Source organism: Oncorhynchus masou, chromosome 12 (assembly GCF_036934945.1).
Source record: "Oncorhynchus masou masou isolate Uvic2021 chromosome 12, UVic_Omas_1.1, whole genome shotgun sequence".
NCBI classification, from domain to species: Eukaryota; Metazoa; Chordata; class Actinopteri; order Salmoniformes; family Salmonidae; genus Oncorhynchus; species Oncorhynchus masou.
The window spans coordinates 33,059,466-33,131,554 of record NC_088223.1 but is presented as its reverse complement, the minus strand read 5'-3'; the positions used below and the strand labels follow the sequence as shown (position 1 = coordinate 33,131,554).

General features: G+C 42.0%; 2 protein-coding genes across 5 annotated transcripts; both read right to left on the bottom strand.

Moving 5' to 3' along the window:
* Positions 1–33,900: 33,900 nt before the first annotated feature.
* On the bottom strand, positions 33,901–59,878 carry LOC135549876 (cytosolic non-specific dipeptidase-like). Of its 4 annotated transcripts, none has more exons than XM_064980248.1 (12): positions 59,806–59,878; positions 58,950–59,041; positions 57,018–57,161; positions 53,402–53,564; positions 52,123–52,211; positions 51,162–51,362; positions 45,630–45,714; positions 45,157–45,317; positions 44,678–44,842; positions 41,456–41,597; positions 41,195–41,342; positions 34,185–35,148 (listed from the first exon to the last, which is right to left on the bottom strand). In XM_064980248.1, the coding sequence occupies exons 2-12, from the start codon at positions 59,007–59,009 to the stop codon at positions 35,082–35,084; spliced, it is 1,425 nt and encodes a 474-aa protein (XP_064836320.1). In that variant the 5' UTR covers positions 59,010–59,041; positions 59,806–59,878; the 3' UTR covers positions 34,185–35,081. The 4 variants fall into 4 exon arrangements, with proteins under 4 accessions (XP_064836321.1, XP_064836320.1, XP_064836319.1 ...); XM_064980247.1 differs by lacking the exon at positions 59,806–59,878 and adding an exon at positions 59,274–59,340; XM_064980249.1 differs by lacking the exons at positions 34,185–35,148; positions 59,806–59,878 and adding an exon at positions 33,901–34,139 and having other exon boundaries at positions 58,950–59,151.
* Positions 59,879–64,817: 4,939 nt separating this feature from the next.
* Positions 64,818–70,231, bottom strand: LOC135549071 (zona pellucida sperm-binding protein 4-like). Its single transcript, XM_064979136.1, has 12 exons — positions 69,870–70,231; positions 69,675–69,793; positions 69,362–69,578; positions 67,374–67,496; positions 67,123–67,295; positions 66,931–67,028; positions 66,472–66,620; positions 66,172–66,349; positions 65,471–65,606; positions 65,230–65,309; positions 65,014–65,070; positions 64,818–64,923 (listed from the first exon to the last, which is right to left on the bottom strand). The coding sequence occupies exons 1-12, from the start codon at positions 70,213–70,215 to the stop codon at positions 64,887–64,889; spliced, it is 1,713 nt and encodes a 570-aa protein (XP_064835208.1). The 5' UTR covers positions 70,216–70,231; the 3' UTR covers positions 64,818–64,886.
* Positions 70,232–72,089: the final 1,858 nt, after the last annotated feature.

Genomic DNA, 72,089 nt, shown 5'->3' with positions numbered 1-72,089 from the left:
AGGAGACTCTCAGTTACATACCAAATGCACAGTTTTTCCTGAAAGCGTCTGTGTGTAGGAGAAATCGCTCCGTTTTGTACATCACATTTGGCTACCGAAACGAACCGAAAATTCAGTCACCTACAACGTCAAACTTTTTCCGAATTAACTCCATAATATCGACCGAAACATGGCAAACGTTGTTTGGAATCAATCCTCAAGGTGTTTTTTCACATATCTCTTCATTGATATATCGTTCGTGGAAGCCTGTATTCTTCTCTAAATTCCATGGAAAAATACTTGCAGCTGACTTTTGCGCACCAATTTCGGCGCACGACACCGGGCGGACACCTGGTAAATGTGGTCTCTTATGGTCAATCTTCCAATGATATGCCTACAAATACGTCACAATGCTGCAGACACCTTGGGGAAACGACAGAAAGGGCAGACTTACTCCTCTCGCATTCACAGCCATATAAGGAGACAATGGAAAACAGAGCCTCAAAAATCCTGCTCATTTCCTGGATGCCGTCTCATCTTGGTTTTGCCTGAAGCTCACGTTCTAGGGCACGCACAGAAAATATCTTTGCAGTTCTGGACACGTCAGAGTGTTTTCTTTCGAAAGCTATCAATTATATGCATAGTCGAGCATCTTTTTGTGACAAAATATCTTGTTTAAAACGGGAACGTTTTTCATCCAAAAATGAAATTGCGCCCCTAGAGTTTCAACAGGTTAAGGAGAAGTATATCTCTAATTCTGTGAATTGTATCTTATATTAAAGTTTATGATGACTATTTCTGTACATCAATGTGGCTCTCTGCAAAATCACCAGATGTTTTGAAAGCAAAACATTACTGAACGTAACACGCCAATGTAAATTGAGATTTTTGGATATAAATATGCACTTTATTGAACAAAACATACATGTATTGTGTAACATGTAGTCCTATGAGTGTCATCTGATGAAGATCATCAAAGGTTAGTGATTCATTTGATCTCTATTTCTGTTTTTTTGTCTCTTTGGCTGGAAAAATGGCTGTGTGTCTTTTTGTGACTTGGCTCTGACCTAACATAATCATATGTGCTTTCACTGTAAAGCCTTTTTGAAATCGGACATGATGGGTAGATTAACAAGAAGTGCATCTTTAATTTGGTGTATTGCACTTGTTAATGTATGAAAGTTACATATTTCTAAAAAATATTTTTGCATTTCGCACGCTGCCTTTTCAGAGGAATGTTGTCGAACATGAATTAACTTTTAACAAGGCACACCTGTTAATTGAAACGCATTTCAGGTGACTAACTCATGATGTCAGGGATCACCCGTTACTGCTGCTCATTCCGTTCACCAGCTCCGGAGGTCTACGTCACCGGCCTTCTAGGCGTCACTGAATTGTTGGATTCATTACCACCAACCCCGGACTGTCTAGTCTCATTACGCACACCTGGCTCCTATTCCCCTTGATTAGTATGTGTATATATGTGCCCTCTGTTCCCCATTGTCCTTGCTGATTATTGTCCCATGTCCGTTGATCTAGTGAGTACCTGTGCTCTGTTGTATCGGCTTTCATGCTGTGTGTTACTTTGCGCTTACAGGTCTCATCACGTGTATTATTTAGAGGTTTACACCTCGCTGTTTTGTTTGGGTATATATATATACATACATACATACATACATACATACATACACACGTTTACGTCGGGCTTCGTCCCCGTCGTTTTCATGGCATATTTTATTTTTGGGTGGAGAAAGAAAAACCCCTATTGGGTATTCCTGCGCCTGTCTCTTATTATTATACAGTGTGACAGAATAATCAACCCATCTAAGTGGAGACAGCGGGAAAGGCTGAGCTGGCGACCATCGTAGAGACAGTCCTCGTGATGCTGGACTGTCTCTCCAAACCCGGCGGTGCCTTGGACAGCGTGCTGACAACCATCCTGCGTTTGGAGGGTAATGTGCAGTCCCTCCAGTCTCCATCACCGGTTCCGGCACCAACCCCCACACTACCACTTCCTGCCTCCGTCCCATCTGACCCGGTCCATGAAATACCCCTGTCCCTCCCCGAGGGCTTTGGCGGAGCGCAAGTGAGATGCAAGGGATTCTTTCTGAAATGTGACCTGTACCTTGCGTGGAGCCCCAGATCGAGGGAGATTATCAGTGGTATTGTATGTCTTCCATTTCCTAATAATTGCTCCCACAGTTGATTTCTTCAAACCAAGCTGCTTACCTATTGCAGATTCAGTCTTCCCAGCCTGGTGCAGGTCTACAATTTTGTTTCTGGTGTCCTTTGACAGGTCTTTGGTCTTGGCTATAGTGGAGTTTGGAGTGTGACTGTTTGAGGTTGTGGACAGGTGTCTTTTATACTGATAACAAGTTCAAACAGGTGCCATTAATACAGGTAACGAGTGGAGGACAGAGGAGCCTCTTAAAGAAGAAGTTACAGGTCTGTGAGAGACAGAAATATTGCTTGTTTGTAGGTGACCAAATACTTATTTTCCACCATAATTTGCAAATAAATTCATTAACAATCCTACGTGATTTTCTGGATTTTTTCTCTCATTTTGTCTATCATAGTTGAAGTGTACCTATGATAAATTACAGGCCTCTCATCTTTTTAAGTGGGAGAACTTGCACAATTGGTGGCTGACTAGATACTTGTATATCTATATATTGTTTTGGGCTTCGTCCCCATCGTTTTCATGACGTACTTTATTTAAGGATGGAGAAATAAAAAACCCTATTACGTATTTGTGCACCAGTCTCCTATCATTGTACAGCGTGACACTGTTTAATAGAATGCCAAGAGTGTGCAAAACTGTCAAGGCAACAGGTGGCTACTTTGAAAAATCTCAAATATGAAATATATTTTCATTTGTTTAACACTTTTTTTGGGTTACTACATGATTGTGTGTGTGTTATTTCATAGCTTTGATATCTTCACTTTCACTCTGCAATATAGATTAGTAAAAAATAAACTGGAATCAGTAGGTGTCCAAAATTTGACGCTTGTTGCATTTATTTTTTAGTTCAGTATAATATGAGCACTCTATGGAACGATGTGATTCTGGGGAGCATGATGTTCTCTGTTTTGCTCTACAGACCCACACAATTGTCATGGGACTCGTCTGAAGGCTACACGGTACCGGTAAAAAAAAACTAAGTATGGAAGTAGTTTTGTGCCAACAAATAAAGGGGTTAAATATTTGTCCAAAAAAACAAATATTTCCTGAGCTTTTTTATCTCCTAGACACTTCACACTTTTGAACAGTAAACATCCAGGATTGCTTTATTACACTACATGCTCCGCAGAAACCTGACCACCCACTTTCCTCCATGATACCCCATGATCATCCCTGCAAAGCGGCAGGAAGTCTACTAAAAACTGCCAGAAGATACTAGGCCATTCTTGACAGCTCCTTTGCCTTTATGTCTGCAACTCTGCGTGCTGGCTGCTTTCTTGGCCTCAGTGTAGTGAGCCTTTTTAAATGGCCCCTGTGAATTCTAAAGAGGTCCTCCGCACTTGCAGTGCGCCGGTATAAGATTGCCCCCCATGGCAGCTTGCTGAATGGATGCCTCTCTGTGTTAAGACAGACAGTATGGTTTCCGATTGGCTATTTGTCACCTGGATAGACACATCATAACCTCTCTCCCCATTGTCTTTTGTCCTTATGTAAGTCTGTCTGACTTTGTCTTGAGATCTTTTGTCCCTTTCTGGCACTCTGTGGAAGTCTCTCTCAATCTACATTGGAGAATTGAATGCACACATTACGTACCTTGCAGTTCTCTCCCACTAAATCATTCCCTTTTTCCACTTTGGTGAGCTTTTATTCCGCCATCAAATATGCATCCCATTAACTAAGTTAAATTACTCCCTGACTGCAGAACATTCTGTGCCGATAACTGTCAACACAAAATGCATGGCTGTGAACTTCTAACGAAGCGGGGCATCTCTTAAAACGTTGAGTTACAGCCTTCAAGAGCTCCGTGACTATGGGCGAGCGTTCACCCACACTCCCATCCCATCCTCTCAACCAAGGCCTGGAATTAAGTGGAGGTTTCTTTTTCCTGTGCTTTTTTAACAAGACTGAACAATGGGCTGACATGCGCACCTGACAGGCAAGCAGTGCAATTTTAATTACATACCTTCCCCTCATCTTATAATTGCTGTTGTTAATCAGTCATTAACTTCTTCCTCCCCCTTCGGGGTTCACTTCCTCAATCTCCCCCCCACACATTTCAGAGCAATACATTTCATTGCTCTTCCCCAGCCCCACTGCATCATTTCATATATTTTTAAAGCTGTCATCTTTTCTTTTTTCACCTCCCAAACAGGGGGACTTTTGTTATTTGTTCTCTGAGGGGTTGACAGTAACAGGCTTTTAATCATAACTTGCATTTAAACGATCCATCTCGGTTCTATCAAGACGGAAAGTAATTCAAGAAGGCGCGATAAGGGCGCAGGATGGGAGTCATTGTGCCCGGGTGATTGGCTAACATAAGTGCTGAATGATTCCGCACAATGGTGATAGAGCTATAGGGGTCGTCTTTTCCCCACCCCTCCCACTCCTCTCTCCATAATTCCAACCTGTCCCGCACGCAAGGAAACTCGATATGAGCGAGGATGCACCCGCGCCAGACAGTTTATTTGTTTCTCAAAAAATCCCCCCCACCACTACCACCCCCCGTTGAAAAGAAACAGATGTTCTTTGGGAGCTGTCTCCAAGCAAGGCAAAACAATATTTACATTATTCAGGGAATTCTTCACACTATATGATCAATGTGGCTGTAACGATCTAGCGTAACAGCGTATGTGGTTGTTCAACTGCCTCTTCTACTGGCTGAGGCCCGTGCGTTTTGTGGCAAAGGTACTACTGCCTCCAGGTAGTGCTCAAGAAAAAGGTACTGCTAGGTAACACTTTTAACACTTGTAACAAGCGTTTAATACTTTTTACACAGATAACACTAAATTAACATGAGTTAATGCTGACATGAGTAACTCAACTCAAAAGTACACAGTGTACAAAACATTGGAAACACCTGCTCTTTCCATGACATAGACTGACCAGGTGAAAGTCATGATCCCTTATTGATGTCGCTTGTTAAATCCACTTTAATCCATGAAGGGGAGGAGACAGGTTAAAGAAGGATTTTTAAGCCTTGAGACAATTGAGACATGGATTGTGTATGTGTGCCATTCAGATGGTGTATGGTCAAGACAAAAGATGTCTTTGAACAGGGTATGGTAGTAGGTGCCAAGTGCACCAGTTTGAGTGTGTCAAGAACTGCAACACTGCTGGGTTTTTCACACTCAACAGTTTCCCGTGTGTATCAAGAATGGTCCACAACCCAAAGGACATCCAGACAATTTGACACAACTGTGGGAAGCATTGGAGTCAATATGCATCTCTATGGAAAGTTTTCAACACCTTGTAGAGTCCATGCCCCGATGAATTGATAGCTGTTCTGAGGGCTTAAGGGGGAGTGAAACTCAATATTTGGAAGGTGTTCCTAATGTTTTGTACAGTCAGTGTATATATATATATATATATATATATATATATATATATATATATATATATATATATATATATATATAATGTATATAAATAACCAATACAACTACTTGAACATCCTGACATCCTGTTATGCAAATCACAAGTATTACTAAACAACACAGACTTAGAGAGAGAGGACATTAGTCATGGAGTGGTGGTGCTACAGATGAAGAGAGGAAACTTGAACTTCAAAGTCTCCAAGAGTGAGTTGGCAAACTACAGCCAATAAACCAAAATGTTATTTTTGCTACGTTTAAAGTAAGGGTAATTTGAAGCATGTATTCGTCTCGCCACTGTGTTCCAAGAGTTACTTGAAGATAAATCAATGGAAATATCAACTTCCTTCTTGCTTTGCTTTAGTTTCACATCCTTTGAAATGCATTAACTCAGTTAAAGGATACAGATTAAAAATGTTATGAAACACACAAAGATATTTAGACTTTAATTTAACCCTGCGGCCCAATCCCAAACGTCAAAGATTAGCTAGGAACACTAGAATATAACTTTGTTGTCCATGTTCTATTTGGACAATGTAATAACTCTTGATGGAAAAAACTTTGAGAGGAACCAGGCTCAGAGGGAAGACCCATCCTCTTCTGGCTGTACCAGGTTAAAGTTCGGAGTAACTTAGGATGTGAAATCCAGGTAACAGGAGGCAGGCAGTTGAACTATTAGTTCTGACTCTGAGAGTGAGTTCAATCACACTGAGAAGAGTCACTGGTGTGTTAAGAGCGAAGTCATCCAGACATCTCGAAGAGTGGCACACTCCATTACTTTAAATGCATTATGCATATTGTAATGGAAGAGCAAGAAACACAGCATTGTCACAGTGCCCCATCTTTCAGAACACATACTGTAGTGTTACAGAGAGAGTTTTGAAGCAATGTGCCATAACGTGTGGGGCCAATGTGCTTAATGTAGAAAGCTTCATAACCTATTACAATGGTTCCCAAAGTGGGGTCCATGGAGGTACTGCAGGGGGTCTGCAGCCAGATCACACCATTTATTTTATTTTTTATTTATAAAATAACGTTTATTTTTATTTATTTTATTAATATTGCTAGCAACAGTTTCAACATATTTTTGACTAGGTATCTGTGGGAAAAGTTTAGAGGGTGCAATACAAAACAATGTAATATGCATCCATAGTTTATGTTCCCTTAGATGCACATGGATTTGGGAGGCTCATGGGGATATTGGTATCCACAGTACTACATCAATTATATGTTTTATCCAACTCAATTGTCCTTATATTCACTAAACAGTTGTTTTGAAAAGAAATGCAATGTAATTTCAGCTTTAAAACTGAAAGATTCTCTCTCTGATGCCAGGAGGGAAGACTTAATGTTCTTTCCCAGGGGCCGAGACTTTATTAGAAGTAAAACTGTTTCTATGCTATTTTTAATCACACTCTAAATTAGATGTGTTCTAATATTATGAGAGGGGCCCTGATGAATTTTGTATCACGAAAGGGGCCCCGACATAAAAGAGTTTGGGAATCCCTGACTTATTCCTTAGAGCTTGTCACGGGTGTCGTTGGAAGTAGACCAAAGTGCAGCATGGTGAGCATACATTTTATTTTATTTTATTTTACTTGAAAACAACAAACGAAAGACACACCCGTGAAGCTTACAGGGCTAAGTGCCACAAACAAAGTTAACTACCCACACTGAAAGGAGGGAAAAGGGGCTACCTAAGTATGATTCCCAATCAGAGACAACGATAGACAGCTGTCCCTGATTGAGAACCATACCCGGCCAAAACATAGAAATAAAGAAACCTAGAAAACAAAAAATAGAATGCCCACCCCACATCACACCCTGACCTAACCAAATAGAGAAATAAAAAGGCTCTTAAAGTCAGGGCGTGACAGAGCTGGCATAGCTATGACATTACCATTGGGACTAAATAACCCTATGAGCTAAAGTCAAACAAGTACAGAAACCCATATTATTGACTTGATCTTTACTGATTAGAATTTGATTTAGACCATCATTACAGATGGTGTACCACACATTCAGGGGTTAAAGTTTGGCAAGAGTTTTCTTTCTGTCATTCCATGACTTTAACAAAAAATCTTTAAAATAAATCAACCTTAACTTCCCTTTTCACATCACACACTCGTCACGCCCTACCACAAACGTTCAATTACAATCAGTGAGCTTAGCTGATTCGCTGAGACAACAGTAGTTAGCATGTGCCAAGTACAGTATGTGTCCCATGTGAGAGACGCTTTTGTGGCTAATGAAGTGATGGTGATTGGCGGCTACCTGTACTGTAAGTGCAGCAGAGGGGAAACGAAAGGTGTTCCAATTCTGAAGGAAAGTCTTCTAGGGTGCCCATGCAGGATTTCAGGAAAGGGAAAATACAGTAGGTTTGGAAAAATGTCCCCTGCTCAGTTTAGAGTTAGATGAAAGTTTGGTAACAGAGTTAGATGATATGAGAGTGAAAATTATCTCTCTCCAAACTAAATCTGCATTCTATTCCAAGCTTGCAACATTTGGCTCTTGAGGAATGGTACAGCGAGATACAATTAAACATTGTCTGTTAAAGACTGTAACAGAAATGGTTTTATCATTGTGTAAGTTAACCTACTTTACATGTCGTCCTAGGGGGACACACAGACAAGAGCACCAGGGGCTGTGACTTATTGGGATGTCAAACAGTTGAATATAATGGATGCAAGCAGGAAAACCCATATGGTGAGTTATCATTGGAGCAGTTACGAGGGCATAAATTATTACGAGATACACTTTTCTCCCAAGAACTGCGATGAATATCAAAGCTACATCAAATTGTTCACACGGTATAAGAGAAATGTTCAATGTACTGCTCCAGGGCATAATGCTGAATTAGGCCAAGGGAAAAGTTCAGTGATTGTGAGATAATTTGAATTCTAACAAATCTTATAGCTCAATCGTATTTCCTCCAATTGGATAATAAGAAGCTGAATAAGACAAATTGAAGGACCTATTTGTATTGCAGCCGGGAGGGGTCTTTTGTAGAGGACCTATCTTAGATAATGCATGCCACAAAGCTTATCATAATAATGACTTATTTATGCGATCTCCAATCAAATGAGTGTATGGTAAGGCCAAAGGTCAAACTAGTATGTTGTTTTTATCATATAATGTTTCTCAAACATTAACAGACTTACCCAAGTGTCTAACAACTCTTCACAAAATGTAACATATGATACAATATCACAAGCTGACAAAATATTTGCCCTGTCCTGAAATAACACCATGTTTGGTGCATGCAGGGGCACTTTTTCATTATCAATAGCATGTGTCTCATCTCTCTTTTTAAAAGACGAGCAAGTGTCGTCTGTTTCGGTCCTAATGAGCAAGAATGAAACGATGCCTTCCAAAGCCAAAAGTTAAAGCGTTATTAAAAACAGATGAGTTGGTTTACTAGTCAGAATGTAACCTCGTTTGTATGGATAAATTAATTATGTAAAAAAGGGTCTCATCTCCTTGCTGGATAAAAGTAAATATTTAATATCTCCTTTAAAATATTCTGCAAAATGTAGCATTTTTAAGTATTTCCCAAGCCAAGGAAATTTGCTATTTTTAACAATTTGGTTTATGTGCTTGATTGACTTTGGATGCTGTTGGCTTTCAAGAATTCTGTGTTAGACAAAAACGGCAATAAGAGGTATTAATAATGCAGTCTGTTTCATGTTCATCCTTAAGCAGGATTCCAATGATACCGCTAATGCACATAATGATTAAGTGTAATTCCAATACCGAATGTGTTGTTCAAACTCTAACAGCCAATAATTTCATCTATTATATTTTGCCATTTAATTGCATGCTACCGACATCCTTTGACACACCATGAGGCCATAATTTACAATTAAATGGGCGCCGAGGATCATGGGAATGACATTATAATCGTCTAACGGGGAGATTATAATGTAAAAATAGCCCGAAAGTAAAAATAGTTTCTGCTGTACTTTTAACTAGATTTCATTTGAGGATTATAAAATGGTACAGTGGAAGGCCCAAACAATATAGGCTGAGTTAAGTGGCGACTGCTCTGGGAGAAGAAGCTAGTGAGATGTGGCCCTTTGCTGTCAGGACTACGCTTCTCACACAGACACACACACATTACAGACAATGCAGAATTGACGGTTTAATCTGAACAGGGCAAAGAAGAAGGGAGATATCAAATGCAGGCTTGAGTTGAGATGTACATCCTTTAGGCTTTAAAGATGCAGGGATATCACAATACATTTGAGATTAAGAGAGAAAAAAAGACTATAAATTCATACGTTTAGAGAAAGTTTAAGAGTTGCATGAGGTCGTTAAGGCGCCCACTACATCCAACAACTCCCATGTTGGAGAGAGAGAGAGAGAGAGAGTAGAAGAAGAAGCCAAATGCAAATGAGAACTTCAATGACTCTACGAGGCTGTTTACGTGTGGTGTGTCCATATTAAACCAATGTTTCACAGAATTTTAAGACCTGATACATAATTTAACGAGTGCAGAGAAACACAGCGAGTGGGGAGGATCATTTGGGCTGCTGAGTACTCATGATAGAAGAGAAAAGAAATGTTCTCATTAAGTGGCTTTGGTCCAGTGTGAGTGGCCGTGCACCGTTGGAAGAGCCGTGTAAAAATCCCCATGCAGCCTTGTGTTTTCCCCCATTAAAGATGAAGGATAGGTTTAATATTTGCCTGCTGGCAGTTTGCTGTAGGTCGTCCCGGCAACTGTTTCTGCTACTTCTGCAGGTCATGTTGTTTTGAGCAACTTTATGGGCCTTTGTTCAGACTCATATTTTGGATAGATTTAATGAAAGGGAGAGTCATTAAATTCAGTTTTGGGCTTAGTGAGACTATCATTTGCTTTTCAACAGGACAATAACCCAAAACACACCTCCAGGCCGTATAAGGGCTATTTGACCAAGAAGGAGAGTGATGGAGTGCTGCATCAGATGACCTGGCATCCACAATCCCCTGAACTCAACCCAATTGAGATGGTTTGGGATGAGTCGGACCGCAGAGTGAAGGAAAAGCAGCCACCAGGTGCTCAGACTGTTGGAAAAGCATTCCAGGTGAAGCTGGTTGAGAGAATGCCAAGAGTGTGCAAAGCTGTCATCAATGCAAAGGGGGAAGAATCTCAAATGTAAATATATTTTATTTGTTTAACACTTTTTTGGTTACTACATGATTCCATGTGTGTTATTTCATAGTTTTGACCTCTTTACTATTATCCTACAATGTAGAAAATAGTACAAATAAAATTCTTGAATGAGTAGGTGTCCTCAAACTTTTGACCGGTTGTATATTTAGCCTATTTCCTGCATTATTGTTAGAATTGGAATACCAGAGATGTTTCTCGAGTATGTTCATGTCATACGTGGGACATTAAAAACTTTGCAATATTGGTGATAGAAATGGTATACTAACGTGGGATCAGAAGCATGCCTAAGGGGTTACTTGTGATAGGCTACATCAGATGATGAAATGAAAATGTAAAAGAGTGAAGGGATATGAACAGGTATATTTGATTGAAAGACTTGTCACCTTTTTTGAATCGCCACACCACATGGGGAATGATTGCACCACTCTTGATATTCTGCCACAGAAATCAAGAAGCTCAGATGCTGAGGAAAAAAAATCAAACATGAATTGGGTATATTTGAGGGAATATTAAATGTTATAACCAGGGGGAAAATCTCATGTTTGTATGAAATACATCAGTTTCATTTGAGCCAAATCTTGTTATGACAAGTATTTGTCTACATTGACCTAATTTTACACTAGCACAACATCACTGTTTTCATATTTCAGTTTCTAAACTGTGAGAAATCTGTCATATTCTCTTGATAACCCACACCAGTTACATTTTAGGCTGTTGTCAAATCCAACCACCATAGATTGTGTTGTGATTAAGGAACAGCTTTATCCCACAGATGGAGTACACTGATAAAGTCAGTACTAGTATAATCTGAAGCACATCAGCACCATACAATGGCCACCCATAGTCCTCCTCACTTTGATCTCCATTTTCTGTAGTTCATTAGTTGCCAGCTTCTCCAACTCAAGCCTGACCCAAATAAAGACTCCGACCTTTTGTCTTCTTCGCAGTTAGTCAGTCACTGGATGCTGCCTTTTATGAGAAGGGGGAGCATATGCCCAGTTATTGCACAAGTGACATGGTTCTACCAAGCTTCTGTTTTATTGAAACTGGTGGCATTGCTTTGTCTTTTCTAACTTGTGAACATTGTGATTGACTTGTAGAATTTAATTGTGTCTCTTCACCTACTGACATTGTATCTCAACTTAAGTTGTTGTTCAGCTCGTCCTCAATTCGATTCCTAATTATTTGAGTTGGGAGATCTGTCAGCTGCTTTTCAAATCATGACTTAAATCTGCACTGCAATAAGAAAGTGAGCACCCTGACACTGATTTTGTAAATAGCTGAAGAATGGGGCTGGAGAAATGTAATGACTCTCAAATGCATAGACAGAGCTGTTGATGCAAGGATAGACCATCCCATGAGATCAAAATGATAGTTTTTAACCATGTTTTGAGACTATATAGTGTATGTTACAAGTATATTGTTTACAATCAAAGGAGTAAAACAAGCCTATATTTTCACTTCTGATGGGGTAAGATGATTGAACTCGGCTCACTATTGCATTCATTTATAAGTTCTATTCTCCAAGAATCAATGGCTATATCAACCTGTCAAACTACATTATACAGTACTAATGAAGCAAAAGTAAATATCACACAAAGTCTGCAGAGTTGAGTGATGTAGGAGGAAGGGACTTACAATAACCTCTCAGTTTAAAACTGAAGATAGTGACAATGAACACCCCTTACTCGTAGCGGACGTCTTCAGTGTTCTCCTCCTCTTCCTCGCATCCTCCACCTCTTCTCCGCCTCGCTCTCTAACTCTGCAAAGGCAGAATGCAAAAGGTCAGGATGGTGAGCATTAATCAGGTTTCCCACACCACTCCCCTCCGTAATTAAGACACTAATCACTCTGGTTTGGTTGTAGAGGTTTACGCCTAATTATTGTCATTAATAAATCAGATAGCTGGCGGCCTGTCAGGATGTGAGGGAGTGCGTCCGAGCATGCCATCCATCACCAGGGGCAAAGAGACTCATTATCAGGCCACTGTCAGCTACCTGCTACTGGGTTAGCATGGCTAAGGATAAACCACAGGCCTAAGAGTGTCATGGCTGCCAACTAGTCTAGCCTAGCTCCTTGCTATTTGGGTAGTATGGCTAAAGATGAACCACAAGCCTGAGGGTGTCATTGCTGCTAACTAGCCTGTAGCCCAGATACTTGTTATTGGTGGTAGCATGGCTAAGGATGAACCACAGGGCTGAGAGGGTCATTGCTGCTAACTAGCCTGTAGCCCAGCTACTCGCTATTGGGGGTAGCATGGCTAAAGATGAATCACAGGCCTGAGGGTGTCATCGCTGCTAACTAGCCTGTAGCCCAGCTACTTGTTATTGGGGGTGGCATGGCTAAGGATGAACCACAGGGATGAGAGGGTCATTGCTGCTTACAAGCAGCAAATCCTCAGACTGTACTAGCTTTGCATGACTCGACTCAGCTCTTGTCATTAGACTACAGAACCTAATAGGGCTAGGCGGAACTGACAATGTTAGCAAAGCCAGACTAGTCAAGCATTAGTGGGCTATATGGCAAAGCATGATTGGGGCCTGCATAATACCAGTTTAGTTAAGGTGCTACACCTACGCAGACTATGCTAGGAGACATGCTGGAAGACATAAACTCTTTCTGAGGAGAGCTGCAGGCATAGTGGACTGCTAATACATTTATGTACTGCGAGTACTTACTGCAAGTATGGAATGTGACAAATCAGATCCTGAAGCTCTAACCGAGAATGAATGGCAACTGTTGCCAGGACAACCACCTCTCCCTCAGTGTAAGCAAGACAAAGGAGCTGATCGTGGACTACAGGAAAAGGAAGGCCGAACAGGCCCCCATTAACATTGGCAGGGCTGTCGAGAGTTTCAAGTTCCTTGGTGTCCACATCACCAACAAACTATCATGGTGCAAACACACCAAGACAGTCGTGAAAAGGGCACGACAACAACTTTTCCCCCTCAGGAGACTGAAAAGATTTAGCATGGATCCTCAAAAAGTCCTATAGCTGCACCATCAAGAGTATCCTGAATGGCTGCATCACCTCCCTGGTATGGCAATTGCTCGACTTCCGACCGTAAGGCTCTACAGAGAGTAGTCCGTACAGCCCATGGCAGACAGTAGCGGAGCACGAAGTCTAGGACCAAAAGGCTCCTTAACAGCTTCTACCCCTAAGCCATAAGACTGCTGAACAATGAATCAAATGGCCACCCAGAATATTTTATCTACATTAAACCCCTCCCACCCCCCCTTTTTTAATACTGCTGCTACTCACTGTTTATTATCTATACATAGTCACTTTACCCCTACCTACATGTACAAATGACCTCGACTAACCTGTACCCCTGCACATCGACTCGGTATCGGCACCCCCTGGATATAGCCTCGTTATTGTTATTTTATGTTACTTTTAATTGTATTTTTTTACTTTAGTTTATTTAGTAAATATTTTCTTAACTCTATTTCTTCCACTGCATTGTTGGTTAAGGGCTTGCAAGTAAGCATTTCCCGGTAAGATCTACACCTGTCGTATTCGGCAGGTGACAAATAAAATTTGATTTGAAGGGTCTAGAAACCGGGTGTGTGTTTCACAGTTGAGTGGTGGGATCTGGAATACTTGATCTATCTTCATTGTCAGATACTCCGACACACACATGCACACAGGCGCGCACACACACACAGCGGGTCTAGCCCCCAGCGTACGTCCCATGCTGGGACGCCTGCTTTCATTACACACGCCAAAGGGAGAGAGAGGAAAAGAAAGAGAGTAGAGAGAGACATTACAGCTCAGCCATCACATCTCATCAAATTAAGGGACTCCAATCCACTTAAATGAGTTCCGTGAAACTGAGATTGACCATTAATGCAGTGTCATGTTAAATTAATACTGTCATCTAAATTGGTGGTATGAATCTTTTAGGTTTGAAATTAGACCAAGAATGACTTATTCATTGCCTCGATTCCCCTCGGATGTAATCTCCATTAAATATAAGTCCCTGCGTGCCATCTCGCCTACACAGATTGATACTAAGAGTGTTTAGAAGCAGCCAGTTCAAGATATCTGGTGGTTACACACTGAAAGCCAAAACAGTAGATTATGTGAAATAAAAGTTCTTTGTGACCCCTGAAAGGAAAAAAAAATAAAGAAATGGGGCATCCAAAAAAACAACCACAAATAGGTACCCCCCCCCCCCCCCCCCGCGAACCTTAAAGCGCATGCATCTCAGATTTTTTTTCTTTTTTTTCTGTTGTTATGTGCACATGCTCCAGTTCAGGGTGTAGCTACTAGCTAGCTAGCTAGTAACTAGCTCTGATCCAGTGCGGACCAGAGCTACTAACTACACCCTGAACCAGAGCTAGCTAGTGCGGACCAGAGCTAGACCAGAGTTTGTTTTTTTAATTTTACCTTTATTTAACCAGGTAGGCTAGTTGAGAACAAGTTCTCATTTACAACTGCGACCTGGCCAAGATAAAGCATAGCAGTGTGAACAGACAACAACACAGAGTTACACATGGAGTAAACAATAAACAAGTCAATAACACAGTCGAAAAAAAGAGCCTATATACATTGTGTGCAAAAGGCATGAGGAGGTAGGCGAATAATTACAATTGAGCAGACTAACACTGGAGTGATAAATGATCAGATGGTCATGTGCAGGTAGAGATACTGGTGTGCAAAAGAGCAGAACAGTAAATAAATAAAAACAGTATGGGGATGAGGTAGGTAAAATGGGTGGGCTATTTACCGATGGTCTATGTACAGCTGCAGCGATCGGTTAGCTGCTCAGATAGCAGATGTTTAAAGTTGGTGAGGGAGATAAAAGTCTCCAACTTCAGCGATTTTTGAAATTCGTTCCAGTCACAGGCAGCAGAGAACTGGAACCAGAGCAAGTCAGCTTCTAGCTATGCCCTGGACCAGAGTTAGTTCAGGCCAGAGCTACCTATGCCCTGGACCAGAGCTAGTAACAAATTATAGCTCTGGTCCAGGGCATTAGAGCACTGCATGTGCACATACCAACTGTGACATAAAAATACAGTCTGAGACACAAGAGCATGTGCTTTGAGTTTGGCAATCCAGGTGGCCTTAGCACACAATCTGCAGCTGGATGCTTCTCATTGTTCGTGGTTGTTTAGGGGTGCCCGTTTGTGGTTGTTTAGGGGTGCCCGTTTGTGATACCAGTTTGTGGCTGTTTTTGGTTGGTTGTGTTTGTTTGGGTTACCTGATTGGGGTTGTTTGTGGGTGTTCGGGGTACCTGTTTGGGGTTGTTTGTGGGTGTTTGGGGTACCTGTTTGTGGGCTTTTGGGGTACCTGTTTGGGGGTGTTTGGGGTACCTGTTTGGGGGTGTTTGGAGTACCTGTTTGTGGGTGTTTGAGGTACCTGTTTGTGGGTGTTTGAGGTACCTGTTTGTGGGTGTTTCGGGTACATGTTTGGGGAACCTGTTTGTGGGTGTTTGGGGTACCTGTTTGTGGGTGTTTGGGGTACCTGTTTGTGGGTGCTCGGGGTACCTGTTTGTGGGTGCTCGGGGTACCTGTTTGTGGGTGTTTCGGGTACATGTTTGGGGTACCTGTTTGGGGGTGTTTGGGGTACCTGTTTGTGGGTGCTCGGGGTACCTGTTTGTGGGTGCTTGGGGTACCTGTTTCTGGGTGCTTGGGGTACCTGTTTGGGGTTGTTTGTGGGTGCTTGGGGTACCTGTTTGGGGTTGTTTGTGGGTGTTTGGGGTTGTTTGTGGTCGATTGTTTGGGGATACTAGTAGGACCCATACATTGCAAACGTTTGTTTGCCTAAAACTAAGCATTGTGGTTTAATGTGGAAAGTAATCAAATCACGTTATGACATACAGTATGTGTACATAAAATATACAGTCAACCCTCAAGCCAAAAATGCATGTAAATAATTCACCACATAAATTCCAGTTTGCATTTTTTTTTTATTAAAATTTAAAAGCATTTTGGCAACAGTCTGCTAGCCAATGCTCCCTCTCAAATGAGGCTTAAGAGGTAACCTTTCCTATATCAGAGGAAGAATAATGGTGTATGAACACTTAACCTGTCCAAGTGTCTTGAATAGCATCTCTAATTGGCGCAGAGCTATTTTGTTTTAGATCCAACTGAATATATATTTAATGGAAAGCACACACACACACAAATTAACTGTACTCAGCCTTCTGCATTGATTATTTAGAATTATTAGACTCTCTTTTGGGGATTTGGTATGCTTTTAGTGAGCTTTAACCCATTTACATGACTTATTGACTATAATTACAGCGAATTCTTAACGTAATGGACACATCAATTACACGTTGAACGTCTTGAGTAGACATTACTTAGGGAATCCTAAATCCCTGACCATTAGTTTGGAAGCATTAATCTAGTTAATTTATTTTCTTTAACCCTTCATAACAAAACACTTTTACTTAGAAAATATATACAAATAACTAAATTCTTATCAACAAAGGATATTTTAAACATATCAAGTAAGAATTACATTTTGTAACGAACTTGGTGTTGACAAAACAGACTAAACAGATTACCACTACCCCGCACATCCATTTTTCACATCTATGGGTCAGGCTGCCTTTGTTAAAGGATGGCCATTGTCATTAAAGGAGGGTGATGATGGTACTGTGGGGTTTCTAAACATATTTTAGGAGTTCTCACATGGGTATGGGGGGGCAACTAACTGTAAATATTGGCTACAGAGTAGTTCAGTGTTAAAATAAAATGTAGGCAACTTACATCACAGGACTATGAACAAAATAGAAACCTTCACAAACAGCTGGCTGATTTATGGGAAGCAATCTGACAACTTTGGGCAATCCTGCATGACTGATTTGAAATTATGTTAGAAATTCCACAAATTAAATAGCATTGATCTAGATCAGTGGTTCCCAACCTTTTTCGGTTCCTCTACCACCAAGTACATTTTGCTTTACCCAGAGTACCCTTGAAGTACCCCCTCAAGTGCATTTGACCAGTATGCCTATAGTCTCGTGAGTTGCTAAGTACTCCCTGTGGATAGGCCAAGAACCCCCAGGGTTCCTAGTACCCCTGGTTGGGAAACACTGACCTAGACAAGATTGCCTAGACTGGTAGGCCAATTGTTTTGAACACCAATTGGTGTAGCAATACCAATTCAATACTCGTACCAGCGGCCTACTCAAAATATTCCTGGAGTTTATAGTTCAGCTACTAATGGGGCACAACACAACCCCTGGTAAACTCAAGGAAAATACACGGTTGTGTGTCACCCTCTGGTGCCCATAATGCAACAAGGTTATCATTCCACAGGGTGAGTAGCTGGGCTGTTTTTGCTACATCTTCCAAATGCATATCCACGATAGTACCATAATTAGCCTACATGGGTCATTTGCAACCAGCGTTGGCCAGTGTACTAACAAAGTCATCTCTCATTAAACCCTCAATTGCAACCAATACAATCTCGCCCTCTGGTGGTTATCGGTTTAAAGTAAACCTTTTTTAACAGTAGATTTAAAGAGTTACTGCCTTTAAAAAGCAACTAATCCCTTTTATTTAATGGCCTGTGGCAACAATGTAAGTCAGAAACAGTTATTCTAGAGTCAAAATTGACTACAAGGTGTAAATAGGATCATTTTGGTCATAAAGTGAGTCTTGTCTAAAAGGGAGTTTGGAACATCTGTGCGCCACATCGGGTAAATTAAGGCTGGGTTATGATTTGATGATGTCCATTTGCCCAGTAACATAGAGTGAAGAACTGCGGTGATTGCGCTCTATCCAATAGCATAGACAGTGAGACTGACTGTTTAGTGCAGTAGACAAATACTGCAACAAACATATTAGTTAGATGTAAAATTGTGCAAGTAAAACATACTAGGCCAAAACGTTCAAATGAATTACAAATTCTTAGATTCATTCTGGGGATTTTGAGGAAGTGAAATATGCTACAGTGTCCCATGGGGGACAAACATAATTAACCAAATGTGCCTCTTGACTTGTTCCACATTGTGTTGTATTACAGCCTGACTATTGTCACTGGTCTACACACAATACACCATAATATCAAAGTGGAATTGTGTTTTTAGACATTTTTCAGTGTTTAACATGGTTTTTGAATTACTACGTCACCTCTGTACCCCACACATACAATTATCTGTAAACTCCCTCAGTTGAGCAGTGAATTTCAAACACAGATTCATCCACAAAGACCAGGAAGGTTTTCCAATGCCTCACAAAGAACAACACCTATTGATAGATGAGTAAATATAGAAAAAAGCAGACATTGAATATCCCTTTGAGAATGGTGAAGTTATTAACTACACTTTGGATGGTGTACAGTATCAATACACCCAATCAATAAAGAGATACAGGTGTCCTTCCTCTCACCATGAGGCCAATGGTGAGTTTAAAACAGTCACAGAGTGTAATGGCTGTGATAGGAGAAAACTAAGGTTGAATCAACAACATTGCAGTTACTGCACAATACAAACCTAACTGACAGGGTGACAAAAAGGAATCCTGTACAGAATATAAAATATTCCAAAACATACATCCTGTTTGCCATAATGCACTAAAGTAAAACTGCAAGAAATGTGGCAAATAAATTAACTTTATGTCCTGAAAACAAAGCACTATGTTTGGGGAAAATCCAACGACACATCACTGAGTACCACTCTTCATATTTTCAAGCATGGTGGTGGCTGCATCATTTTATGGGTATACTCGCCATCAGCAAGGACTAGTGAGTTTAGGACAAAAATAATCTGAATAGAGCTAAGCACAGGCTAAATCCTGGTTCAGTCTGCTTTCCAACACACTGGGGGACAAATTCACTTTTCAGCATGACAAATGCTTACGAAGACAATATTGAATTGTCCTGAGTGGCCTAGTTAGTTTTGACTTTATTAGCTTCAAAATATTTGTCAGGACTTGAAAATGGCTGTCCTAACAATGATCAACAACTAACTTGACAGTGCTTGGAGAATTTAAAAATAATAATGTGCCAATATTGTCCAATACAGGTTCGCAAAGCACTTAGAGACTTACCCAGAAAGACTCAGCTGTAATTGCTGCCAAATGTGATTCTAATGTATTGACTCTTTTGTAAATTTCATATTTCTGTATTACATTTTCAACAAATATGCAAAAATGTCTAAAACATGTTTTCATTTTGTGGTTAAGGGGTATTGTATGCCATCATTGTGAATAAGAATTTGTTCTTAACTGACTTGCCTAGTTAAATTTAAAAAAATGTAAAATGAAAGAAATTGTGTGTAGATGGGCAAGAAAATAATATAATTTATTACATTTAAGTCATTTAGCAGACGCTCTTATCCAGAGCGACTTACAAATTGGTGAATTCACCGAAATCATGCTGTAACAACAAAATGTGAGATACGTCAAGGGGGCATGAATGCTTTCTGAAGGCGCTGCATTTTATTAATGGAAAACTCATGTTTGTGCGGCCAAATCTAATTACAGCTGGCCTAGAAAGCATGGGGGGGATATCCCTGCACTGATCATATTTGAAATGTGTAACTAAATCAACCCAATTGTGAATGAGTTATGTACTTTTTTCAAATGTAGTCTAATAAAAGTTATTTCAAATGGCACATTATTTTACCATTTAAGATTAAACATTTGACTGAAGTATAGGCCTATTACTCATATTCTTATGTTGCATACATCTACTAGTATTTTACATTGATCAGTTTTGGATGTTCCTGGTAGGTTTTTACTTCATTGGGGGCGGGAATAAACCCAGATAAAGAAAATTCCAGCGGTGTAGTATCAATATGAGATCAGCTAAATCACCAGTTAAGTCTTCTGGGTTTTACATTGCAATCGACTAATTTAGCACAACATTCATGTTCTCTCCCATTAGTAGCGGTTTAAGAAAACCAGTGCTAACCGCATGCTACTGGGCACGTTCAGCTTCTCCGTTGCAAGCGAACACATCTGAATAGTAATGTCTATGGCAATGCCACAAACGCAGGAGGCCTTGGGGAAGTGAGAACCTTGGTTCTCTTAGTTATACAAATATCATGACAGGTACTTAATTTTTCCTCCTTCTAAAACACGAGTTGGTAGAAATTGCCCCAAACCACTGGACCAGGATCAGATTTTTCTCTACCTCCTAGTGGTCAAGGATGGGATTTGGGGCTGGTCAATCTGATCCTAGATTTTCAGTGGCAACTTTATTTTAAGCAAAAAAACTCACTGGCAGAGATATGAGTCATGCTCATTAGGGCACACGCTAGCAAAATGTTTGGTAAATAACTGTTGTTATTGGACAAATGCAGACTGTACCTCGGCATTGTTAGGGTTGCGTAAATTCAAATCTGGTATCAGGATAAATATAACAATGAGTCACTGAATTTATACTATGTATTTTTTGTTAGCTAAGTAACAAATGGCAAATGCAACTTTCGTATATACGGGCTCACTGTAATACCACGCAGGGCAGAACAGAGAACTGACAAGATGTATGTAAAACAGTATTCTTTATACTGTGATAGACAGTTCCAACCCATCTGTTGGCCTATCACAGTAAAGACTGGGCGTGGTTTAAACTTGCTCAGCCTATTGCAGGCGCTCAGGCGGGACCCCGCCTCTTGGCGCTTCTGTTGATAGATGTAACTGTTGCTTGTGAAGAACATCCAGGCTCTCATGCTCCATACCGTTATCTCGCACCTGGTTCCTGTTATCTAACAAAAGACTGCATGTTCTCGCAACACCCCGCTCTGAATGTGCCCCCCTCCCAACTAATTTGAACAGTTCCTGTCTTCATGCTTCTCTGTATTGTTCCATCATGAGAAAGTCCCATGGCCCTGATACTTTTACTTTTAACAATGTTTCAAGTCAACTATGTTGCATAACACATACATACATCCACACAAGCCAACAGCAGATAATATTCAATCATATATATGGTAATGGCTATAATGTAAAACACAGGATCCAACAATCCCCCTTTTTCACACCCCCAAGGGTGTGAACAAAAATTCAAGCAATGAATCATATAACAGTGACAAAGTTTAAAATACCTTCATGTCCTCCATTCGATCCCACTATGTAATAGATTGGCTACCAGCCACCTAGGAACTTACAACCCTCATGTCAAAAGAGAACAACAGCTCATTTAAAAACAGAATAAAAGAAAATGGTGTCAAATTTAAGTCCCCTTTTTGACACCCACTAGGGTGTCACTCATTATCCTTTATTTCAGCGGTCCCAACATATGAACATATTACTAGCATTTCATGAAAATAACAAAAAGTGTATTATTAATAAAACAATTATTTTTATTTTTTAAATGAAAAACAGAAAATAAAAATCAACCCCCCCCCCCCAAAAAAAAAAATGTGGTATATGCTTGTCTCCCCCTTTTGACAAAACCAGGATAAGACTTCATTGTTTATTGACATGTAAGATGTAGGATAAAACTTTGGTCATGGAAAACAGAGGAAAGCAGAGCAAAGCATTATTATAAACCATCTGGTCCTCTCAGCTACTCCTATCCTGCACCAAGTGGGCACCATGCCACCCAGGGACTCGAAACCTTCACAACAGGGAGAACAAGCATACTGGAAAGAACTTAACATAAAACAAAAATGTAAAACAAGGAACTGTGGTGGTGTAATATTTATTCTACTACCTCACCCACAGCATACCATGGGTCATCCTCAGTCAGTCTCATCCTCCCCTGAAAGCATGCTTCAGTATCAGCATCTCCAACTGGAGCATCAAGCAAAGGCATCATGCCTGAAGCCTTCACCACATCTGTAACAGACTTCTTAAAACACGGTATGATGCAAGCAGCACAACACATAAGCAATAACAAAAATACAAGAATTAGGGTCAGAAATCCAGTAACCAACATACCAGTGTACTTACCAAACCAGGCTCCCAACCAAGAGAACAGCCCAGACTCCTCCACCCCCGCCATGGTCCTCATCTCAGCAGTGCATCAAGCCCATTAAGGGCCTTAGATATACTACCATCTGGACTGGTGTTATTAGGAATATACGTGCAACATTGTTCACCGAACATCTTGCAGACGCCCCCCTGACTGGCAAGAAGCATATCCGAAGCAAGTCTATTCTGTCTGCCAACCCTAGATGTGGCCTCAAGCTGTTCAGACATACCAGTGAGTGCATCACGGGAGTAATTCACAAAACGCTGTTTATTATAGTAGATATAATTAATCCATGCAGTCTGTCTAGCATCCACTATGGCTGGACCCATAATAGGTAGTAAGTGCCAGAATCCATCATTCCTACCCAAGGCCTGAAACTCATGAGGAACCCCCACTGGCACTCCCAACAGGTTAGTGTGTATGTCAACTACATCCTCTGTCCATGGAGCACTACGTCTATGTCTCCCATGGGATGGAATGTTTTCAGGTCCCCTGGATACAGAACCCAAAAGCTGCTCAGCAGTAACATCAACAATGGTCAGTGGAATTATCAAACTGGTCAGAGCACACATACCTTGCCAGGCTCCTCTAAGAACGGGTCTCAGCACTCTTTTGGGTCCACAGATCCACCACACATCAGCCAGACCACTAGTTTGGTTTAGGCCTGTAACTGGCCAAGTGGAATTAATGGTTATGTTACTACTGCAATCAGCTTCAGGCAATCTCCCATAATCAATGCCATTACCTGTACCCGTGATGCAACTGTAATTGCCCCCATATGCCTTAACACCCCAAGGGGCCCGATGAGGAGGTACTGTATGAAACACAAGGCTCAAAGAGGAACAGGGAGTTGAATTGGGCTGAACCTGGTAAAAACCTCTCAGAATACACAACCACCCCTCTCCTTCTCCTATAGCAAATGGGTGTGTAGCCAGAACAGGTCTAGCATGACCAATGTTTCATGTAACTCATGCAGTCTTTTCTTTTCAGGGTCTTAGCTGTATACCTCATATAAGACAGCCACAAATTGTCACTACCATCAAAACCAGTCTCAGTGCCTAATTGATCAATAGCTGAATAGTCTCTAACATTAACTACCTGAATGGGATTTAACACAGTGGTGGTAGGTGGCAGGTTCGGTCCAGGGGTGGTAGAGGAGTGTGTCTGGCTCTGGTTCGTCTGGGACCTCTGGTTTTGGCAGCACCTTAATGGAAAACACACCCATCGTGTCTGTCCTGGTCCTTTGTAGTCCGAGGGTGTAAGTGCCTGCATCAGAGAGCTTAATAGTTTTTTGATGGTTTGTAGGATTTCATCACCTTTACAAAGTTCAACAGTGCTCCCAGGTTTTCCCCATATCATGGAAAACCTATCCACCTTTGTGGGATCCCCTATGCTATAAGGATACCCTCTTCTCCAATCCCAGAACTGTCCCAAGTCGGTTATCATGTAATTCCCATACGTACACCCTCCCAATTTAATATAATTTAATTTTATAATTTTCGTCCACTTGTTCTGTAGACATACAATCAGCACTCCACGGGTCAGAACCTGGAATCTGCTGGTACCTCACCATCTATTGCCATCGATTTCTCCAGAGTCCTGGAAATAAGGCCTCGTACACAGGGAATTAGACAACAGCCCCATAAAACAGTCACACAGGTGAATGTAGCCCATAATACAGTGATCATAATATTTTTTCCCATTTTCCGAACATACTTATCAAAACAATTAGTCAGAGAAGTATCCACCCCAGAGTTTTCTGCCAAACCGTGAGCCAGGGTGGTCAAACCAGCTGAGGCTTCGGGCACTGATTCGTCCGGAGCTGTGTTATTTGGGATGTAAGCACAAACATGGTCCCGATAATCACACATACTTCTCCCTTTTCAGCCAATAACATATCTAATGCAATTCTATTCTGCCAAGCCATCAGGCTGGTTGCTTCAGTCTGTTCTGCAAAACATTTAATAGCATCTCTGGTATAATTGTTAAAGCGCTGTTGATTATAATAAATATAATTAATCCAGTCCACGTCCGTGGAACCCCAATGTTATCAATGTATACTTTGTCCTTCCATACTGGGTGAGTGGATTCATATAGCCCTCTCTCTCCAAATGAGCTATGACCTGTGTCCACGATCAATATGGGAACCTGCACCGATATATGCCATAATGGCTCAGTGTCCTAGACTGTCATGTAGTTAGAGACTCCATTTTGGTCTACATAAAACTCCATTGAGAGATCCCTCCCAACCTCTACTCTAACTTCCGGTCTACCCAGATCTAGGGATCTCTTATGCTTATTTTGGAACAAAATCCTCATCGTCTAAACAATGGGTCAAATTACCACTCTCCACATACTCAAGTAGGACGTGCTGTATCAGGAATATGTCACCCACGATAAGACAGCTCAGACAAACAGCTTCCATGTGAAGCCCCACCCTTTCCCCAAGAACACATCACTTAGCAAGAGCCAGACACATCTTCACATCTATGAACAAAAATAGGGTTGATAGGACAGGCAGGAATACTTCATTCGAGAGATGGCCCCCGGAATTCTGTTAATTCCAGTTCTCCTCTCGAACACTGTTTATTGTTTGATAGGGTCGCTGTGTCTTACCCTCCCGCCGTGCGATATGAATCCGGGTAGCTCTTTCAGCTAGCTGTCACCAGGAGTCCTTGGTATGGTCCCCCCAACAAGCCTCTGGGACTGGATTGAGTGACTTCACCTGTAATGCATAAAATCCTGGACATACAGGCTTGGTTAACAAACAGTTTCTCATATGTTTTATCTGATTATATCTTTAGTTTCTTATCCAATAGGCCCCATCCTATCCTAGACCACAATTTACCCATCCCCCTTTTGATACCTGGCTCTGCCCAGGTAACAACCTTACCTACTCTAAATAATGACTTAGGTAAGATTAGTATATTATCCTTCTATTCTGACATGATCATGTAGGAGCTCCCCTTTCATTATCCCCATGTCCAATTCTTCCTTTTGTCTCCACTCAGTAACTGTTATCTACACATTCTGTTATCTTTGCTCGTCAAGGCTCCCCTTCTAAAACTTCTCCTCTCTGCTCTCCAACCTTCAAGGTCTCTGCAGTGTGGGGGGGCTCTTCTGTCTGCCTTTTCCCCCTTATCTGTCTGTAACGAATTTTTCTCATGTTTCGAAATTTGAACTAAATGTCTCACTGTTTGGCTTTATCTAAACATGGATTTTTTGGGGGGGAAAACATGTCTATGGTGGCAATTTCTAAAGTCCTTATATAGGTTAATTAAACTCCACTATAATTAAGTTACCTTAAAAAAAAAACAAATAAAACAAAAACAAAACAAAAACAAGTTTTTTAATTTAAACAGTATTACCCATGACCCCAAATTCATTATTCAAATGGCACCCCCTTGTGGCTGATCATACCACCCAGGAGAGTCATGAAAGCAGGTCAAAGGTTACACCATCCCCTTACATTCGTGTTCCATACCATATTAGACATATTAAAGAACCCTTTATCCTTAAAATAATCACTTGTGTAATTAAAACTCATAAAATAAAAAACTCATAACGTTCCATATGTGAGCGTGCCTCTTTAAAATACCTTTGCACTAAAACAAATAGTTCTAACAATTGTTTTATGTGTACATATTTGCAAACCTTAATGGATAATCAAGACTTCCAGACCTTTTTCAATTTGGTCGTTTATGGCCGCTCTCTCCCCCACTCTCCCCAAGATTATAATCCCAGGAGGCTTCTAAAAGTGAGACACAACACGCCTAACTAACATTCAATATGCTACTTCGATTCAGAAACTCAAAAGTGAACTATAACTAAACCTAATGATAATTCCCCTTTGACTCAAGTCATTAATCATAAGTTTTAAACATTGTCTACATATATGTTTACTTAAATGAACATGCTACCCTTAGATACAATTAACCCGATAACATTATTATCCAATGTATTACTTTTTCCTCTGCCACAAATGTCGTACATTTCTCAGTGTAAGAAATCCGTCATTTAATCCCAGATATTTAATAAAAATGCAGTCGCATTGTCCCATGGTTCCTTTAATTGACTTATTTTAGATAACTTCCATCCGTCCCGGAATGAATATTCCTACTTAAACACGCCAGAATACAATGTTTACCTAAATTAAATCAAACCCCAAAATTGACCATATAACAAACTATACGAAAACTCACTACTTATAATGCTTCAGATGGCAAAATTACTCAGAGATCTCACGTTTACATCTGTTAATTCCTCAAGAAAAAAAACAACTTGCCCCTGTTACGGATGTCTACGTATCAGGGGAAAAGTTCGAATAACAAAAATTCAACCAAGCTAACTTCCCGAAACATATGCAGTTATGTTTTTCTATAGAGGCTGCTTTTCAAACTTTAAATACCTTAACTTGGTTCCACACAATGGAAACAGTGCTCAAATTCACTGGTGTTACATAAACAATCAACCCTGGAATCGACAACCATCAGAATCCATTGTCACGATATTTTACGATTCCGACATCCAGTCTCCCTCTCTCATAGCCTAATTCAATCCAAATAAACGCCACAAATCTTATGATGCCTACCTAACGTATCAGCTGCTAGTTTTTAGCATCTTTCCTGACGACTTTCAAATTACTTTTAAAAATGTATTTTGTAATTTTTATCAACTTCTGAAAAGTGACTCGAAACTAATGCACACATTTTCCTTCTAACAGACAAACAATTTTCTCCGTTACCCCCATTCACAACGTGATTGCCGTGGCGACCAATAGTGCTTTGCTTGTGACGTCATCATCAAGCGCTCAACCTCAGCCCAATTCGTAGCGACTTTCAATGAATTGTAAATAATTGTTGTTCGATAAACCAAACCTAATTTATCACATCTGTTCGAATCTTGAATTATAATTTATCACCCCAACCAATATCTCTAAATTGGCTAATTTTATAAAACATTTCAATGGTTATAAATCGTAATTGTCTCTTCGTTTTAATTTAGAATTCATCTTGATCTGGTAACTGTCTCGTCTTTGACTTATTATTTTAATTGCGACTCTATTCCCAATACGTTATTCATTTGTCTAATTAAAACTCCTAAATAATCCATATATGAGTGTACCCCTTTAAGATATCTTGTCTCTGGGAACATGGAAATCCCCTTAACCCAAACGTTTACTACAAAAACAAAAGCTAATAATTATGATAATCCCCTCAAACTCAAATAATTTGTCTCGATGTTTCATGTTTTATTCGTGTTTCTCCAAATTGTCTCCCCAAAATACTTCTTAAATACCCAGCCATTAGACACACACACAACTGTGATAAACGTATACTGTCTCTGCGGGCCTTTCATTGTTCCCCTTAATGGAAACAGATTCTAATGTTTGTATACCTTAACCTCCTGTTTAATTTCAATGGTGTTATCTGAACAATCAAACCAAAATCAATAACCGGGAAGTACTTGTGTAAATTAATTAAAAGAACAAAATAAATCTACCTTATTTCTCAGCACTTGGTTAGAACACCACTCCCGTCTTACATCGACCACACCCGTCACCCCGTACCTAGTGTATATCTTATCTATTACTCAGTGGCTCAATTAATGTGTAACGTAAGTATGTTCAGATGTTGATTATGTAATTCTACAATATTTGTATAGTTCAAACCTCATAATATAAATATATACACAGAATTTTTACGTTAATAGAGTTTAACACTTTTTTCAACAGTCATGCACAGCCCCTCAATATTCTATGATATAAGTCTGTGCAAAAATCTCGTCAGCAAGCCTGCGACTTTTTCAACTTTCTCACCGGTACCAGCTCCAACTGAAATACCTAATGTACCACACTCGCTTGGTCCCCGACCTCATTCATACCGATATTAGTCCCCGACTGAATATCAAGCGTATTCCATGCACACGATTTGAGTCTCACAAATCTTCATTTACGCCAGTAAGCTTCAACTTACACCATACACACACAAATCTTCATTCACCCCAGCAAGCAGACCAGTGGGAGACGCAATGGCCCCGCCTTCTGTCCATTCTCTGTACAGCTTTTCCCCCCGTCTCTTCCACTCCTTACCCTCTCTGCCTTCATTCAATTCTAGAGTGGACTTCAGCGTTTTCAACACCTTTCCTATTTCCAACGACATTTTATGTACACTACAATACTGTCAACAACCTATGTCTTTTCTCAAACCCAAGTGGTACCCTTTCCATACGGCTAAAATCGGCCCCCAATTAGGTCTAAAGTAAGAACTCAATTATGCACTGTGGGTCCCCTAGGGTATTAAGTAGTCGAGTGTCCCCCGGATTAACACCTTTACTTCAATACCAAATGTACAAAATAAAAAATACAATCACTCCATATGACTAACGTGTCAACCGGATCATGTTTCTAGTACAACTTAATGCCTCACTCAAACTTGGTAGTCAGTGCACCAACTTTACTCCCCGATGTACTTCACACACACCTATGCTTTGTTAGGACCTTAGAGAGACCCTCTCCATAGGGCTAAATCGGTCTCAAGTCCAATTAGTCAATTTAATTATCCATCATTCACACTTGGCCCTGCCTAGTACATCACATTCGCATCATATGGCTTTCCATTCGCACTTTGGTAGTCACTCGTTACCCACCACTCATACATGTAGTCCCAGACTATCCAGTCACACTTTGATGGTCACTCGTTACCCACCACTCATACATGTAGTCCCAGACTATCCAGTCACACTTTGATGGTCACTCGTTACCCACCACTCATACATGTAGTCCCAGACTATCCAGTCACACTTTTATAATCAACTATAATGAATCATACATTTAGTCCCAGACTATCCATTCAAGCTTTGGTGGTCAACCGTTACCCACAATTCATACATGTAGTAAGTGTTCTCTGTTAGCACCTACCAGCCAGGCATACTAGTACATCCCATACACAATGCATCATTAAGTATTGTTGATCAATAATAAAATTGGAGTTGCCAATGGAGATATTACTTTCTCAACTATATTCCAAAATCACGTCACAATAGTTTAAATTTAGTAACTTACATCAAACTGGTGTCTCACAAAACTAAATTTGGATAACTCCAATGTGCAGAACTTTAGTTTTTCACAACAGGTGTCTGCTTACCTCTTTCAGTTGACCAGTCAGGATTTGTGAGACACACCGTCCGACCCGCGTCCTTCTACTAGATCACGTCGGTGGTCACCGAATTGTTAGGGTTGCGTAAATTCAAATCTGCTATCAGGATAAACATAACAATGAGTCACCGATTTTATACTATGTATTTTTTATTAGCTAAGCAATAAATGGCAAATGCAACTTCTTATATATGAGCTCAGTGTAATACCACGCAGGGCAGAACAGAGAACTGACAAGACGTATGTAAAACAGTATTCTTTATACTGTGATAGACAGTTCCAACCCTAGTTGGATAGTCTGTTGGCCTATCACAGTAGAGGCTGGGCGTGGTTTAAACTTGCTCAGCCTATTGCTGGCGCTCAGGCGGGTCCCCGCCTCTTGGCGTTTCTGTTGATAGATGTAACTGTTGCTTGTGAAGAACATCCAGGCTCTCATGCTCCATACCGTTATCTCGCTCCTGGCTCCTGTTATATAACAAAAGACCGCTTGTTCTCGCAACACCCCGCTCTGAATGTGCCCCCCTCCCAACTAATTTGAACAGTTCCTGTCTTCATGCTTCTCTGTATTTTTCCATCATGAGAAAGTCCCATGGCCCTGATACTTTTAATAATGTTTCAAGTCAGCGATGTTGCATAACACATACAAACATCCACACAAGCCAACAGCAGATAATATTCAATCATATATATGGTAATGGCTATAATGTAAAACACAGGATCCAACAGCATTTCAGTTGTTTTTCCATTGGGAAGATCAGAATGGGTAGTCTGTCTTATGTTGATATTGTCAAGTGCTAGCCCGTCCCCAGATCCAACATTACAGCAGGGTCGTTTTCATTAGGCACCAAACTCCTCCCACAGTATGGTTTCTGCACCTCTGGGGTGTGGAGGATCCTACTGGGTAAAAACTGCTTGAGTCAACATTGTTTCCACATAATTTCAACAACACACAAATAAACGTGTTGTTGCATCAACTTGGATAACTGATTAGATTAACCTAAGTTTTTTTTCCTACCCAACTTTTAACTTAATTCCAATGATTTCACATTATTCGAAACTCTCAACCAAATGCAAATCAAAACAAAGACCTGGAAATTACATCTATGCCCAGTGGGATGCATCTGACCACCTGTCTACAACAGGACAACCCCACTGGTTCCATGTCATTCCACTGGTCAGACACACACAGTGGTGTAAAGTACTTTAGTAAAAAACTTTAAAAAGTACTACTTAAGTCGTTTTGGGGGGTATCTGTACTTTACTGTTAATATTTTTGCAAACTTTACTACATTCTTAATTTTGGGGCTGCAATCCCGTTAACGGGATGGTATGACACCAGCCAGTGAAAGTGAAGGGCGCCAGATTCAAAACAACATAAATCTCATAATTACAATTCCTCAAACATACATGTATCTTATACTGTTTTAAAGGTAATCTTGTTGTTAATCCCAACACAGTGTCCGATTTCAAATATGCTTTTCAGTGAAAGCACCACAAATGATTGTTAGGTCACCACCAAGCCAGAGAAAAAAAAGACAGCCATTTTTCAAACCAAAGATAGGAGTCACAAAAAGCAGAGATAAAATTAATCCCTAACCTTTGATGATCTTCATCAGATGACACTCATAGGACTTCATGTTACACAATACATGTGTTGTTTGATAAAGTTCATATTTATATAAAAAAATCTGAGTTTACATTGGCGCATGACGTTCACTAGTTCCAGTGATTTTGCATAGCCACATCGATTCAACAGAAATACTCATCATAAATGTAGATGATAATACAAGTTATACACATGGAATTACAGAAATACCTCTCCTTAACCTCTTGAAACTCTAGGGGCGCAATTTCATTTTTGGATGAAAAACGTTCCCGTTTTAAACAAGATATCTTGTCACAAAAAGATGCTCGACTATGCATATAATTGATAGCTTTGGAAAGAAAACACTGAATTTTCCAGAACTGCAAAGATATTGTCTGTGGGTGCCCTAGAACGGGAGCTACAGGCAAAACCAAGATGAAACGGCAACCAGGAAACCAGCAGGATTTTTGAGGCTCCGTTTTCCATTGTCTCCTTATATGGCTGTGAATGCGAGAGGAATGAGCCTGCCCTTTCTGTCATTTCCCCAAGGTGTCTGCAGCATTGTGACGTATTTGTAGGCATATCATTGGAAGATTGACCATAAGAGACTACATTTTCCAGGTGTCCGCCCGGTGTCCTCCGTCGAAATTGGTGCGTCTTTTTCAGCTGCTGGTATTTTTCCATGCGATTCTGAGGGGAAAGCAGGCTTCCACGAACTGCATATCAATGAAGAGATATGTGAAAATGTTAGTCCCAGACTATCCATCCATGTTTCGGTCGATATTATGGAGTTAATTCGGAAAAAAGTATGACGTTTTGGAGACTAAGTTTTCGGTTCGTTTCGGTAGCCAAATGTGATGTACAAAACGGAGCGATTTCTCCTACACAAAGATTCTTTCAGGAAAAACTGAACATTTGCTATGTAACTGAGAGTCTCCTCATTGAAAACATCCGAAGCTCTTCAAACGTAAATTATTTTATTTATTTGGTTATCTGGTTTTTGTGAAAATGCTGCGTGCTAAATGCTACTCAAAATGCTAAGCTAGCTTAGCATACTCTTACACAAATTAGTGATTTGCTATGGTTCAAAAGCATATTTTGAAAATCTGAGATGACAGTGTTGTTAAGAAAAGGCTAAGCTTGAGAGCAGGCGCATTATTTTCATTTTATTTGCGATTTTCAGAAATCGTTAACGTTGCGTTATGCTAATGAGCCTGAGGCTTTATTCACGATCCCGGATCCGGGATGGGGAGTATCAAGTGGTTTAATGCAACCGCTGTGTCAGATTTCAAAAACACTTTACGGAAAAAGCAAACCATGCAATAATCTGAGACGGCGCAATAGTCAAATTAGCTGCCATATTGGAGTCAACAGAAAACAGAAATGACATGAATATACCCTTACACCTTTGATTATCTTCATCAGAATGCACTCCCAGGAATCCCAGGTCCAATAAATGCTTGATTTGTTCGATAATGTCCATTATTTATGTCCAATTAGCTACTTTTGTTAGCGCGTTTGATATCTTCGGACAAAAACTTCAAAAAGTTATATTACAGATTGAAGAAACATTTCAAACTAAGTACAGAATCAATCATTAGGATGTTATCAAAAATCTTCAATAAAGTTCCAACCGGAGAATTCCTTTGTCTTGAGGAGGAACGGAACGCAGGAAGATATCATGTGGTATGTGCATGACCGGGAAATGGCTCTCTGCCAGTAGTCTGACTCATTTCCCTCTTATTCAGTCCCATAACACAGAAGACTCATTCAAATTTTTATGGATGGTTGACATCTAGTGGAAGCCCTAGGATGTGAATCTTCATTCATATCCCAATGGGATTTCAATAGGGAATGGGTTGAAAATATACCAACCTCAGATTTCTCACTTCCTGTTTGGTTTTCTTCTAAGGTTTTTGCCTGCCATATGAGTTCTGTTATACTCACCAACATCATTCAAACAGTTTGGGAAACTTCAGAGTGTTTATCAATACTATGCATATATAAGCAACTGAGACTGAGGAGCAGGCCGTTTACTCTGGACACCTTTCATCCAAGCTACTCAATAGTGCCCCTGCAGCCATAAGAAGTTTGACAATAATGTACTTTTGTATTCCATACATCTTCCCTGACACCCAAAAGTACTCGTTACATTTTGACAGGAAAAGGGTCCAATTCACACACTTAAAGAGAACATCCCTGGTCATCCCCACTGCCTCTGATCTGGAGGACTCACTAAACACAAATGCTTCGTTTGTAAATTAATGTCTGAGTGTTGGAGTGTACCCCTGGCTATCCGTCAACAACAAAAAAACTGATGTTTGCATAATATAAGGAATTGGAAATGGTTCATACTTTAACTTTTGCTCAAATGTACTTGAGTATCAATTCAGTTTACTTTTGATACTTAAGTATAATTAAAACCAAATACTTTGACTTTCACTCAAGTAGTATTTTACTGGGTGACTCATTTTACTTGGGTCATTTGCTATTAAAGTATCTTTAATTTTACTCAAGTATGATAATTTAATACTTTTTCCACCCCTGCACGCGTGCACCCACAAAAATCTACCAAGGGCACATCCTGTAGCTTGGGTAGGAACATCAACCCCATTGTCACTCCTAGGTTCAATCCTTAACCGATCCCTCCACTGTCCTTAGGCCCTTTTTGACTCCCCGTCATGATGACTGTCAAATAAAGGGCCAAAAAGGAGGAGTGATCGGTTTAGGATTGAGCCTCAGCCCACTGGACAGACATTTCATTGATATGACGTGGAAACGTTGATTTAAAAAGAAGAATCACTCTCCCTGAAGCTTGGCTAGTGTGCAAAACCTGCAAATTCAGACAAACAAAAAGGTGTAATGGGTTCACACTCAAAAAACAGCGTTGATTCAACCAGTGTGCCAAGTGGGAAGGGTCAAAACTATTGAGTTATTGTCATCACTTCAAACACTTCCAAATGCATCCAATATCTGCAGATGTCTATGGCTATGTCCTATGTGTGCATTTCTCTGTTCTACTCATGTTTTAAGACATGCCGTGTTCGGCTTCATAAATGATTACCCATAATATTTAAAACAGGAATAAAATAGGAGTTGAAGATGCTGTGCTTTTTTCCATTACAGTTGGAGGTTTCCCAAACAAGCTAACATCTTAAGATCGAAAATAGTCAGGTATAAAATCATCTCCAAGTCCCCCAAATGGAGGAAATGTGTGTCTATTCTGTAGGTATACTGTTGTCTGTTAGCACATTCATAAATACACCACAACATGGAAGTGTAATGGGGTATACTGTCGTCTGTTAGCACATTCATAAATACACCACAACATGGAAGTGTAATGGGGTATACTGTTGTCTGTTAGCACATTCATAAATACACCACAACATGGAAGTGTAATGGGGTATACTGTCGTCTGTTAGCACATTCATAAATACACCACAACATGGACGTGTAATGGGGTATACTGTTCACGCTTCCTTCGAGTTTGGTTTAGATCTTGTCTAGAGCACACTGATTCAGTAGATGACGCTATACGATGGCGCATCTACAGTACAATAATCTATACTTATATTATTTTCCTCTACTTATCTTCTTGATGGAAGACAAAATTACAAATGACTAAGGAAGATCTTCAAGGCTCCATTTTGCTGTACAGCAGCAGCAGCAGTTCATGGAAAACATTATGCAACTTGCATTGGATAGAAAACTAAACAGTTGGGTCCACAGTTCTGGAGGTAGAAGGACACATCTCACTCAGGTCTGGCTAGTCCATTTACTCCAACAGGGAGACCTCGTGGAAGTATGCGCCGAGCATCTTGATGCCCTGGATGTAGTTTGTCCTGAAAGTAAACCATAGACATATATTTGTATACATTTACATAGATGTGTACATCACTGAATTAAACAACAAGACATACCATATATCCAGTGTTTTCCACAACCACATGGACTAGCCAGCCAAATTGAAAATGTATTAAAAAGCTGTGTAATATAATTTAGCAATGCAAGTTACTCCTCTATTCCTTAGAATTGCATTGTATTAATTGCATACGTTTTTGTTTCTAAAGTATGTCATTGAGAAGCTTTGAAAAAAGGACACTGCCCCTTCAAAACAAACGTTCCAAACGAGACATCGAAATGGCTACAATAGGCTAGCCAAGAGGAACGGCAGCTTTCTTTTTGTAAACTTTGAACAGTGGCCAGCATATTGCTAGTATGTTACTTTTGTAAATCACTTTCCTTGAAAGAAATAAGTTCAGCGAGAATGTTGATAGGCGCTTCTTTTTGCTCTGGACAGCTTGTGTGTGCTTTGTGAATGCATCAACTCATGCACTGCTCCAGAAGTTGTGACTTGCGGCAGCGTGGTGGTGCTTGAATGATCGGCCTATCATATTGCTCAAATACAAATAGCATGACATTCACTCATGTAGTCTTCTAATGGTAGACTGCGACAGAGCAGGAAAAATGTTGAACTGGAATGCAAAAATGCGCTGAAAAGTTACTGATGAGATCTATTGGCCGGACATGGTTTTGACTGGCCGCAAGCCAGAGTTAAAATGTTGAGCCCTGCACGCGATAGAAAATAAGTGAATGTGCCAGAAAACCAGAAACTTCCGGTTCCGGGTTGGAGCGAGCGGTCGCATCTACACTTCGGTCCGCAGGTAGTATAACTTTTATAACTTTTCATTACATTTCCATTACATTTCATTATAGTACAACGGTTTGATTTGTCTAATCTTAGCAATTTCTTCTTAGCTAGCTACATAGCCGTCTTTGTATCAAAGATAATTGCGTAATTATCGTATTTCGTCGTCCTAACGTAGTCTACACTGCTATCTGCCCAGCAGCTAGCTAACGTCTACCGTCTACTAGCACTGTAGAAACTATTACACTCAACTGAACGACTCGATTAGTGTAGTGTTAGCTAGCTACATAGTTGTCTTTGCTGTCTTCGTATCCAAGATAATTGTGTAGTTTAGAGTGTGTAGACTTAGAGTGATTATCTTAATTTACAGAGGTTAGCTAGCCAGCTATTTGTCGTCCTTAACGTAAGAGTTACTGCTAGCTAGCTAGCCAACAGCTAGCTAACGTCTACCGAATTAACTTCAACAACCCGGTCAACATTCCGCTTCGCTCCACAGGTAGTATCACATTTTCATTTCACGTCATTACAGTACAACGGTTTGATTTGTTTGATCGTAGCTAGCTAGCTACATAGCCGTCTTTGTATCTAAGACAATTGTGTAGTCTAGAGCGATTTTCTAGGTTAGCTAGCCAGCTATTGTCGTTCTTTTAACGTAACGTAACGTAATCAACACTGCTAGCTAGCCAGCTAGCCCCCGAATAGCAGCACTGTAGAAACTATTACACTCGACGGAACGTCTTGATTAGTGTAGTGTCAACAACGCAGCCACTGCCAGCTAGCCTACTCCAGCAGTACTGTATCATTTCAATCATTTTAGTCAATAAGATTCTTGCTACGTAAGCTTAACTTTCTGAACATTCGAGACGTGTAGTCCACTTGTCATTCCAATCTCCTTTGCATTAGCGTAGCCTCTTCTGTAGCCTGTCAACTATGTGTCTATCTATCCCTGTTCTCTCCTCTCTGCACAGACCATACAAACGCTCCACACCGCGTGGCCGCGGCCACCCTAATCTGGTGGTCCCAGCGCGCACGACCCACGTGGAGTTCCAGGTCTCCGGTAGCCTCTGGAACTGCCGATCTGCGGCCAACAAGGCAGAGTTCATCTCAGCCTATGCCTCCCTCCAGTCCCTCGACTTCTTGGCACTGACGGAAACATGGATCACCACAGATAACACTGCTACTCCCACTGCTCTCTCTTCGTCCTCCCACGTGTTCTCGCACACCCCGAGAGCTTCTGGTCAGCGGGGTGGTGGCACCGGGATCCTCATCTCTCCCAAGTGGTCATTCTCTCTTTCTCCCCTTACCCATCTGTCTATCGCCTCCTTTGAATTCCATGCTGTCACAGTTACCAGCCCTTTCAAGCTTAACATCCTTATCATTTATCGCCCTCCAGGTTCCCTCGGAGAGTTCATCAATGAGCTTGATGCCTTGATAAGCTCCTTTCCTGAGGACGGCTCACCTCTCACAGTCCTGGGCGACTTTAACCTCCCCACGTCTACCTTTGACTCATTCCTCTCTGCCTCCTCCTTTCCACTCCTCTCCTCTTTTGACCTCACCCTCTCACCTTCCCCCCCTACTCACAAGGCAGGCAATATGCTCAACCTCATCTTTACTAGATGCTGTTCTTCCACTAACCTCATTGCAACTCCCCTCCAAGTCTCCGACCACTACCTTGTATCCTTTTCCCTCTCGCTCTCATCCAACACTTCCCACACTGCCCCTACTCGGATGGTATCGCGCCGTCCCAACCTTCGCTCTCTCTCCCCCGCTACTCTCTCCTCTTCCATCCTATCATCTCTTCCCTCTGCTCATACCTTCTACAACCTATCTCCTGATTCTGCCTCCTCAACCCTCCTCTCTTCCCTTTCTGCATCCTTTGACTCTCTATGTCTCTATGTCCCCTATCCTCGGTCCTCCCCTCCCGCTCCGTGGCTCGACGACTCATTGCGAGCTCACAGAACAGTGCTCCGGGCAGCCGAGCGGAAATGGAGGAAAACTCGCCTCCCTGCGGACCTGGCATCCTTTCACTCCCTCCTCTCTACATTTTCCTCCTCTGTCTCTGCTGCTAAAGCCACTTTCTACCACTCTAAATTCCAAGCATCTGCCTCTAACCCTAGGAAGCTCTTTGCCACCTTCTCCTCCCTCCTGAATCCTCCTCCCCTCCCCCCCCTCCTCCCTCTCTGCAGATGACTTCGTCAACCATTTTGAAAAGAAGGTCGACGACATCCGATCCTCGTTTGCTAAGTCAAACGACACCGCTGGTTCTGCTCACACTGCCCTACCCTGTGCTCTGACCTCTTTCTCCCCTCTCTCTCCAGATGAAATCTCGCTTCTTGTGACGGCCGGCCGCCCAACAACCTGCCCGCTTGACCCTATCCCCTCTCTTCTCCAGACCATTTCCGGAGACCTTCTCCCTTACCTCACCTCGCTCATCAACTCATCCCTGACCGCTGGCTACGTCCCTTCCGTCTTCAAGAGAGCGAGAGTTGCACCCCTTCTGAAAAAACCTACACTCGACCCCTCCGATGTCAACAACTACAGACCAGTATCCCTTCTTTCTTTTCTCTCCAAAACTCTTGAACGTGCCGTCCTTGGCCAGCTCTCCCGCTATCTCTCTCAGAATGACCTTCTTGATCCAAATCAGTCAGGTTTCAAGACTAGTCATTCAACTGAGACTGCTCTTCTCTGTATCACGGAGGCGCTCCGCACTGCTAAAGCTATCTCTCTCTCCTCTGCTCTCATCCTTCTAGACCTATCGGCTGCCTTCGATACTGTGAACCATCAGATCCTCCTCTCCACCCTCTCCGAGTTGGGCATCTCCGGCGCGGCCCACGCTTGGATTGCGTCCTACCTGACACGTCGCTCCTACCAGGTGGCGTGGCGAGAATCTGTCTCCTCGCCACGCGCTCTCACCACTGGTGTCCCCCGGGGCTCTGTTCTAGGCCCTCTCCTATTCTCGCTATACACCAAGTCACTTAGCTCTGTCATAACCTCACATGGTCTCTCCTATCATTGCTATGCAGACGACACACAATTAATCTTCTCCTTTCCCCCTTCTGATGACCAGGTGGCGAATCGCATCTCTGCATGTCTGGCAGACATATCAGTGTGGATGACGGATCACCACCTCAAGCTGAACCTCGGCAAGACGGAGCTGCTCTTCCTCCCGGGGAAGGACTGCCCGTTCCATGATCTCGCCATCACGGTTGACAACTCCATTGTGTCCTCCTCCCAGAGCGCTAAGAACCTTGGCGTGATCCTGGACAACACCCTGTCGTTCTCAACTAACATCATGGCGGTGGCCCGTTCCTGTAGGTTCATGCTCTACAACATCCGCAGAGTACGACCCTACCTCACACAGGAAGCGGCGCAGGTCCTAATCCAACAAGACATAGGCTACGCCTATTCCCGCTCAGCCCAGTCAAAACTGTTCGCTACTCTGGCCCCCCAATGGTGGAACAAACTCCCTCAAGACGCCAGGACAGCGGAGTCAATCACCACCTTCCGGAGACACCTGAAACCCCACCTCTTCAAGGAATACCTAGGATAGGATAAAGTAATCCTTCTCACCCCCCCCCCCTTAAATGATTTAGATGCACTATTGTAGAGTGGCTGTTCCACTGGATGTCAGAAGGTGAATTCACCAATTTGTAAGTCGCTCTGGTTAAGAGCGTCTGCTAAATGACTCAAATGTAATGTAATGTAAAACAATAGACTAAGTGGATTTTGACTCATCGTTACCACAGTATACGGGCCTTGCAAATTCATGCCCGTATAAAACAAAAATGTGACTGCAACCACAGTGTACACAACATACACACCCAGGTACCAAGAGGCGGGACAGACAGCAGACTCAAACCAGCAGTGTTGCCCTGTCATTCTTCACTTTGACAAGCACCGGTCTGATCGATATATGTATCTTCTTGTGATCTCTTTCATTGTAGAGGGAGAAGGCTCGGCAGACTTCGTTTGATTCGCGAATTAAAAAGTAGCCTAGTTAATTTAAGTGGAAAATATATCTGGCTGAAAATGAGTCTGTAAATCATCTGAATAGCCGACGGTAGTGGAAAACACTGTAGATTACATGGAGATGCTAATAACAACAATAATATTTAGGTGGGTGCTTATATTTCACACATGTACAAGTGCGTATTTTAAATGGGAAATGTGTTTTTGCATATTCCAACTCCCCCTGAGACACCCTCAGAAAGTAGGGTCATGGCCAGGATAAATTTGGGTTCAGTGTCTTGCTCAAGGGCACGTCGGCAGATGTTTTACCTTGTTGGCTCTGGGATTTGAACTAGCGACCTTTCGGTTACTGGCTCAATGCTCTATATCAAATCAAAGTTTATTTGTCACGTGCACCGAATACAACACCTTACAGTGAAATGCTTACTTACAGGCTCTAACCAATAGTGTGGAAAAAGTGTGTGTGTGAAGGTGAGTAAAGAAATAAAACAGTAAAAAGACATTTGAAAATAACAGTAGCAAGGCTATATGCAGACACCGGTTAGTCAGGCTTATTGAGGTAGTATGTACATGTAGGTATGGTTAAAGTGACTATGCATATATGATGAACAGAGAGTAGCAGTAGCGTAAAGAGAGGGGTTGGCGGGTGGTGGGGACAATGCAAATAGTCCGGGTAACCATTTGGTTATCTGTTCAGGAGTCTTATGGCTTGGGGGTAAAAACTGTTGAGAAGCCTTTTTGTCCTATTCTTGGCAGTCCGGTACCACTTGCCATGCAGTAGTAGAGAAAACAGTCTATGACTGGGGTTGCTGGGGTCTTTGGCAATTTTTAGGGCCTTCCTCTGACACCGCCTGGGGTAGAGGTCCTGGATGGCAGGCAGCTTTGCCCCAGTGATGAACTGGGCCGTACGCACTACCCTCTGAAGTGCCTTGCGGTCGGAGGCCGAGCAATTGCCGTACCAGGCAGTGATGCAACCGGTCAGGATGGCTAGGCTACCTACTGCTTATAGTTCTGATACGTTGTCGAGGTTTATAGAAATGTGTTGCCAATAGATCAGTGTTCTTAAATACAGTTCCTGTGGGAAATCACCAGGTAAGCAAGTTTGTGTTGCAGCCCAGCAGTGACACACCTGATTTAACTGAGTTAAGTGGTAGTTATGGCTCAGAGTCAAGTTAAGGACCTCAGCGTGTGGTGTATGCTTGTCAAATCTTGCACGTTGTCCCATGGTAAACATTCCAGACATAGAAGAAAATACATTTGTGGCAGCCTACCTGTTGAATTTCTCGTTCTGGGAGTGTGCTCCGTCGTCAGACGAGCCCATGGGCAGCAGCATGACGTTGCGGCCGATGGCTTCCTGGAAGGTCAGGGTGGCTGGGATGCTGCAGCCTTCCCTAGTCAGGTCAGGCTCCACACCGAACACTGTGGAAAAGAGGGAAAGACAGACATTATTGCTCAACATGTTAGTAAAAATATTTAAGTAAGACCAGTGTGTGTGTGTGTGTGAGAGAGAGTTTGCCTGTGTGTCCACACACCGGTCTTCATTGCCTTTCTACCAGCCATGTAATGGGGATGGTTAAAGTCGGACACCCAGGCTTTGGCCCCGTGGCCCGTGTACACCTTGAGCTTGTTGGGACTCTCTAGTTCAGCAAACTTCTTCTCCAGGTGGCCAGTAACCTTGATGGGAGAGGATTATATTTTTAAACATGTTTTGACCTTCATATTAAAGTGTCATTGAGATAAAATATTATATAAACAGTAATGAAAAGAAAATACATATTCAGATTGGGGCGGCAGGTAGCCTAGTGGATAGAGTGTTGGGCCAGTAACCAAAAGTTTGCTGAATCGAATACCTGAGCTGATAAGGTAAAAATCAGTCATTCTGCCCCTGAACAAGGCAGTTAACCCACTGTTCCTAGGCCATCGTTGAAAATAAGAATTTGTTATTTACTGACTTGTCTACTAAATAAAAAATGTAAAAAACTGGAATCGGGAATTTCTGTGTATGGCAAATGTGCTGAGCGATCAGTGCTTTTTGAAGATGGTTCGATTATATATATTTTTTTAAAAGCTACAATTTCTTTCAAGATTAAATGAACTGGGTTTTTATTTCACCTTTATTTAACCAGGTAGGCTAGTTGAGAACAAGTTCTCATTTGCAACTGCGACCTGGCCAAGATAAAGCATAGCAGTGTGAACAGACAACACAGAGTTACACATGGAGTAAACAATTAACAAGTCAATAACACAGTAGAAAAAGAAAAGAAAAAGAGTCTATATACATTGTGTGCAAAAGGCATGAGGAGGTAGGCAAATAATTACAATTTAGCAGATTAACACTGGAGTGATAAATGATCAGATGGTCATGTACAGGTAGAGATATTGGTGTGCAAAAGAGCAGAAAAGTAAATCAATATAAACCGTATGGGGAAGAGGTAGGTAAAATTGGGTGGGCTATTTACGGATAGACTATGTACAGCTGTAGCGATCGGTTAGCTGCTCAGATACCAGATGTTTGAAGTTGGTGAGGGAGATAAGTCTCCAACTTCAGCGATTTTTGCAATTCTTTCCAGTCACAGGCAGCAGAGAACTGGAACGAAAGGCGACCAAATGAGGTGTTGGCTTTAGGGATGATCAGTGAGATACACCTGCTGGAGCACGTGCTACGGGTGGGTGTTGCCATCGTGACCAGTGAACTGAGATAAGGTGGAGCTTTAACTAGCATGGACTTGTAGATGCCCTGGAGCCAGTGGGTCTGGTGACGAATATGTAGCGAGGACCAGCTGACTAGAGCATACAGGTCGCAGTGGTGGGTGGTATAAGGTGCTTTAGTAACAAAACGGATGGCACTGTGATAAACTGCATCCAGTTTGCTGAGTATTGGAAGCCATTTTGTAGATGACGTCGCCGAAGTCGAGGATCGGTAGGATAGTCAGTTTTACTAGGGTAAGTTTGGCGGCGTGAGTGAAGGAGGCTTTGTTGCGGAATAGAAAGCCGACTCTAGATTTGATTTTCGATTGGAGATGTTTGATATGAGTCTGGAAGGAGAGTTTACAGTCTAGCCAGACACCTAGGTACTTATAGATGTCCACATATTCTAGGTTGGAACCATCCAGGGTGGTGATGCTAGTTGGGCGTGCGGGTGCAGGCAGCGAACGGTTGAAAAGCATGTATTTGGTTTTACTAGCGTTTAAGAGCAGTTGGAGGCCACAGAAGGAGTGTTGTATGGCATTGAAGCTCGTTTGGAGGTTAGATAGCACAGTGTCCAAGGACGGGCCGGAAGTATACAGAATGGTGTCGTCTGCGTAGAGATGGATCAGGGAATCGCCCGCAGCAAGAGTAACATCATTGATGTATACAGAGAAAAGAGTCGGCCCGAGAATTGAACCCTGTGGCACCCCCATAGAGACTTCCAGAGGACCGGACAGCATGCCCTCCGATTTGACACACTGAACTCTGTCTGCAAAGTAGTTGGTGAAACAGGCAAGGCAGTCATCAGAAAAACCGAGGCTACTGAGTCTGCCGATAAGAATATGGTGATTGACAGAGTCGAAAGCCTTGGCAAGGTCGATGAAGACGGCTGCACAGTACTGTCTTTTATCGATGGCGGTTATGATATCGTTTAGTACCTTGAGCGTGGCTGAGGTGCACCCGTGAACCGTGCTAACACAGAATTATTTATTTATTTATTTATTTTTTAAGTCCCATGATGGTAGTGAATGCCCGTTACTGCCTTAAGTCAAAGACTTACAGTTGAAGTAGGAAGTTTATATAAACTTGGGTTGGAGTCATTAACTCATTTTTCAACCACTCCACATATTTCTTGTTAACAGTTTGGCAAGTCGGTTAGAACATCTACTTTGTGCACGACAAGTAATTTCTCCAACAATTGTTTACAGACAGATTATTTCACTGTATCACCATTCTAGTTGGTCAGAACTTTACATACACTAAGTTGACTGTACCTTTAAACAGCTTGGAAAATTCCAGAAAATTATGTCATGACTTTAGAAGCTTCTGATCAGCTAATTGACATAATTTGTGTCAATTGGAGGTGTACCTGTGGATGTATTTCAAGGCCACCTTTAAACTCAGTGCCTCTTTGCTTGACATCATGGGAAAATCAAAAGAAATTAGCCAAGACCTAAGATTTTGTTTTTGTTGACCTCCACAAGTCTGGTTCATCCTTGGGAGCAATCTCCAAACGCCTGAAGGTACCACATTCATCTGTACAAACAATAGTATGCAAGTATAAACACCATGGGATCATGCAGCCGTCATACAGATCAGGTAGGAGACGCGTTCTGTCTCCCAGAGATGAACGTACTTTGGTGCGAAAAGTACAAATCAATCCCAGAACAACAGCAAAGGACCTTGTGAAGATGCTGGAGGAAACAGTTACAAAAGTACAAAAGTATCTATAAAACGAGTCCTATATCGACATAACCTGAAAGGCCACCAAGCAAGGTGGAGTCTGGTGAGGACCTGCCTTACAACAGGCCTACAAGCCCTCAGTCCAGCCTCCCTCAGCCTATTACGGACAGTCTGAGCACTGATGGAGGGATTGCGCGTTCCTGGGTTAACTTAGGCAGTTGTTGTTGCCATCCTGTACCTGTCCCACAGGTGTGATGTTTGGATGTACCGATCTTGTGCATGTGTTGTTGCACGTGGTCTAGATCTGCACTTAAAAGACGAGTAAAGCATCTAAAAACCTGATCATAGAGTTGAGTTCTACCTAAATTCTAGGAGGTTTCTACCTGTTTCTCCACCACTTTGGGTTCCATGTCAGGGACCAGGCGGATGGAGAACTTGCCAATGACCTTGCGGGGAATGACGGTCTTGGCACCCACGTCGGAGAAGGCCCCCTCGATACCATGCAGAGAGAGGGAGGGGTACCTCCAGCGGTGCATCAGGATAGCCTCCTGCAGACAAGGGTCAGAGGAAAGGTCAAAGGACATTATGAACCAGATAATGTTGGGAATGAATCACTTACAAATGACTGAGAATCAACCAGCATTGCTTTTAAATCTAGTAATTTGTCATTTCAGACATTGGCCCTGTTGGAATTCTTAAGAAATGTATACGTAAGCACATTGGATAAGTCAGAGCATGGTTAGCACCTTATTACTTCCCCCAAACCAACCAATTAAGGTCAGTGATTGATTCAAGGGAGGTAGAAAATAAAAGAGGAATTTTTCATTTCTGAAGAATTTGAAGAGGGACATTCTCTCCATACCTTGGTGTCATGTAGGAGCTTCCCAGCACCGATGTCCTTGGCATACTCCACCACGTCAAAGTCGATCTTCTCATACAGTTTCTTCTCCTCGTCAGTGACATTGGCCACTTCCTCGTACACCCCTGGGACCAGGATCTTCCCCTTCGTGTCCACGAGGGAGCCTGAAGGGGGACACACCACAGTGTTCGGATTTCATTTTGCAGCGAGAAAACTAATCCCACCCAGTTTGTCTGTTTTCTTTTGTTTGGTGCATTATGAACCCCGGAAAGATATCTTATGCCCTGTCTGGAAACAAACCCCAGTCCTTCAACCCCCAGTCCCTATAGAACCTCCTAGGCACTTCGTAGATTTCATTCAAGCATTTTATTTGATTCTATCAGAGGGCTTCAAACCTTGTTATTGTTATTTCTAGCAAATCACTTCATACCTACATATCTCTGATAATTCTATTTAGCACACCCGATTCAACTCACCCAACAGTGCAATGAGGTCGGTCATGGCTTCATGGACCGAGCCTCCAAACACCCAAGAATGAAGGTCCTTGTCACAGCACTCCATCTGACAAAACAAGGTTATTTCGTATTTACATTTAAAGCAGGACTAGGCCCTCCCCCGCCCTCCATTTGGCAAATCTGACCACGACTCCATTTTGCTCCTCCCTTCTGCAGAAACTCAAACATGAAGTACCCATGCTAAGGACTATTCAACGCTGGTCTGACAAAATCGGATCACATGGACTGGGATATGTTCTGGGTAGCCTCCGAGAATAATATTGATGAATATACTGATACAGTGACTGAGTTTCAGGAAATGTTGTACCCTCTGTGACTATTAAAACCTACACTAACCAGTAACCGTGGATAGATGGCAGCATTCCCGGAAAACGTAAAGCGCGAACCACCGCATTTAACCATGGCAAGGTGACTGGGAATATGGAAGAATACACACAGTGTAGTTATTCCCTCCGCAAGGCAATCAAACAGGCAAAACGTCATTATAGAAACAAAGTTGAGTCGCAATTCAACGGCTTAGACATGAGACGTATGTGGCAGGGTCTACAGACAACCACAGAATACAAAGGGAAAACCAGACATGTCCAGGACACCAACGTCTTGCTTCCAGACAAGCTAAATTCCGTCTTCGCCTGCTTTGAGGATAGCACAGTGCCACCGACGCAGCCCGCTACCAAGGACTGTGGGTTCTCCATCTCCGTGAATAAGACGTTTAAGAGTGTTAACCCTTGCAAGGCGTCCTCAGAGCGCAGGCCAGCTGGCTGGAGTGTTTACGGACATATTCAATCTCTCCCTATCCCAGTCTGCTGTCCCCACATGCTTCAAGATGGCCACCATTGCTCCTGTACCCAAGAAAGCAAAGGTATGCCAGCAGCATAAGCATGTACATACCACTGCTGGCTTGCTCCTGAAGCTAAGCAGGTTTGGTCCTGGTCAGTTCCTGGATGGGAGACCAGATGCTGCTGGAAGTGGTGTTGGAGGGCCAGTAGAAGGCACTCTTTCCTCTGGTCTAAAAAAATATCCCAATGCCCCAGGGCAGTGATTGGGGACAGTGCCTGTGTAGGGTGCCATCTTCCGGATGGGACGTTAAACGGGTGTCCTGACTCTGAGGTCATTAAAGATCCCATGGCACTTATTGTAAGAGTAGGGGTGTTGACACCGGTGTCCTGGCTAAATTCCCAATCTGGCCCTCAAACCATCACGGTCACCTAATAATCCCCAGTTTACAATTGGCTCATTCGTCCCCCTCCTCTCCCCTGTAACTATTCCCCAGGTCGTTGCTGCAAATGAGAATGTTTTCTCAGTCAAGTTACCTGGTATAATAACGGATAAATAAATAAAAACTGAACTAAATGACTATCGCCCGTAGTACTCGCTTCTGTCATCATGAAGTGCTTTGAGAGACTAGTCAAAAGGGTCATGTCACCCTAGACCCACTTCAACTTGCTTACCGCCCCAATAGATCCACAGACGATGCAATCGCCATCACAATGCACAATACCCTATCCCATCTAGACAAGAGGAATACCTATGTAAGAATGCTGTTCATTGACTAAAGCTCAGCATTCAACGCCATAGTACCCTCCAAGCTCATCATTAAGCTCAAGGACCTTGGTCTGAACCCCATCCTGTGCAACTGGGTCCTGGACTTCCTGACGGGCCGCCCTCAGGTGGTGAAGGTAGAAAACACCTCCTCCAAACTGGGGCCCCACAAGGGTGCATGCTCAGCCCCCTCCTGTACTCCCTGTTCACCCATGACTGCATGACCAAGCACGCCTCCAACTCAATCATAAAGTTTGCAGATGACACAAGAGTAGTAGGCTTGATTACAAACATTAACGAGACAGCCTATAAGGAGGAGGTAAGGTCTCTGGGAGTGTGGTACCAGGAAAATAACCTCTCACTCAATGTCAACAAAACAAAGGAGATGATCGTGGACTTCAGTAAAGAGCAGAGGGAGCACTCCCCTATCCACATCAACGAGACCGCAGTGGAGAAGGTGGAAAGCTTCAAGTTCCTCGGTGTACACATCACTGACAAATGGAAATGGTCCACCCACACAGAGTAGTGAAAAAGCCAAAACAACGCCTTTTCAACCTCAGGAGGCTGAATAAATTTGGCTTGGCACTTAAAACCCTCACACACTTTTGCAGATACATAATTGAGAGCATCCTGTCAGGCTGTATCGCCGCCTGGTACGGCAACTGCACCTCCCACAACCGCAGGGCTCTCCAGAGGGTGGTGCAGTCTGCCCAACGCATCACCGGGGGCAAAATACCTGCCCTCCAGGACACTTACAGCAGCAGATGTCACAGGAAGGCTAAAAAGATCATTAAGGACAACAACCACCCGAGCCACTGCCTGTTCACCCCACGATAATCTAGAAGGCGCAGTCAGTACAGGTGCATTAAAGCTGGAACCAAGAGACTGGAAAACAACTTCTATCTCAAGGTCATCAGAATCGTAAATAGCCATCACTAGCACATTTGAAGCTGCTGCCTATATACATAGACTTGAAATCACTGGCCACTTTAATAAATGGAACACTAGTCACTTTAATAATGATCACATATCTTGCATTACTCATCTCATATGTACAGTGGGGAGAACAAGTATTTGATAACCTGCAAAATCGGCAGTGTTTCCTACTTACAAAGCATGTAGAGGTCTGTAATGTTTATCATAGGTACACTTCAACTGTGAGACGGAATCTAAAACAAAAATCCTGAAAAATCACATTATGATTTTTAAGTAATTAATTTAAATTTTATTGCATGACATAAGTATTTGATACATCAGAAAAGCAGAACTTAATATTTGGTACAGAAACCTGTGTTTGCAATTACAGAGATTATACGATTCCTGTAGTTCTTGACCAGGTTTGCACACACTGCAGCAGGGATTTTGGCCCACTCCTCCATGCAGACCTTCTGCAGATCCTTCAGGTTTCGGGGCTGTCGCTGGGCAATACGGACATTCAGCTCCCTCCAAAGATCCTTCAAAGTTTCCACCTCCATGCTTCACGGCTGGGATGGTGTTCTTGACATCATATTGTAACTCGTGACTCATGTGTTCTAGGAACATCATATTGTGACTCATGTGTTCTAGAAACATCATATTGTGACGCATGTGTTCTAGGAACATCATATTGTGACTCATGTCTTCTAGGAACATCATATTGTGACTCATGTCTTCTAGGAACATCATATTGTGACTCGTGTGTTCTAGGAACATCAAATTGTGACTCGTGTGTTCTAGGAACATCAAATTGTGACTCGTGTGTTCTAGGAACATCATATTGTGACTCGTGTGTTCTAGGAACATCATATTGTGACTCGTGTGTTCTAGGAACATCATATTGTGACTCGTGTGTTCTAGGAACATCATATTGTGACTCGTGTGTTCTAGGAACATCATATTGTGACTCGTGTGTTCTAGGAACATCATATTGTGACTCGTGTGTTCTAGGAACATCATATTGTGACTCGTGTGTTCTAGGAACATCATATTGTGACTCGTGTGTTCTAGGAACATCATATTGTGACTCGTGTGTTCTAGGAACATCATATTGTGACTCGTGTGTTCTAGGAACATCATATTGTAACTCGTGTGTTCTAGGAACATCATATTGTAACTCGTGTGTTCTAGGAACATCATATTGTAACTCATGTGTTCTAGGAACATCATATTGTAACTCATGTGTTCTAGGAACATCATATTGTAACTCATGTGTTCTAGGAACATCATATTGTAACTCATGTGTTCTAGGAACATCATATTGTAACTCATGTGTTCTAGGAACATCATATTGTAACTCATGTGTTCTAGGAACATATTGTAACTCATGTGTTCTAGGAACATCATATTGTAACTCATGTGTTCTAGGAACATCATATTGTAACTCATGTGTTCTAGGAACATCATATTGTAACTCATGTGTTCTAGGAACATCATATTGTAACTCATGTGTTCTAGGAACATCATATTGTAACTCATGTGTTCTAGGAACATCATAATGTAACTCATGTGTTCTAGGAACATCATATTGTAACTCATGTGTTCTAGGAACATCATATTGTAACTCACGTGTTCTAGGAACATCATATTGTAACTCACGTGTTCTAGAAACATCATATTGTAACTCACGTGTTCTAGGAACATCATATTGTAACTCACGTGTTCTAGAAACATCATATTGTAACTCATGTGTTCTAGGAACATCATATTGTAACTCATGTGTTCTAGGAACATCATATTGTAACTCATGTGTTCTAGGAACATCATATTGTAACTCCGTGCATCACGGTTGGGATGGTGTTCTTGGGGTTGTACTCATCCTTCTTCCTCCAAACACAGCGAGTGGAGTTCAGACCAAAAATATCTATTTTTGTCTCATCAGACCACATGACCTTCTCCCATTCCTCCTCTGGATAATCCAGATGCTCATTGGCAAACTTCAGACGGGCCTGGACATGCGCTGGCTTGAGCAGGGGGACCTTGCGTGCGCTGCAGGATTTCAATCCATGACGGCGTAGTGTGTTACTAATGGTTTTCTTTGAGACTGTGGTCCCAGCTCTCTTCAGGTCATTGACCAGGTCCTGCCGTGTAGTGAGGGATCAGCCCAGAACCTTCCTCATGATCATTGATGCCCCACGAGGTGAGATCTTGCATGGAGCCCCAGACCGAGGGTGATTGACCGTCATCTTGAACTTCTTCCATTTTCTAATAATTGCACCAACAGTTGTTGCCTTCTCACCAAGCTGCTTGCCTATTGTCCTGTAGCCCATCCCAGCCTTGTGCAGGTCTACAATTTTATCCCTGACGTCCTTACACAGCTCTCTGGTCTTGGACATTGTGGAGAGGTTGGAGTCTGTTTGATTGAGTGTGTGGACAGGTGTCTTTTATACAGGTAACGAGTTCAAACAGGTGCAGTTAATACAGGTAATGAGGGGAGAACAGGAGGGCTTCTTAAAGAAAAAAACTGACAGCTCTGTGAGAGCCAGAATTCTTACTTTTTGTTAGGTGATCAAAATACTTATGTCATGCAATAAAATGCAAATTAATTAATTTTTGTTTTAGATTTCTCACAGTTGAAGTGTACCTATGATAAAAATTACAGACCTCTACATGCTTTGTAAGCAGGAAAACCTGCAAAATTGGAAGTGTATCAAACACTTGTTCTCCCCACTGTATATACTATATTCTACACTAATCCTACTGTATCTTAGTCTATGCCGCTCTGACGTTGCTAGTCCATATATTTATATATTCTTAATTCCATTCCTTTACTTAGATGTGTGTATTAGGTATATGTTGTGAAATTGTTAGATACTACTGCACGGTTGAGCTAGAAACATAAGCATTTCGCTACACCTGCAATAACATCTGCTAAACACATGTATGTGACCAATAAAATTAGATTTTATGACCCATGCAATCACTGTTTATTTTGATAATTACACCCTCTAGATTTTTCTAACGCTATGGCCTCACCTCAATGAAGAAGTAGCAGATCCCCCTCAGTCCATAGGTAATGCAGGGTTTGGTCTTGCCCAGCCAGTAGTTGTCTGAGATGCATACGTAATCCACGTCCTTCAGGAAGGTGTCTTTGCGGGCGAACACCAGCTCGTCCAGGCCCTCCGATTCCGACTCCTCCATGCCCTCGAAGCAGAACTTGATGTTTATCGGAAGTTCCTGTTTTCATGAGAGGCATGGATGAGTATCTCAGCGGGCAAAATATGGCACTATTTTCTGGTTGTAAAATGCTTTGTTGTTGTTGAGAAAATATTACAACCAACTGGTCTCTGTTACAACCAGGTAGAGATGTCTTTTTCATTTGTTTTCTATTAACCAAACTATTATGCCTCGAAATGAATGTCACTGTTGGGGCTGACAAAAGACTACTGCAAACTTCTTCAGTCAGGTGCTTAAATTTGATGACAAATAGAGATCATCAAATCATTCAATTAAAATGTATATAGCCCTAGCTTTCAAGCATCATTGTCACAAAGTGCCTACACCCCCAAAAAAGATCTAGAGGAGGAATAAGACTCAGAGGGGAGGGCCATCCTCCTCTGGCTGTACCTCAAATGGTTACTATGTCAGGGAGCTAGTATAAAACGTAGGTCAGCTCAATCATTAAACGCCGATGACAGGGGATAAAAATGACTTGAGGACATGACGGCCATGATGCTCATAACACTGATGTGATCAACTGTAATCATCAAGACGAAAAGTCTTGATTCAAGCCAAGAGGCTTTTTACTATGGAGCTGACATCTCAAAAACAAGTCCTTTTAACTTCGCTTGTCAGTTAAAGGCTTGTTATTAGGGACCTAACCAAGAAAAGTGCACATGTACTAAAACTGTTTTGAAAACACAATACAACGGGATTTTCTTTGTCCTGGGTTAGCTTGAGTGAGTGGTACTTATCAAGTCGTGGTGCTGCGTCTTACCTGATGGATCTTTTGGCAGCCCTCAATGCAGTTGAACCAGGCCAACACTGGGCCCTTGTCGTCAGTCGAGCCTCGGCCGTAGAGCTTCCCTGCAGCGGATTAAGATGCTGATTATGTTTTTTTATGATGAGAATTTACGCAATCTGGAAGCCGTAGGTGGCTTACTGAAAAAATTACTTAAATCTAAATGTTAATGACTAAAACCATTAAATCTATAGCAATGATGATCTTGTTACGAATCCCTTTTGGCCCAACAGTCTAGGGGAGATGGTGACGAGACCCGTAACATAACTCATGCAATTTATAATAGTGAAGGAAAGTGCTGCTTACTACACATCTCTGCATTTGACATACTGACATGTATACAGCAACATAGCTCTGACTGTCCTTCCAATGATAAAAAAGAAAATTCACATTTGATTTCCATTGATAATTTTTGTGTGATTTTGTTGTCAGCACATTCAACTATGTAATGAAAAAAGTATTCAATAAGTGTATTTCATTCATTCAGATGTCAATCTGCCCCTGAACAAGGGGCAGATTGACATGTGTTATTTTAGTGTTCCCTTTATTTATTTGAGCAGTGTTTATATATATTTTTTTAATCTTACCTTTATAGGCAAGTCAGTTAAGAACACATCCTTATTTTCAATGACAGCCTTGGAACAGTGGGTTAACTGCCTTGTTCAGGGGCAGATTGACAGATGTGTACCTTGTCAGCTCAGTGATATTATAAACCCATTTGAACGAGAGTGACATTGATAACAGCCTAGACTGCCACCCATGTAACCTGTAGTTTAGAGTTTTAGGTAAATTGGTGCAGACTTTTGGAAAACATGCAGATAATAGCCAATAGTCCAAGGCATTTCTAAAGAGCTTAAGAACAACATACCACATAGTCAATTATGGGCAAGCCATGCCTTCATAGCTCTTTTACACCTTGCATACAGTGTGTCCTGTAGCTTACAAAGACAAGCAAAATTATTAAAAGGTGTGCCACACACAACTGCAGTATGATGTCATGTCGGAATGTTTTTTGATTAAAAAATTATTATAAAACTAAAACAATGCGATAAGCCTATATTTCACAAGTCAAGAACCAACAGAAATCATGAAACCTATAAGCTGATGCAAGGACAAATGCAAATCAGAAACACTCTCCCCCCCCAAAAAAAAGAAAAAGAAAACTGAAACATCAAAGTCCAAATCTCAAAGTTAGCATGGATTTTGATGTTTCAGCACGGTTCTCTTTTAGGTGCTTTGAAATAGCTGCGCTCACCATTTTTCTCCACCAGCGTGAAGGGCTCTGTGTCCCAACCGTCGCCGATTGCGGCTGGCTGGACGTCCAGGTGGCCGTAGATGCACACAGTCTTCTTGCCCGGGTCAGAGCCCAAACAGCCAAGGACGATGGGGGGCAAGGGGATCTCCTCTCCAGAGGGAAGCTGAAGGGGCCAAATATAAAAAGGGTTTCATTCTCAAAGGTGTAAAAATCCATATTGTCATCTTCTCCTTCATTGCACCGACATGAAAGAAATGACCAGGTAAAAGAAGGGAAGGAGACAGATTATCAAGAACCAGTGATACAGCAACGCAGTCAGGGTTGAAGGAGATGAAGGGGGTCTGTGTCCAGTCAGAGGATCGGCAGCAGTGTTCTTTCCTGGAAGCCTCTCATGCTCCACAGGGGTGAAGAGGACTAAGTGGGTAAAGACCCTAGGGTAAATGATTTACATCAATGAAAGTCAAGGGAGGAGTTGGATTTAATTTGATGGGCTGCAGTTTAATTCAAAATGTTAGTGCTGTGATAAAGTATTTGCCCCTTTTTTCATGCTCCACTTTTGAATATTTTTGATAATGAATGTTAGATCTTCAACCAAAACCTAACATTGGATAAAGGGAACCCGATGGAAAAAAATACCAACAATTACATACTTATTTCATTTATTTCATAAACAAAGTTATGCAACACCCAACGCCCCTGTGTGAAAAAGTAAATTGGCCCATTACACTTAATAACTGGTTGTGCCCCACCTTCAGCTGGAATGACTCCAACAAAACGCTTCCTGTAGTTGTTGATCAATCTCTCGTCGTTGTAGAGGAATTTTGTCCCACTCTTCCAAGCATGAACTGCTAGTTTCTAGTCCTGCCACATCTCAATTGAGATTAGGTCTGGACATTGACTAGGCCATTCCAAAACCTTACATGTTGCTTTTTAGTCATTTTCAAGTAGACTTGATTGTTTGTTTCAGATGATTGTCTTGCTGCATGACACAGCTGCACTTCCGCTCAGACAGATGGCCTGATATTCTCCTGTAGAATTATCTGATACAGAGAAGAATTCATGGTTCCTTCTATTAAGGCAAGTTGTTCAGGTCCTGAGGCAGCACAGCATCCCCAAACCATCACACTACCACCAGCATGCTTGACCGTTGGTATAAGGTTCTTATTTTGGAATGCAGTGTTTGGTTATCGCCAGGCATAATGGGACCCATGTTGGTGGTTGAAACAATCTATGCAGACAATGTAGCTGGGAAACAAGTACTGATTGATAAAAATGTTAACGCCACATATTTAAAATACAAGAAAGACCAAGTAGCCCTAAAGTGCAACACTAATCCATAACAAATATCTATACAAAAACAAATCTCTTCATGCTTTCTGCTCATGTTTAATGTTGCATAAAGCATATCTATTCAAAGCTGTGCTTGTTGTCATGTGTCAAGATGCAGTCAGTGGTAGTGGCTGTTTTCCACACAGAATGTTGACTGTGGCACACAATTCATACCCCTTCCTGATTTAAGAACCAAGAAGAATTCTTAAAAGGCCCACTGCAGTCAACAACTTTAATTCCCTGTGATTTTTATGTGTTTACACACTATGGAGGTTGGAATAATACTGTGAAAATTATGATAATGCCCTTTTCGTGTAAGAGCGGTTTGAAAGGACCGCCCAAAATTTCACCCCATTCTGAGGGGATGGAGATTTGACCTGCCAAGTGACATCACCACTACTTAATAGACCAATAAGAATGAGAGGGTTCCAAACCGCTCTGCCAATAACTTGTTTCCAGGTTTCTCCTCCCCAATCAGACCACTTCGACAGTTTTAGCAAAATTCTTACTTGAGAAATTGCTCTTTATTAAATATTCCATTTTTGTTTATTTTTGACTATTTTAATTTAAAACCATTACAGAAAGGTACTTAATTGTTACCCAGAAATGATTTAATATGGAGATAAAAACAGATGCATTGGACCTTGGGTTGGCTAAGTGCTTTGCTCAAGGTCAGGAGATAAGGCTACAGCTATCGGTAGCAAGCCCGTGCCTCTTATTTCCAGGCTTCTCGCTGCCTAGTGGTTTCAGCATTGGACAAGTAACCGAAAGGTTGCTGGATCGAAGTCCTGAGCTGACAAGGTAAAAATCTGTCATTCTGCCCCTGAGCAAGGCAGTTAACCCACTGTTCCCCAAAATCAAATCAGTTCATATATCCCTTTGTACATCAGCTGATATCTCAAGGTGCTGTACAGAAACCCAGCCTAAAACCCCAAACAGCAAGCAATGCAGGTGTAGAAGCACAGTGGCTGGGAAAAACTCCCTAGAAAGGAAGAAACCTAGAGAGGAACCAGGCTATGAGGGGTGGCCAGTCCTCTTCTGGCTGTGCCGGGTGGAGATTATAACAGAACATGGCCAAGATGGCCAAAATGTTCATAAATAACCAGCATGGTCAAATAATAATAATAATCACAGTAGTTGTCGAGGGTGCAGCAAGTCAGCACCTCAGGAGTAAATGTGAGTTGGCTTTTCATAGCCGATCATTAAGAGTATCTCTACCCCTCCTGCTGTCTCTAGAGAGTTGAAAACAGCAGGTCTGGGACAGGTAGCATGTCCGGTGAACAGGTCAGGATTCCATAGCCGCAGGCAGAACAGTCACAGAACAGCCCAGGCGCCATGGATGTTGATGAAGGCAGCCCTCTGCACCCCTCTGATTCAGAGGGGGTTAAATGCGGAAGACACATTTCAGTTGTACAACTGACTAGGTATCCCTCTTTCCCTATCCTACTTTCCTTAACTGAGGATAGATCAATAACATTGTAGTTACTCCACAATACTAACCTAAATGACAGGGTGAAAAGGAAGCATGTACAGAATAAAATAAAAAATCTAAACATGCATCCTGTTTGCGATAAGGCACTAAAGTAAAACAAAGTTAGCAAAGAAATTAACATTGTCTTGAATTCAAAGCGTTTTGTTTGGGGCAACACACCACCGAGTACCACTCTTCATATTTTCAAGCATGGTGGTGGCATTATCATGGGTATGCTTGTCAACAGTAAGGACTATGGAGAACTGCAGTGAAGCACAGGTCAAATCCCATAGGAAAACCTGGTTCAGTGTGCTTTAAAAAACAGACACTGGGAGACAAATTCACCTTTCAGCAGGACAATTACCTAAAACACAAGGCCAAATATACACTGGAGTTGCTTAGCAAGACGACATTGAATGTTCCTGAGTGGCCTAGTTACAGTTGACTTAAATCCGCTTGAAAATCTCTGGCAAGACTTGAAAATGGTGGTCTAGCGATGATGAACAACATGACAAAGCTTGAAGATGTTTAAAAATAATCATGCAAAAATGGTCAAATCCAGGTGTGCAAAGCCCTTAGAGATGTAATTGCTGCCAAATGTGATTATAACATGTATGGACTCTGGGGTGTGAATACTATGTAAATTAGAAAGTTCTGTATTTTATTTTCAATACATTTGCAAACATTTCTAAAAACATGTTTTCACTTTGTCATTATGGGGTATTGAATTCAGCCTGTAACAACATGTGGAATAAGTCAAGGGGTATGAATGCTTTCTGAAGGCACTGTATCAAGGCACATAGTGCAAAGGCCTACCTTTTGTTTGCCAATGTCTACCATTTCCACAGTGCCCCCCAGCTTCTCAATGTCCTTGGCTGCCATCTCCATCATCTTCTTGATCTCCCCTCGCTTCTCCGGCCAGGCGGACACACTCTGCACAGCCACCCATTGGGCAAGACGCTGAAAGCAGAGAGGATAGAGAGAGATGAACATTAGCCTACAATTAAAAAACAATAACCAGAATTGGGTCTATGATGAATTGTTCAACATTGTTGCTTACGCAACACACATTTTTCAATTGACAGAGACTTTGAAGCCAATTTCATACGCACTCAGTTCATGTTAGTGGCAGTAATCAAGGAACATTTTGTGAGAGAAAAATTACATATTTACCTGATGTGTTTGATATTAATAGTTACCAATTAATACTTTGCAAATAGTAAGACATTTCTGTTCTATTAATGCTGTGAAGGGATGGTTTCCACTCCCTGCAGCTAATCTGGGTGTATGATTCTCTAGAGATGGCTTGAGCTGACAAATGAGTTAAAGACTGCATTCCATAGACAAGATGTGGTGGGTGTAACCGAGATAGATAGCCTGGAAGAGTTTAGAACAATCCTTCATTGTCTCTAAATCATCCTGGCATCTGGGAAACTAAGACAACAACCCCCGTGCAGAGGGTTTATGATGCCCCAATCTGCATGGGCGGGGTGGAACCTGCCATGACTATAGACCAGATGAAGCATAGAAAACGTAAATCCGGGACACCCAAATTAATATATGTTACGTTTGGTATGGTTAAGGCAAAAACAAAAGTAGGGTGGTTGGTCGGGGAGGATGTATAACGCAAACGTCTATTAACCCAAAGGTTGCAAGTTCAAATCTCATCACAGACAACTTTAGCATTTTATCTAATTAGAAACTTTGCAACTACTTACTACTTTTTAGCTACTTTGCAACTACTTGGCCTGTTAGCTAACCCTTCCCCTTACCTCAACCCTTAAACCTAACTCCAAAACTTAACCCTAACCCATAGCCTAGTTAGCCAGCTGCCTAGAATTCGTAAAATATCAAACGTTTAGCAAACTCGGAAAATATACATTTTGCAAATTTGTAACATATATGAATTTGAATTTGTAACATATACGAAATGGGTGATGGGCATTCACAAATTAATACATACCACTCAAAACGTAACATATCATACTATATGAAGTCTCGGATTTATGCACAGAATAATATGAAATGCTCTGAGACTAGGTTGTGTTCCCATGTCAGTTCTTGCTACTCGTGACCTAAAGGGGTTGGAGAAGTGAAAGCAATAGCCTAGGCATATCAGGCTAGGATTTTACCAAGTCCTTCGGAATCTGTAGTTTAAGAATTTAGTTGTTAAAGAATGTTAATATAATGAGATTCACCTGGAAAGTAATGTTTTGGCTAAACTAGTACTATGGCTAGCAAATGCATTACTAAACTCAGTCAAATCGGAGATAGTAATGTAATGACCTGACTAGATCATAAATGAACAATTGTCCAGACAGAGGCTTGAGTTTGCGAATTGACGGTTTATTAAACCAACTTTACACAGGCTACTGTTTGGGCCGTAGCACACGCCAAAAAGATAACAGATAACCCACAAGCCAATCGTGACCTTCTCTTGGGAAGCCCAGACGTAAGAGAGAGAGAACAAAAAGCTGAACCTGGTCTTAACTAACAATGCTCCACCCCCCCCTCCACGCCACTCCGCCAACCACCAGGATGCCCGGCATCAGAACATTCCAGGCATTCCCGTGATTGGCAGATAGCAGGTTGATTGACATGTCGGACCCCGCGAACACCGGGTACTGGTCAGTACAACACAACCACCTCCTAGCCTAACACATAACACACAGCTGTCTGTGCGGGTCGCTACAGTAATAACGGTACATGACTAAATGCATTAGAATTCAAGTAGTGAGTAAACCCTACCTCAATGTATAGCTCCTGGTGTTCGTCCACATGTTTAAAAAGTGCTTGAAGATGAGCCATCTTTGCTGGTAGGGTTTACTGGAATCTAAGAGCTGTTGGGACAGAGATTATTTGAACTACGAATTAACAGAGCAATGCACATGCCTCAATCTCTTCTAATGTTTTAATCGACCATTAGCTCCTCCAAAACTGCTGACTGAAACTAAAAGTAGTTGTGATGACATGGTAGTATCTCAGAAACCCCCAACGTTGCAAATAACAATGTGGAATCTTCATACTCATAGCCAAGTGAGTTTATTGTTGGCAAGAATCTGTTTCTGAAACCTTTTTTGAGTTAGCTTCCCCGTTCAAACCCACGGCTCAAAACAAACTGGACGTAATTAAAATGTTCCGCCCGAGGGAATCTGGTCTTATTTTCATGTCCGAGTCATTTCTAGAACAGCGAGATGTGCGAGACCTGCCTTCCTTGTCCAGAGGGAAGGCAGGTCAGGGCTTCGTGAGGCTGAATGATACCATGTTATGTTGCCATTTTAGTTCTCGATTTAGTGTTGTATCTCGTCGTGATGTGTGTTTTGACCTATATATCCCCTACAGGAGGCCTTTTGGTAGACCGTCATTGTATATAATAATTTATTCTTAACTGACTTGCCTAGTTAAATAAAAAATACATAAAAAAATTCTACACTATGGACGGCTCAGGTGCAGTGGCGACCTGTCATTCAGGGCAGGTGGGGCAGAGACACACCTGTTTTGAGCCCCACATATTTTGTTTGCCTGTTATTTTGGCGTTAACGTGTCACATCAGTTTGCAAACAATGTAAAATATGTTTATCATTGAGTTAATAAAGCCGCATACCAACATGGTCTCTGTTTTCTTGAGTAAGGCAGCTCCAAAATGCAGGTGTTTCAGTTTAGCTCAGTGCTTTCTGTGGTGGGCAGCCAGCAGGAATTACGGAGCGTTGCGCTGTGATTGGCTCAGTGTTCTGTCACTCAGTCACCGCCAAGTCTAAGGAGAGAGCAAAATAATTCTCGCCCCTTGGGTGCTGCCATAGAGTTACATGAGATGTGACGATCCAAGAAGGCTCAAGGACATTGGTCACAGAAAAAAATGGCGTCAAGTCACGTTATATGTACAGTAGCTTTGATTGGACTGATCATGTCAATATTTTAGCTTGCAGTCTATCATGAATCAAATCCTGGCAAATCCTTTTTAATCCTTGTCATATGAAGAGAAATAATGAAGAGATATTATAGATAAAACATATGTGCCCATCAGCCATTGGACATAAACATTAAATAAGTTGGAAATTACAAATTCAACAATGAGTGGTTTGGAAGGAATTAGTGAGTGGCTTACGTTAACTGTAAGCATTGCAAAGCAATCACTAGCCTGCTATTCAGTAGAGTGGCTGTGGGGTCCCAAATCTGGGATTAAGAGGCTCTTCTCCAAGTTTACAATGCTAAACATTCAACATCAGTCATGCTGTAAATGAAGCATGATTCGTGCTGGGCTTAAAACATCAACTCAGAACTCGACTTCGGTGAGTTCAAGACAACTGGGAAGTCGTGAATAAATTATATCCGACTGGGAAACACATTTTGAACGGATTCTTAGCATTTATAGCAATGGTTATCAACTGTACTGCAGAGATGGAACAAAAGTCGCAGAAATATAGAGGTTGTGGTGGCAGCTGCAGAGTTTTGGGTGTGGGAGAAGAGTTACAGGGTGTGTTAAGTGGTGATGTCCCATCCTTTCAGGTTGTTGGCATGAAGTAGGACTAAATAGTGGAGGAGGATGGTGTTATTTTTAGTTTTTTTGTGAGTATAGTGTTATGGTAGGGTATTTGATTATTCTTCCAAGCATAGTATAAGGGAGTTGTTCTTCAGTCTAGTAGGTGGCTGTAATATTGGATGCCAACCACAAACCTCATGGAAGAACAATTCTTTGGACAAACCTGAAAGAACTGGCCAGACAATGGTTAAGTGGTTTCTCTCATCAACACAAATTCGATGGAGCATCTATTATCTACATGGTGACATTCAACCATACGTTTCAACCGGAATATAGCGAAGAGGATTCAAAACAAGGAGATGAATTTAACGAACGTTAGAAGCTCAGCTCCAGCCGATGCCAGCATCAGGAGTAAACTGGACAAATGACATAACGCTTTTTTCGTGATATAAACTAGTTCATTGCATCTGCCGTGGAGCCCAGTTTCATAATATTACCATCTGTTTGCCGTAATTTGAGTTATCGTGAAAAAAACAGGCCTTACTTCTTGGTACATTTTTCACTCTGCCAGCTCCTATTGGTTCATTTGACCACGAACTCCCCTTCTGAACAACGTTCTATTCCCAGCCCACTGTTCTACGTCACAATGCCCGCGTCGCTATTGTTGGTAATAAGATATGCCCACGTTAGACTCTTTTGCTTAACACAAGTAACATATTAAAGTAACAGCTAGTTGGTGAGCACGCTCTGTTTGCCTAGGTACACATTGTTATGACCAATAGTGCTAATGATGGCTGGCTCATGGCCATTAAAACGTTAAACATTCTGGTCATGGTTAACCATATTTACTTTCAGAAAAGGTGTAAACCTGAACAAAACACATGTCCCTGTCCTTTTGCAAGATATAGCTGTTTGTTTTTTGGGCAATTTGATGTGGCTCAAACCCTACAATAGGTATAACCTATTTTAGCCTTAACCCTAATTCTTGGGTAGGGTAGCCTAGAACACTTGTAATAATGTTAGTAAATACCATTATAGTACAACAGCATTTTGATGGGGGGGGTAATCAAAAATAATTGTATAGGTTAACATGTTTAGTTATTTTATATGTATTATTGCAAGGCAGAACACCTGATAAACAAGCTTCATTTACATTTTTTAAATGTGGTTTGAACTGGGTGTGACCAAGTAACCTGTGAAAGTCCAGCAATTGGCTGGTACAGGTGGGGCAGGTTTGAGACGGATCTCAGGAATTAATAAGAAAATTAGTGTCTCAGCTGCTTCAATGTCTTTATGTGAATTAACTTAATTGCTAAATATTTCCAATAGATGGCAGCATAAGACCACGAAGCATCAATTATAGGCTTTGCTTTTATAGGCTTTTAAAGAATGTCCCATGATTTTCTAATGGTCACGCGATTTACAGGTAACCATCTCTCATATTAAGCCCGTGTTGCTTTTGGGAGAAAGAGGGGGAAAAAACCCAGCCAAATAATTACAGGTGGGCTAACAACCCTAGGAGACATGCATTATCAACGAACTTGCTTCTGTTAACAAGAAAACTGGCCTTCTTTATAGAAGTTAAGGATCTGGAGCATCAGCATTTGTGGGTTTGTTTACAGGCTCAAAATGTCCAGAGACAAAGAGCTTTTCTGAAACTCCTCAGTCTATTCTTGAGAAATTGCCAAGAAACTGAAGAGCTCATAGAACAGCAAACTGTCTAACCAGAATAGAAAATGGGAGGCCCAGGTCAACAAGTACATTAGTGTGTCTAGTTTGAGAGAGAGACACCTCAAATCAACTTCATTCAATATTCAAAGCAAATTTATTTATATAGCCCTTCGTACATCAGCTGATACCTCAAAGTGCTGTACAGAAACCCAGCCTAAAACCCCAAACAGCAAGCAACGCAGGTGTAGAAGCACGGTGGCTAGGAAAAACTCCCTAGAAAAGCCATGTTATATTACCTGCAAAAGTCTGAACGCCAACAGTGAGGCGAATCCGGGGTGCTGGCCTTCAAGGCAGAGTTCTTTTGCCCAGCTTAATCTTTTTATTGGCCAGTTTGAAATATGGCCCTCTTTGCAACTCTGCCTGAGGCCAGCATCCCGGAGTCGCCTCTTCACCGACGTTGAGACTGGTGCTTTGCAGGTACTATTTAATGAAGCTGCCAGTTGGGGATATGTGAGGCTTCTGTTTTTGGCATTAAATACACGTCACATAGTTTGAAAGTGTAAAGCAGAGTTTTAAAGCCCCATACAAACAGTCTCTTGTTAAGGCAGTAGCCTTCATTTCTCAAAACAAACGTCTTTGTTTGACCTTGAGCCTGTAATCAGAACCCACAAATGCTGACGCTCAACTAGTCTAAAGGCCAGTTTTAGTGCTTCTTTAAATCAGAACAGTTTGCAGTTGTTCGCACAGCTGAAAGGGTTTAATTATCAACTTGCTGATCCAAGTTTAGCATTTTAAAACGCTAAACGTGCCTCTAGATATTCCATAAATTAAAAAAAAAGCCATTTCCAGCAACAGTCATTTACAACGTCTACACTGTATTTCAATGGACAAGTGCTTTGCTTTAAAAAACGTGGACAATAAATGACCCCAAACTTCTGAATGGTAGAATATATTTAGGTAGTTGAGGATTTAGAGTTACGAGAGGAAAGACTAGATTGAATTTTAATCCGTTTACAAAAACACCACCCTGGCATCTTTTGCTGTTGATACGATTTGGAAATGTAAGGCTGAAACCCAAAGCAATTTCCACGGACAAAATGTGCCATTTCATAAAAATGTGCTTTGGTCGTCATTTAAGGTTAGCGGTGTGGTTAAATCAAGTCGCTTGTAGAAACGGGCAGGGTTTGTGACTGAGGTAACCTAAATCACCCCATTTGCAGGTTCACAAGCACCTCTGCCATATGCACAAATGTCCCAATGCTGAGGGAGTGAAAGTTATTACTTATGTAGGGGGCTAATTAGACAATGACCAAGCAAGGCGCTATGCCAACACTCATCCCAACATGTTTGGAGTGTGCCAATATTCATACTAAATAATTGAAAGGTGTGCATAATTACAACACATGCGTGTCTGAGACTTCACACAAAAACAAATGCTCCCAAATGTATATGTTTTCCAAGCTATAAACAAGTTACAAATTGGGGTGCATAAATTGCATCATTGAAGTCAGTGTATTCTCAAGTTCGTCGTTTAGTGATCACCGCGCCACTGAAAGTCAACTTCGGAATTGTCAGCAACACACGACAACGGCAATTTAGTAGGGTCTGGTTTGGGACTCATCGTGAGCTTCTTGGTACATTTGAAGGATTGTTTGTGTGCAGGTGTGACGCAAATGTCACCAGGGGTAAATGGGGAGGGGTGTCTTCCTTTAGACAAATAGCATCCCAAAACAAGCGTTTACTCAAACTGAAAAGGTTAAAACCAGAATTGTCAATTGGACAAAGTCAGTTTAGCCCCTCCTAGTGAATACACCTCTGAATGTCCAATAGATGGTTATTTGCTAATGTTATACATTGAGTAAATGGTTTGTTGCTAAACATTTCACAACTGTTTGCTAAGGTCTTTGTATAATGACTAACCCCAATCCAGCAAGGGCAACCAAAACCTTACCAGGGCTGTCAAAAGCTACTGAAGTTGAATGAACATGAGCTGACGGGAGGCATTGCCTTGCACAGGTCCTTGTTTCCCAAAAACATCTTAAGGCTAAATGTATTAGTAGCCGATGGTTAATGTGAATTTAGTCTTAAGCAGCTTTTAGGAAACTGTATCCAGAGAGTCACTAAGCACAGAAAACCCAGACCGGGAATGATTAGCATTGTTGACAGTCCCTTGGTAGAATGTCCTTGAAACAGACAAATCCCTCTAGGCTGCTTCAAAATGCACACAGACGTCTGTCACCAAACAGCCAAGTCACCTCAAGACATCAATTTGTGATGACACCTGCCATATGCACAATTTTACCAAAGCTGACAATTACAAGGGTGTAGAGGCTACAGTAATTAGTTACGTCGCCCAAGTCAGGTACGCTGCAGAGCAAAACAGTATACTAGAAACTGTTAGTGTACAATTTCACAAAATAGGTTAAAAAGCAGACCTAAGTCTCATTACAATAAATACAACCCAGTTAAATAGGCAAGATAAAAATGTATTTATTTATATGCATTAGTCAAATTACCACATTTCTTTAGCATGTTCAAGCATCAGATTTGTCACCCGGTAGATTGTCAGACCTGGAAAACAAAATAGGTGTGAAAGCTAGAAGTGCTCCTATTGAAGCAAGTTACTTTCAAATCTGGGAACAAAAGATATGCAAGACTCACCTTTTATTTAAAGCAGCACTCTTCTCAGTTATTTTATCTAGAGCACATGTAGTAGATCTGGTGGGGAGAAATTAAGTGAGATTAAATACTAAACAATTAATGGGACAAAATGTAAAGAAATGTAGGCCAACTGCAGTTCACTTTTCGTTTTTGGTGCATCAGTGTGACAATACACCAAGCCAGGGAATCAAGATGCAAGTCCCCAGTCTTCCTCACCTCCTAATTCCATCAAAACAGCGCTCTTCACACGTTTTTTCTGTGGGCATACACACTTCAGTAGAGCACATGAAGTAGATCTGTTGAGGAGGAATTAAGTGAGATTCAATACCAACTAAACATAGACTTTGTGCAGCTCCTAAAAAAGTTGCACGCAATAGAAAGAGCTTTTTGAAAGCCTCATTCACCATGTAACAACCCAATAAAGGTGTGAATCCCAGTCCATATTCTGCTTCCTCACCTCCTCATCCAGATACTTGTTGGTCTGTTGATCCATGAACTGGAATGCTTGGACCATGAAGCGACGCTGGTGGCGGTTCTGCGGCAGGTTGCTGAATTTAAGGATGGAGACATTGGGGTCCTGAGGGTTGGCACACCTAGAGGTGAGAAATTGATAGAGAACTCAATGACAACTTCCTCTTGGCAGCGCAAGGCCCTCAAACTAGAAGACTCATAGGGTAAGAGTTGAATACCCTTGGTATAAGGAGTTCTGTCACAAAATGGCTGTCATGCTTTGGCTACGGAAAGGGCAAGGTTTAGACATAATAAAGGGATCCTTCAGGATTTTGGCAATGAGGCCCTTTATCTACTTATGATAGAGATGAACTTAGATACCATTTGTCTGCCTCCATGGCCAATATTAAGGAAGTGATTGGTAGTGTCATTAGCCAAAGCTAGCAGATACCTAGTCTTCATTGTGCCAAAGCTGGTTAGAAAATTCCTTCAGCTGCATACAGACAAACGGAGCCACAAGTTGACCTGACTCTGGGTAAGTACATAAAGGGACTCATTGCCAAAATTAAGAGAACATTGGAGTCCATCCCAACCAGAGTTTCAGCCTCAGATGAAAGCCAATGGCTGTTCAAGAGCAAGGTGGCCCACCAATACGCAAGCTACAGTACGTTAGGCAAATCAGTCACACCAAGTCATTGCAGTGCTTACCCTTCGTGGATGAGCACCAGAACGTGCTTGGCAGAGCGGGGATAAGCCAGACAGTAGTTGACCAAAAGTGTCGCCTCTGGATTTGGAGAAGTCAGACGAACTTCTAGATACACAAGTTTACCCAGGAAGAGACGCAGGGGCTGATGGTGCCGTTTGAGGTACTTGGTATAGGTTTTGTCTGGTGGGGGAGGTAAAAGAGCAATTTAAGCATTGGGCTTGTCAGCAATGTAAAGTATCCGCAACAACGGGACAGTAACCATTATGTTCTGGCCATTGCGTGTTTACATGCCAGCCAGATACCTTCAGCAATCCTGAGTTCGACACCAAACAGTCCCTTGGATGTCACCCTTGAAGGGAATGTTACACTGGGGCTTTTCACCATGTAGCCCACACTCGCCACTGTTGGCAGGGAACCCAGCGTTTTAGGGTAGCGGCACTCAACCATGACTCTAAAGATGAGCATAGGGGGGGGGGGGGGTACTAGTCAATCTCAGCAGGTGCATTTAATGATTCCTCAATTAGTGAGATTATATTACATTCTGAAAGTGCCAAGTATTTGTGGCATTACCAAAAGCAATATTGCAAGTTATACACTTTGAGCTACTCAACTGGCGAATCAACTCAATATATAGGAACACTAGGACAGAGGCATATAGCAAAGACAGAAATCTAGACGGTGTAGACATTGAGATGTTCATTCAACACCAAACTGAAGAAAATGCCCATTTTGTCACATTTTGCAACAAACATCTGGATTACCTGCGGGGGTTGTCTCTGGATATTACGCCATACTTCAGGTTAAGGGTTCGGACGGCCGTCTGTACCTCCGCGGTGTAGATCACGGTATCGCCAATTTCCTAATTAAGATCACAAAACAATAAAGTAATTGTGCGAATAAACAAGAACCGCACCAGGAGGATTCCAGGGGGCGTAATAATCTTGTCAACTTACATATGAGCGAGTTCCACATTCAGTGACTGAGAACTTGAAGACCACAAACTTATCAGTGACAATGACTGGGCCACAGCTAGACTTCCCAGCAACCACAAGTTTGGTGGGAGTCACAGGGAAAGTGGTGAGGTTATGGTGAATGGCAAAGATAAACTGATGGTCTGCAGTGCACTCTGGGGAGGGAGAGCGGTACACATCAGTCCTCACTATTCAAAGCCAAACATCATCTTGCCCTGTGAAAGAGTATTTACCATCCATTGGGTAGAAGCATGCGGAAGTTGCCGAATCCACACAGCAACCTAGCACCAAACACTGGGAGGACGAGATTCCAGTGAAACCACAAGCCAAGTGCTGGTTCTGGGGAATACTGCAGCCTGAAATACAAAAAAAACATTGGAAGTGAGGATCAGTAGCCAATTAATTATACTTTAGAAAAAAGTTACATGTAGTGTCTGTCCCATGTTTCATGAGCTGAAAGCACACACACACACACAATTGTTCCATTTGTAAAGAAAGCTAATTCTGTGCACAATTGGGTTTACATCCCTGTTAGTCATTATTTATCTTTTGCCAAGATATTTCATCCACCCGAGGCACAGCAAGAAGCAGTTGGGTTGGCGCCCCCCCTTGGGTTGTGCCGTGGCAGAGATCTTTGTGGCCTAAACTCGGCCTTGTCTCAGGATGGTAAGTTGGTGGTTGAAGATATCCCTCTGGTGGTGTGGGGGCTGTGCTTTGGCAAAGTGGGTAGGGTTATATCCTTCCAGTTTGGCCCGGTCCAGGGGTGTCATCGGATGGGGCCACAGTGTCTCCTGACCCCTCCCGTCTCAGCCTCCGGTATTTATGCTGCAGTAGTTTGTGTCAGGGGGGGGCTAGGGTCAGCTTGCTATATCTAGAGTACTTCTCCTGTACTATCCGGTGTCTTGAGTGAATTTAAGTATGCTTTCTTTCTCAGGACCTGAGTCCTAGGACCATGCCTCAGGACTACCTGACATGATGACTCCTTGCTGTCCCCAGTCCACCTGGCCATGTTGCTGCTCCAGTTGCAACTGTTCTGCCTGTGATTAGACCATGCTGGTCATTTATGAACATCTTGGCCATGTTCTGTTATAATCTCCACCCGGCACAGCCAGAAGAGGACTGGCCACCCCACATAACCTAGAGAGGAACCAGGCTTTGTCCTTTCTAGGGAGTTTTTCCTAGCCACTGTGCTGCTACACCTGCATTGCTTGCTGTTTTAGGCTGGGTTTCTGTACAGCACTTTGATATATCAGCTGATGTACAAAGGGCTAAATAAATACATGAGATTTATTAAATAGCATGAGCGAGACAGGTGCAACTTGTGCTGGGTACAATAAAATGTGCAGTTCTGTCACAACACAATGTCACAAGTTCAGGGAGCATACAGAAATGTTCATTACTCTACCATAAGGCACCTCCATTTTAAAGAATTAGGCAGTGTGCAAACCAGCCTCACAACCACAGACCAGGTTTAACCATGCCAGCCCAGGACCTCCACATCCAGCTTCTTTACCTGTGGGATCGTATGAGACCAGTCACCCAGACAGCTGATGAAACTAAGGAGTATTTGTAATAAAGCCCTGGTGGGGAAAAACCTTCCTCGGATTCACTGGAGAGCAAGGCCCAGCCAGTGGGCCTATACCCTCCCATGGCTGTGCCCCTGCCCAGTCACGTGTAAGCCATAGACTAGGACCTAAATTAAATTAATTTCAATTCAATGACCAGTGGATAGAAGTCCATCTGAGCACTGGAGTAGATACCAGTTTTAATAGTACCTCTGAACTGGTCAAAATGACCAGGTCACCAAAAAGCATATCAAGACCAAGTTAATCGTTAGAATGTTCTTAGGAGCATTGTTGAAAATGTCACAAAATGCTCCTTTCCGGACTGCCTCAGACCACAATACCATTCAATATTGATGCTTATCCAAAGAAATAGAATAAACGTTTGCCACATGGGCTACACATGAAATTTCATGACCGTGGCAAAACTCAATTGAACATTAAAATGCTATTCAATAGGTGTAGCCTACATTTTAATGCAGTCATCTCGATTTTCATTTGAACCATATTGCTAAGTCACTTGTTTGTACCACTGAGGCAGGCGTTCAATTATGAGCTCTTTCAAGTGAAACCATAACGATGGGTTTTAAACAGCGGAGATTTAACCCGCCTCCTAATGCTTTTGGGATACCAGGCCCAGAACATTTCATGAGACTCACCAGGATATTTGGTGGGATTTTGAGCGCTGGAATTGTGAAGGGTGGGATTAAGACACTTTGAAGGAGGCCCACCATGGGCATTGCGAAGACCATTAGAGAGGGGCAGGTGGACGGTCGAGGACAACGAGGATTTGGGGCTAGCCGCACAGGACACTGTAGAAACATCCATTATGCCAGCTTCATTGACATACAACACCATCAAGGTGTACCGTCCAGCCTGCAGAGTCAGTGTGGCAAGAAATGTACAATCATTCCAATGACACATTTACACCATTAAAATGTATCATTTAAAATTGGAAAGGCAAAACCCTACCTGACGTCGAATGAGGCAGCCTGAAAAGCGGACAGTTAAGGCGTTCTGATTTTGTCCTCGATTTAAGGAGTATCCACAGGATTGCGGGGCGTCAAGAACAGAGAGCACACTGTTGGGTCCTGCAGGGAATGTTAAAAATGAGCAAAGTAGCCAAATTGCATTTGATGATCTTTAAACCTATAATAAATAACTTACCCAAAATCTTGACTTCACCCATTGGACCAGCTGGCAATGTTACTTTAAACTCATCCTCACCGCACAGAACCGCTAAACTGGCTGGGGCAGCTTCGGTAACGGATACCCACTTTTTTGCATCTGATACCTCCTCGAATTGCACCTGGAATCCACGGTCGGCGTTAAGATCTACATTGGCGGGGTCTCCAAGTTGCACTACAGCCTTGTCTTTGGTATAATTCTCTTCTGTGTCAAGGTTGTGGTGGTCAAAGGTTGCCTCTTCGGAAACGCCCTCCCATCCCGCTGCAGGCAATGCAAAGCAAAGCCAAACCGGGAAAAAAAGCAGTGCGCTCCTTTGCCAAGTCATGGTTTCATACAATGCCTCACCGAATGCTGTAAAACGGTATGACAGCTGATGTCTCTCCTAGGTAAATATAGGAAGTATTTGCAATTGGCTGCACCTTTCTACCAATTGGAACAACGTTACTCTCGATCATAATATACGTTCTCACAAGGTAAACGGTAACATCTGGAGTTAATAATCTATTACCCGCCACTATGTTTGCGTTTACACAGGCAGCTCAATTCTGATCATTTTTCCACTGATCACATTAGATATTTTCAAATCAAAATATTTTTCAGAGCTGATCTGATTGGTCAAAAGATCAATTAGTAAAAAAAGATCCGAATTTGGCTGCCCAGGGCCCAGTTCGAATATTAGGTTTGAGTGCTTTAGAGCGGCATTCTTTCTTCCTCCCTCTGAATAGTAATAATAAACAATGATCCTAACGTGATTAGACAGGTGAATGCAAGGGATAGCGCCATCCCAAAACTTTAACTGTCCAGTATTGTCTGTACAGTGCCATGCATAGTTTTGATATTGAATGTTATCAGATCTTCAACCAAAACCTAATATTAGATAAAGGGAACCCGATGAAAAAAATAACACAACAATTACTTACTTATTTCATAAACAAAGTTATGCAACACCCAACGCCCCTGTGTAAAAATGTAATTGACCCCTTACACTCAATAACTGGTTGTGCCCCACCTTCAGCTGGAATGACTCCAACAAAACGCTTCCTGTAGTTGTTGATTAGCCTCTCACGTCGCTTTAGAGGAATTTTGCTGCTGCAGCTTGGTGACATTTGAAGGTTTTCAAGAATGAACTGCTCATTTCAAGAACTGGCACAATATTTCAATTGGGATAAGGTCTGGACTTGTACTCGGCCATTCCAATATTCAAATTTGTTGCTTTTTAGCCATTTTCATTTAGATTTGATTGTGTGTTTTGGAGAATGGCCTTGCTTGCATGACCCAGCTGCGCTTCAGTTTCAGCTCACAGACAGATGGCCTGACATTCTCCTGCAGAATGATATGATAGAGCAGAATTCATGGTTCCTTCTATTAAGGCTAGTCGTCCCGGTCCTAAGGCAGCAAAGCATCCCTAAACCATCACACTACCACCACCATGCTTGACTGTTGAGGTTTTTACTGTAGAACGCAGTGTTTGGTTTTCGCCACATATAATGTACACTACCTTCGGAAAGTATTCAGACCCCTTGACTTTTTCCACATTCTGTTAGGTTACAGTTTTAATCATCATTCTACACACATTACCCCACAATGACAAAGCAAAAACAGAATTTTAGAAACATTTACACAAGTATTCAGACCATTTACAAAGTACTTTCACAAAGCACCTTTGGCAGCAATTACAGCCTCAAATTATCTTAGGTGTGACGCTAAAAGCTTGGCACACCTGTATTGGGGAGTTTCTCCCATTCTTCTCTGCAGATCCTCTCAAGTGCTGTCAGGTTGGATGGGAAGCGTTGCTGCACAAATTTTCAGGTCTCTCCAGAGATGTTCAATCAGGTTCAAGTCCGTTCTCTGGCTGGGCCACTCAAGGTCATTCAGACATGTCACGAAACCACTCCTGAGTTGCATTAGCTGTGTGCTTAGCGTCGTTGTGAACCTTGACCCCAGTCTGAGGTCGTGAGAGCTCTGAAGCAGGTTTTCATCAAGGATCTATCTGCACTTTGCTCCGTTCATCTTTGCCTCAACCCTGACTAGTCTCCCAGTCTCTACTGCTGATGAATATCCCCACAGCATGCTGCTGCCACCACCATGCTTCACTGTAACGATGTTGCCAGAGAATCTTGTTTCTCATGGTCTGAAAGTCTTTTGGTGCCTTTTCGCAAACTCCAAGCGTGCTGTCATGTGCCTTTTACTGCGGTGTGG

Coding starts and splice junctions, on each gene's coding strand:
- LOC135549876 (XM_064980248.1), bottom strand. CDS start 59,009: ATGGCTCATCTTCAAGCACTTTTTAAACATGTGGACGAACACCAGGAG. Junction 41,343..41,455: donor TAGAAAGGCAATGAAGACCG/GTGTGTGGACAC, acceptor TCTTTTCCACAG/TGTTCGGTGTGGAGCCTGAC. Junction 35,149..41,194: donor CAGAACGAGAAATTCAACAG/GTAGGCTGCCAC, acceptor GTTTACTTTCAG/GACAAACTACATCCAGGGCA.
- LOC135549071 (XM_064979136.1), bottom strand. CDS start 70,215: ATGACTTGGCAAAGGAGCGCACTGCTTTTTTTCCCGGTTTGGCTTTGC. Junction 67,497..69,361: donor AAATCCCACCAAATATCCTG/GTGAGTCTCATG, acceptor TTTGTATTTCAG/GCTGCAGTATTCCCCAGAAC. Junction 65,310..65,470: donor ACAAGTATCTGGATGAGGAG/GTGAGGAAGCAG, acceptor CCTCCTCAACAG/ATCTACTTCATGTGCTCTAC.